The sequence below is a fragment of the Chiloscyllium punctatum genome, chromosome 31, assembly GCF_047496795.1.
Source record: "Chiloscyllium punctatum isolate Juve2018m chromosome 31, sChiPun1.3, whole genome shotgun sequence".
NCBI classification, from domain to species: domain Eukaryota; kingdom Metazoa; phylum Chordata; class Chondrichthyes; order Orectolobiformes; family Hemiscylliidae; genus Chiloscyllium; species Chiloscyllium punctatum.
In genome coordinates, this window is record NC_092769.1 from 16,399,188 (window position 1) to 16,466,633 (window position 67,446).

Consider the following 67,446-nt stretch of genomic DNA (forward strand, 5'->3'; position numbering starts at 1 on the left):
ATATATTATTCATCACACTACAAGCCTCTGTCTTGTGTCAGAACGTTTATTTTGTGATACCTTGTGAAAACTTTCTGGAAAGCCTCAGGTTGACCAGTGCCCTTTATCAAATCTGCTTGTCACTTTCTCAGGAATTCCTGATGAACGGCTCCTGCCCGAAATATTGACTTTCCTGCTCCTCGGATGCTGCCTGACATGCTGTGATTTTCGAGCATGACTCTAATGTTGACATTCTCAGGCATCTCCAAAACAGAATTTTTATGGTTTTACAGAGCAAAAATAGTTTCCCGTTCACAAAACCATGCCAGCTCTGCATTAAGCTTTTCTAACTGCCCTGCAATGCCTTCCTTAATAACAGGCTCTAGCAGATTCCCACCAATAATGGTTAGGCTAAATTGTTCCTGCGTTCTGTCTCATTCCTTTCTTGAAGACAGGCACCACATTGGAGATTCTCCAGTTTCACTGGAACACTCCTGTAATCCAAAGAGTTATGGAATATTTCACACAATGCCGCTAGTCACTCTGTGACCACTTCTTTTAAAATTAACTATGAATTACTGCTGACCCGCCTACCCTTATTCTTATCTGTTAGGTAAATACCTTGTTCCTTTTGTTAGAGACAGTTCAATAACTTCCCTCCTGTTACCACTTTGTTTATACTATTGACATTCTTACACTACTTTCCTCATGGGGAGTGATTTAAATTACTAGTGTAAATTATCTGCCTGTTTGATTAGATTACTTACAGTGTGGAAACAGGCCCTTCGGCCCAACAAGTCCACAGCGCCCCGCCGAAGCGTCGCCTACGCCTACGCCTACGCCTACGCCTACGCCTACGGGCAATGTAGCATGGCCAATTCACCTGACCTGCACATCTTTGGAGTGTGGGAGGAAACCGGAGCACCCGGAGGAAACCCACGCAGACACGGGGAGAACGTGCAAACTCCACACAGTCAGTCGCCTGAGGTGGGAATTGAACCCGGGTCTCTGGCGCTGTGAGGCAGCAGTGCTAACCACTGTGCCACTGTGCCACCGTGCCGCCCATAAGGGCACTGGCAACATGAGGCTTTCCAGAAAGTTTTCACAAGGTATCACAAAATAAACATTCTGACACAAGACAGAGGCTTGTAGTGTGATGAATAATATATTTGCATGGGATAATGGTTGCTTAACACATAAAAATCTGAGAATCAGGATTAATGGATCTTTATGATCTTTATGGCCAGTTCTCCAGTCACACCCTCCTAATGGCCTCAATGTACTTTCCTCACTTCACTTCCCCCTCAGCTCACACACAAATCTTCAAGGTTTTTTATGTTGACAGAAAAGCTCATGATGCTTGTTTTTATATTTCTTACCAATTTATTACATCATATCTTTTCGTATATTTTCCTCAATTTCTACATACATCCAGTAATATCGTGCTCAAACAGACCCTTTGGTCCAACTTGTCCATGCTGACCAGGTTTTCTAAATTAAACTAATCCCATCTGCTTGCACTTGGCCCAAATGCCTCGAAACGTTTCCCATTCATATGTTGGTCCAAAAACCTTTCTGAAAATGCAATCATATTTCATTGATTGCTTCTCTATAATTATGCTAAACGTCACTTTCTCAAATATGATTCCCATTTGATAAATCTCTGTTGACTTTGTCTGTGCTCAATCCTCTTAGTCCCAATACTTCCCCTAAAATTGTTTGGTTGCTAATTTTGTTATATTCCCTTTTTCTCAGCAGACTAATGTTCATTAGTATTGTTGGGAAGTTATCTTTTCTGTTTTGTTTTCTTCTGTGAAGACATAACTAAAATATTTGTTCCGTAGTTCTGCTTTTTTCCCTGCCCTCAATTCTCTGGATTCAGACTGTAAGAAAGCTGCACCTTTTTCCACTTAATTTTGCCATTGACATATTTTCAGAAGATATTACAAGTTCAATCTTAAAACACTTGTTAATATACTCTTCAAAAACCCATCAATTCCTATCTTAAGCTACACAATGATTGACCTTCCACAGCCATATAGACACAGAAGCACAGACTTTGTACCATCAGAAATACAGCACGGTCTACATTAGTCCCACTTTCCAACACAAGGCTTGTAGCCATGAATCTTATGGCATTTCAAGTTCACAGCCATATATTTTCCAAAGGTTGTGAAGTACCATGAGAACTCCTCTCTCAGGAAGGGCATTCCTGACCCCAACACCCTCTGGGTGACAAACAAAGCTCAATTCCCTCCAAATCTCAAATCCTTCACTTTAAAATGCGCTCCATTGTTCTTGGCCCTTTGACTAAAAGGAACAGCTGCTGTCTATCCACCCTGTCCATGTCCCTCGGAATCTTATCCTCCTAAATCACATCCCGCTCAGCCTTCTCTGCTCCAAAGTAAACAACCCGAGCTTATTCAGCCTATCTCCATAGCTGATATGGTCCATCCCAGGGAACATCCTGGTGAATCTCCTCTGAGACCCCTCCACGACAATCAGATCCTTCCTGTAATGTAGTTCCAAGGACTACACACAGTATTCCAACTTGGCCAAACCAAAGTTCTGCATAGCTCTTATAATCTATGCCTTGATGAATAAAGATTATGTTTACATCCCCGATGTTTTCTCAAATTGTGTATTAACCCGTTTAGTCACATTCAGGGATGTGTGGAGAAGCACCCTCTGAGCTCCCGAGTGTGCTGCCAATCATTGTGTCCTCTCCTGTCTGGTTCCTTCTTCCAACGTGCATCACCTCATATTTATCAGGGTTACATTCCATCTGCCATTGATCTGTCCATCTGACCATTCCATCAGTATCTTCCTGTAACATAAGACCTTCCTCCTCACTGCGAACCACCCGGCCACTCTTTGTATCAAACAAAAACATAGTTGTCACATTCCCGCCACCCCCGTCTGTATTTACAACTGCATCATTTATGAGTACCACAAATAATAAGGTTATAGTTCACACAACACCTGGTTATAGTCCAACAGGTTTATTCAGAGGCACTAGCTTGGAAATGCTACTTCTTCATCAGGTGTTGTGCACTTTGAAAGCACGTGCCTCTGAATACACCAGCTGGACGATAACCTGGTGTTATGTGATTTTTAGGATTGCCCACCCCAGTATAACACCAGCACCTCCGAATCACAAATAATTAGGGATACAGCACTGATCCCTATGATACACCATTGGACACCGTTCTCCAGACACACCGGTCTTCAGCCTTCAACAACTATCCTTTGTCTCCTAACACTAAGTTAATTTGGATGCAACTTGGCAAGTCACTAATGACAAGTCACCTGTTCCCTTGTTATTCTTTTCTGCTTGACACACTTGCAGAATATCTGGAGATCCTCCCTCATCCTACCCTACCAGCAGGTTTGTATGCCCCTGTTTTAGGCAGTTCTCACCGAGTGATGAATTTCCTCATTATTACCGTATTACGTGGCCAATCCCTTATCTTGCCATTATTTGCCCTGAATGTGGATAAGACAGCCAGGGAAGCGTCCTGTTAATTTCCAAACTGTCATATGTTTTGTGAATTTTCTAAATTTCACTGTGACACATCTCGCTTCGAAACTCTGGAGAACATGGACTGAGATTCCTCATCAGGCAACCTCGCCATCTGTGGGACTCATCTGCAGAATGTCCACTGCACTTTTTTTTGTGGTCAGTATATTCTTTCTCCGATTGTGTCACTAAAACTGTACACAATGGATGCAGGAGAAAGTGAGGACTGCAGATGCTGGAGATCAGAGTTGAAAATGTGTTGCTGGAAAAGCGCAGCAGGTCAGGCAGCATCCAAGGAGCAGGAGAATCGACGCTTCAGGCGTGAGCTTTTCCAGCAACACATTTTCACCAATGGATGCAGGTTTTCTCGCTGAGCTGGAAGGTTCATTTCCAGACATTTCATTACCTTACTAGGTAACATCTTCAGAGGACCTCATGCGAAGCAATGTTGAAAATTCATGCTTTCTATTCGTATGTTTGGGTTTCTTTGGGATGTTGATGTCATTTCCTGTGGTGATGTTATTTCCTGTGGTGAAGTCACTTCCTGTTCTTTTTCTCAGGGGGTAGTAGATGGGGTCTAACAATTAAAAGCGCGTCTAGTTAGATGTCTGTCAGAAATACATACGGACCCTCTCCATTCTTGCTGTTAATTTCTATTTATCCAATATCACACGCTGTATAATAGATTCCAACAGTTTCCCTGCAGTTGTCAAGTTAATTGATTGGCAGGTCTCCCAACTATGTCCTCTTCCCTTTTATAGATGCTTAGCTCCCTTCCATTAATCTATTGTGCTTGGACCACGTTCACTAACTTGTATTGATCTGCAATGGCTTCCGGCCTCTTCAGAATGCACAGGAAAATAAAACAGTCAGTCATCGACAGTGCAATTAATACTTCTATTACTGATTTATGTCTGAAATTTTAATATGAAGTACATCAGGATTGTCAGACTTAGCCATGCTCAATCCAGTCACTTTTTCAAATACTACCTTGTTACTGATATAAATTGACTTTATGACTCTCGTTGCACAAGCCCTACATGATCACTTGGTATTACTGGGTGATTTTGTGGATCGTAATCCATGAAGACAGATGCATAGTAACTGATTATTTTCTTGGCCATTTCCCTGTTCTTCACAATAAACACTCCTCTCCCGATTACAAATTTCCATATTTGACCTTGCTTTTATTTTGTTTCCTTTGAAATACAGATTGTAGATTTATGCAGTGTTTTTGTTCCTGTTTGTTAGCATTCATGTTCTCTTTCTGATTTCCTTATCAGTTTCGTTGCCGTTGTTTCTGGATTGTGAATTTCTGAAAATTCTCAAGTTCCCAAAATGACTGAAATTCTTCTGAAGCCACTTCCTATGATTAATACATTTTCGATTTTGTTATGTAAAAAATCATTTTGTCACTTTCCCTTTCTTTGGTGTTTGTAGCTGAAATAAATAGACGTATTTTTCAGACATTGTATTTCTTTAAATCTCTTGGTCCTGACCAGATATATTCAGGAACACTGCAGGAGGAGAGGGAAGGAATTGCGGGGTCCCTGGCTGATATTTTTGCATCATACTTCGCCAACAGGTGTGGTCCCGGAGGACTGGAGGGTAGCGAATGCTGTGTCCTTACTCAAGAAGGGCTACGAAGAAAAACCTGGGAACTATAGACCAGGAAACTTAAAATCTGTAGTAGGTAACTTACTAGAAAAGGTTCTGAGAGATAAGACAGGGTGTGATTAGGAGTAAGATTAGAGTAGTGCTAGAAAATCACAGCAGGTCAAGCAGCATCCGAGGAACAGGAAAATCAATGTTTCAGGCAAAAGCCCATCATCAAATTCAGCACAGCTTTGTGCATGGGAGATCATGGCTCACAAATTTGTTTGAATTCTTTGATGATGTGAGCAGCAACGTTGAGGAGGTCCGGGTTGTATACGTAGTCTATATGGATTCCAGTAAGGCCTTCAAAAAGGTTACACATGGTACGCTGTTCTGGAAGGTTAGATCACATGAAATTGAGGAGGAGCTGCCAAATTAGATACAAAATTGTCTTGAAGGTAGGAAGCAGGGGGGTAATAGTAGAAGGATGTTTGTCAGCCTGGAGGCCTGTGACTAGTGGAATGCCTCACGGTTTAGTGCTGTGACCACTACATATTACATATATCTATGATGTAGATGAGAATGTACAGGCATGATTTGTAAGTTTGAAGATGACAAGAGTGGAGTTGAAATGCCCATCAGCCATGATTGAATGGCGGAGTGGACTCGATGGGCCGAATGTCCTTAATTCCACTCCTATATCTTCTGCTCTTATGATCTTATGGTCTTATGAGCTTGACTGATCTTTGATGGACAGGAGAGTAAATGTTTATTGGGAACAGACAGGAGACGGTTGGACAGACAAACTCAGATCAGTCATGAGCATTCTGAATGGTGCAGCCAAATGGCCAACTGCTGCCCCTCAGCCATGTGTTTTTCCTCAATTCATCCCTCAAGGCTGTTACGGAGATATACTGCTGCCCCTAACCCATGTGTACAGGAGCAGACATGTAACCAATTCATTGAGTTGTGTAAATCCAGTAATAGGATCATTGTATTCAGGCATTTCAATTCCAAACATTCATGAGGGCAGTGAATATTTTTAAGAGGGAAAATATGTCTTGACATTTATTCCAGAGAACTTCGTATAACAATACGTTTCAGATACAAAAATACGTGCCAGAAGAGCAGTGAACATGTAGGGCTAATCTCATGAAAGTTAGTGGAAGAATTAAAATGGGGTTAAAAAAGCATTAGCGGGCAATAGCTTCAATAATCCAAAGACATTTTATTGGTTTATTAAGGACAAGCGAAACAATAGGGAGTATTAGGACCCGAGGATGCAGCCTGAGGACAGAGCCAGAGAATATGTTAAACACGTGCTTCACTTTGGAGAAGCAGTTCCTGGATTCACTCAGGCCCTAATAGAGTGCTTTAAGCAAAGTGACACACAAGCTGAGGAAGAATTGGACGTTTATGCAGGATAAAAAGTGGCAAATCCCTAGATCCGGATGAACTGTACCCTAGGCTGATGTGGAAGATGAGGGAAGAGTTTGCAGACTCCTAAAATCATTGTGTTTTTTTTTATTTGGGATCTGGCCACAGAGTTGGTGTGATTGAATTTAATGTAGTTTCAAATTCCACACAGTGTGAGAAAAAAAAAGGTAATGGGTTTAAAGACCACCAAGTCTCACATCAGTGGGAGGAAAACAACTGTAGAAAATTGTGAAGGCTGATGAGGCTCGATCACTAAATATCTTCAAGGCTGAGATGGACAGATTTTTAAACAAGTGTTATGGGGAAAATGTAGGAAAGTGGAATGGAGGGTTGTCAGAATAAATATATGCAAATTGAAAGGAAAAAACAGACAGTGAGCGGATCGGCATACTGTCGCTCATATGTCCAAAGGTAAACTTTTTTTCCCAATAGCCTGTATTCAGTGAAATTTCAACCTCTTTCCCTAGGGAGTGAGACGCAGTTTGGAATGCAATCAGTAGATTCAAGGTATTCAGAAATGCAGTACTAATAGTCAGAAAAGACCAGAGGAATGCAAAAACGCGGTTTGGATGTCGGTGGAATATTTGCATCAGCGCAGTCACCACTACTAGAAGGAAGACCTCAGTAAGACACCTTCCAAGGTCAAGCGGTGACCTGCACTGACGAAGAGGTCATTATGTGCCTGGTGTCAAGGAGTGCTTCAGACCGTAACACTTTTTCCCTGCAGTGTCTCCCTCCTTCCCTCGCCAAAACTAAATGTGGATTTGTCCATAGATATGCTGCCAGTAGCAGAGTAGGTAGTCGTGCTTTGATTTGATTGGTTTCAGTGAGCAGCAGCTCAACAAAAGGTGCAGATAAGCTCAGGTAAACTCCTTTGAACTCTAGTCTTACAGCAGTCGAGATGGCAGTTAGGGCAGTCGCATGTTCCTCCTGCAGGATGTGGCAGTTCAGGGAGGCTTCAACTTCGTGATGAATACACGTGTTTGGGAAGTGCACCCAGCTCCAGGTGCTGGGAGACACGTTCGGGAGATGGAGCTGGATGTACTCCGAATCATCTGAGTTACTGAGAACTACATAGAAAAGGTTGAAGATGCTAAAGAGATGTGAATGCAAGTCTGGAGATGTCACAGAGGTAGGAACGCAAGGCTGGAGATGTTACACAGAGAGGAAAGCAAGGCTGGAGATGATACAGAGATAGGAAAGCAAGGCTGGAGATGTTACAGAGAAAAGCAAAGCTAGAGATGTTACAGAGATAGGAAAGCCAGGCTGGAGATGTTATAGAGACAGGAAAGCAAATCTGGCGACAATATAGAGATAGGAAAGCAAGGCCGGAAATGATACAGAGATAGGAAAGCAAGGCTGGAGATGTTGCAGAGATAGGAAAGCAAGGCTGGAGATGTTACAGAGAAAGGAAAGCAATGCTTGAGATGTTACAGAGATAGGAAAGCAAGGCAGGAGATGTTGCAGAGATAGGAAAGCAAGGCTGGAGATGTTACAAAGACAGGAAAGCAAGGCTGGAGATGTTACAGAGATAGGAAAGCAAGGCTGGAGATGTTACAGAGAAAGGAAAGCAATGCTTGAGATGTTACAAAGACAGGAAAGCAAGGCTGGAAATGTTACAGAGATAGGAAAGCAATGCTTGAGATGTTACAGAGAAAGGAACGCAAGGCTGGAGATGTTACAAAGACAGGAAAGCAAGGCTGGAAATGTTACAGAGATAGGAAAGCAAGGCTGGAGATTTTACAGAGAGAGAGGAAAGCAAGTCTGGAGATTTTGTAAAGACAGGAAAGCAAGGCTGGAGATGGTACAGTCATAGGAAAGCAAGGCTAGATATGTTACAGAAAAAGGAAAGCAAGGCCAGAGATGATACAGAGATAAGAAATCATGATTGGATATGTTACAGAGAAAGGAATGCAAGGCTAGAGATGTTGCGGAGAGATAGGAAAGCAAGGCTGGAGACGTTACAGAGATAGGAAGGAAAGGCAGGAGATTTTACAGAGATACAAAAGCAAGGTTGGAGATGTTGCGGAGAGAGAGGAAAGCAAGGATGGAGATGTTACAGTGATAGGAAAGCAAGGCTAGAGATGTTACAGAGATAGGAAAGGATGGCAGGACATTTTTCAGAGATAGGAAAGCAAGGCTGGAGATGTTACAGTGATAGGAAAGAAAGGCTGGAGATGTTACAGTGATAGGAAAGAAAGGCTAGAAATTTTACAAAAAAGGAAAGCAAGGCTGGAGATGTTACAGAGATAGGAAAGCAATGCTTGAGATTTTACAGAAAATGGAAAGCAATGCTTGAGATGTTACAGAGATATGAAAACAAGGCCAGAGATGATACAGAGATACAAACACAAGGCTAGAGATGTTACAGAGCTGGGAAAGCAAGTCTGAAGATTTTACAGAGACAGGAAAGCAATGCTGGAGATGTTACTGAGATAGGAACGCAAGGCTGGAGATGTTACAGAGAGAGAGGAAAGCAAGTCTGGAGTTGTTGCACAGACAGGAATGCAAGGTTGCAGATGTTTCAGTGATCGGAAAGCAAGGCGAGATATGTTACAGAAAAAGGAAAGCAAGGCCAGAGATGATACAGAGTAAGGAAGGGAAGGCAGGAGATTTGACCGAGATAGGAAAGCAAGGCTAGAGATATTACAGAGAGAGGCAAGCAAGGCTGGAGATGTTACAGAGAAAAGAAAGGAAGGCATGACATTTAAAGAGATAGGAAAGCAAGGCTAGAGATGCTACAGAGAGAGGAAATCAAGGCTGGAGATGTTACAGAGAAAGGATATGAAGGCAGGAGATTTTACAGAGATAGGAAAGCAAGGCTGGAGAAGTTACAGTGATAGGAAAGCAAGGCTAGAGATTTTACAGAAAAAGGAAAGCAGGGCTGGAGACGTTACAGAGATAGGAAAGCAATGCTTGAGATGTTACAGAAAATGGAGAGCAATGCTGGAGATGTTACAGAGATATGAAAGCAAGGCCGGAGACGATACAGAGATACAAACACAAGGCTAGAGATGTTACAGAGTTTGGAAAGCAAGTCTGGAGCGGTTACAGAGATGTGAAAACAAGGCTGGAGATGTTACAGGGGTAGGAAAGCATTCTGGAGACGATACAGATATAGGAAAGCAAGGCTTGAGATGCTGCAGAGATTGGAAAGTAAGGCTGGTGATCGTACAGAGCTGGGAAAGCAAATCTGGAGATGTTACAGAGATAGGAAAGCAAGGCTGGAGATGTTACAGAGATACAAAAGCAAGGTTGGAGATATTGGGGAGAGATAGGAAAGCAAGGCTGGAGATGTTACAGGGTAAGGAAGTGAAGGCAGGAGATTTTACAGAGATAGGAAAGCAAGGCTGGAGACGTTGTGGAGAGAGAGGACAGCAAGGCTGGAGATGTTACAAAGAGAGGAATGCAAATCTGGAGATGTTACAGAGATGTGAAAGCAAGGCTGGAGATGTTACGGAGAGAGAGGAAAATCTGCAGATGATACAGAGATAGGAAGGCAACGCTGGAGATGTTACAGAGAGAGGAAAGCAAGGCTGGAGATGTTACAGTGATAGGAAAACAAGGCTGGAGATGTTACAGAGAGAGGAAAGCAAGGCTGGAGATGTTACAGTGATAGGAAAACAAGGCTGGAGATGTTACAGAGATACAAAAGCAAGGTTGGAGATATTGGGGAGAGATAGGAAAGCAAGGCTGGAGATGTTACAGAGTAAGGAAGAGAAGGCAGGAGATTTTACAGAGATAGGAAAGCAAGGCTGGAGATGTTACAGAGTAAGGAAGAGAAGGCAGGAGATTTTACAGAGATAGGAAAGCAAGGCCGGAGATGTTGTGGAGAGATAGGAAAGCAAGGCTGGAGATTTTACAGTGTAAGGAAGGGAAGGCAGGAGATTTTACAGAGATAGGAAAGCAAGGCTAGCGATATTACAGACAGAGGAAAGCAATGCTTGAGATGTTACAGAGATATGAAAGCAAGGCCGGAGATGATACAGAGATACAAACACAAGGCTAGAGATGTTACAGAATTGGGAAAGCAAGTCTGGAGCGGTTACATAGATGTGAAAACAAGGCTGGAGATGTTACAGAGATAAGAAAGCAAGGTTGGAGATGTTGCATTAGGGAAAGCAAGTCTGGAGATTTTACAGAGACAGGAAAGCAAGGCTGGAGACGTTACAGAGAAACAAAAGCAAAGGCTGGAGATGTTACAGAGAGAGGAAAGCAAGTCTGGAGATGGTGCAGAGATAGGAAAGCATGATCGGATATGTTACAGAGAAAGGAATGCAAGGCTGGAGATGTCACAGAGAGAGGAAAACAACTCTGGATACGACACAGTGATAGGAAAGCAAGGCTAGAGATGTTACAGAGATAGGAAAGCAAGGCGAAAGACATTACAGAAAAAGGAAAGCAAGGCTGGAGATGTTACTGAGAAAGGAAACAGGGCCGGACATTTTACAGAGTAAGGAAGGTAAGGCAGGAGATTTTACAAAGATAGAAAAGCAAGGCGAGAGATATTACAGAGAGAGGAAAGCAATGCTGGAGATGTTACAGAGAGAGGAAATCAAGACTAGAGATTTTTCAGAAAAAGGAAAGCAATGCTGGAGAGTTTACAGAGATAGAAAAGCAAGGCTGGAGATGTTACAGAGAGAGGAAAGCAAGGCTGGAGAGTTTACAGAGATAGGAAAGCAAGGCTGGAGATGTTACAGAGAGAGGAAAGGAAGGCAACAGATTTTACAGAGATCGGAAAGCAAGGCTAGAGGTGTTACAGAGATACAAAAGCAAGGCTGGAGATATTACATAGAGAGGAATGCAAATCAGATGTTACAAAGAGAGGAATGCAAATCTGGAGATGTTACAGAGATGTGAAAGCAAGGCTGGAGATATTACGGAGAGAGAGGAAAATCTGGAGATGATTCAGAAATAGGAAGGCAACGCTGGAGATGTTACAGTGATAGGAAAGCAAGACTGGAGACGTTACAGTGATAGGAAGGCAAGGCGAGAGATTTTACAGAAAAAGGAAAGCAAGGCTGGAGATGTCACCCAGACAGGAAAACAATGCTGGAGATGTTGCAGAGATAGGAAAGCAAGGCTGGAGATGTTACAGTGATAGGAAAGCAACGCTAGAGATGTTACAGAGATAGGAAAGAAAGGCTGGAGATGTTACAGAGATAGGAAATCAAGGCTGGAGATGTTACAGTGATAGGAAAGCAAGACCGGAGACGATACAGAGATAGGAAAGCAAGGATGGAGATGTTACAGAGAGAGGAAAACAATGCTGGAGATGTTGCAGAGATAGTAAAGCAAGGCTAGAGATGTCACAGAGAGAGGAAAGCAAGGCTGGAGATGTTACAGAGAAAGGAAAGGAAGGCAGGAGATTTTACAGAGATACAAATGCAAGGCTAGAGATGTTGCGGAGAGAGAGGAAAGCAAGGATAGAGATTTTACAGAAAAAGGAAAGCAGGGCTGAAGATGTTACAGAGAGAGAGGAAAGCAAGACTAGAGATATTACAGAGAGAGGAAAGCAAGGCTGGAGATGTTCCAGAGAAAGGAAAGGAAGGCAGGAGATTTTACAGAGATACGAAAGCAAGACAAGAGATGTTACAGAGATACAAATGCAAGGCTAGAGCTGTTGCAGAGAGAGAGGAAAGCAAGGCTAGAGATTTTACAGAAAAAGGAAAGCAGGGCTGGAGATGTTACAGAGATAGGAAATCAAGGCTGGAGATGTTCCAGAGTTAGGAAAGCAAGGGTAGGGATGTTACAGAGAGAGGAAAGCAAGACTGGAGATGTTACAGTGATAGGAAAGCAAGGCTGGAGACTTTACAGAAAAAGGAAAGCAAGGCTTTGAATGTTACAGACAGAGGAAAGCAAGGCTGGAGACGTTACAGAGATAGGAAAGCATGACTGGAGATGTTACAGAGATAGAAAAGCAGTGCTTGAGATGTTACAGAAAATGGAGAGCAATGCTGGAGATGTTACAGAGATATGAAAGCAAGGCCGGAGATCATACAGAGATACAAACACAAGGCTAGAGATGTTACAGAGTTGGGAAAGCAAGTCTGGAGCGGTTCCAGAGATGTGATAACAAGGCTGGAGATGTTACAGAGATAGGAAAGCATTCTGGAGACGATACAGATATAGGAAAGCAAGGCTGGAAATGTTGCAGAGATTGGAAAGCAAGGCTGGTGATCGTACAGAGCTGGGAAAGCAAGTCTGGAGATTTTACAGAGATAGGAAAGCAAGGCTGGAGATGTTACAGAGATAGGAAAGCATGATTGGATATGTTACAGAGAAAGGAATGCAAGGCTGGAGATGTTACAGAGATAGGAAAGCATGATTGGACATGTTACAGAGAAAGGAATGCAAGGCTGGAGATGTTACAGAGATAGGAAAGCATGATTGGAAATGTTGTGGAGAGAGAGGAAAGCAAGACTAGAGATTTTACAGAAATAGGAAAGCAAGGCTGGAGAGGTTACAGAGAGAGAGGAAAGCAAGTCTGGAGATGTTGCATTGATAGGAAAGCAAGGCTGGAGATATTACAGAGATAGGAAAGCAAGGCTGGAGATGTCACAGAGAGAGGAAAGGATGGCAGGAGATTTTACAGAGACAGAAAAACAAGGCTAGAGATATTACAGAGATACAAAAGCAAGGCTGGAGATGTTACAGAGAGAGGAAAGCAAGGCTGGAGATGTTACAGAGATAGGAAAGCAATGCTGGAGGTGTTGCAGAGAACGAAGGAACGAGATTGTACAGAGATATGAAAGCAAGACTAGAGATGTTACAGAGATACAGAGATACAAATGCAAGGCTGGAGATGTTACATAGATAGGAAAGCATGGCTGGAGATGTTACATAGATAGGAAAGCAAGGCTGGAGATGTTACAGAGATAGGAAAGCAAGGCTGGAGATGTTACAGAGATAGGAAAGAAAGGCTGGATATGTTACAGAGATAGGAAAGCAAGGCTGGAGATGTTACAGAGATAGGAAAGAAAGGCTGGATATGTTACAGTGATAGGAAAGCAAGGCCGGAGACGATACAGAGATAGGAAAGAAAGGCTGGATATGTTACAGTGATAGGAAAGCAAGGCCGGAGATGTTACAGAGATAGGAAAGAAAGGCTGGATATGTTACAGTGATAGGAAAGCAAGGCGAGAGATGTTACAGTGATAGGAAAGCATGACCGGAGATGTTACAGAGAGAGGAAAGCAAGTCTGGAGACGATACAGAGATAGGAAAGCAAGGATGGAGATGTTACAGAGATAGGAAAACAATGCTGGAGATGTTGCAGAGATCGGAAAGCAAGGCTGAAGATGTTACAGTTAGGAATGCAAGGCTAGGGATGTTACAGAGAGAGGAAAGCAAGGCTGGAGATGTTACAGAGATAGGAAAGCCAGGTTAGAAATGTTGCAGAGATCGGAAAGCATGACTGGAGATGTTACAGAGAGAGGAAAGCAAGTCTGGAGACGATAAAGAGATAGGAAAGCAAGGCTGCATATGTTACTTTGATAGGAAAGCACGGCTGGAGATGTTACAGTGATTGGAAAGCAAGGATCAAGATGTTACAGAGTTAGGAATGCAAGGCTAGAGATGTTACAGAAAACGGTAAGCAAGGCTGGAGATGTTACTGAGAAAGGAAAGGAAGGCAGAAGATTTTACAGAGATCGGAAAGCAAGGCTAGAGGTGTAACAGAGATACAAAAGCAAGGCTGGAGACGTTGTGGAGAGAGAGGACAGCAAGGCTGGAGATGTTACATAGAGAGGAATGCAAATCTGGAGATGTTACAGAGATGTGAAAGCAAGGCTAGAGATGTTACAGTGATCGGCAGGCAAGGCGAGAGATTTTACAGAAAAAGGAAAGCAAGACTGGAGATGTTACAGAGATAGGCAAGCAAGGCTGGAGATGTTACAGAGAGAGGAAAGGATGGCAGGAGATTTTACAGAGATAGAAGAACAAGGCTAGAGATATTACAGAGATACAAAAGCAAGACTAGAGATGTTACAGAGATAGGAAAGCACGACCGGAGATGTTACAGAGAGAGGAAAGCAAGTCTGGAGACGATACAGAGATAGGAAAGCAAGGATGAAGATGTTACAGTGATACAAAAGCAAGACTGGAGATGTTACAGAGATAGGAAAACAATCCTGGAGATTTTGCAGAGATAGGAAAGCAAGGCTGGAGATGTTACAGAGAGAGGAAAGCAAGGCTGGAGATGTTACAGAGATAGGAAAGCATGACTGGAGAAGTTACAGAGAGAGGAAAGCAAGGCTGGAAATGTTACAAAGAAAGGAAAGGAAGGCAGGAGATTTTACAGAGATAGGAAAGCAAGGCTGGAGATGTTACAGAGAGAGGAAAGCAAGGCTAGAGATGTTACAGAGATACAAAAGCAAGTTTGGAGATGTTGCGTAGAGATAGGAGAGCAAGGCTGGAGATGTTACAGTGATTGGAAAGCAAGGCTGGAGATGTTACAGAGATAGGAAAGCAAGGCTGGAGATGTTACAGACAGACGAAAGCAAGGCTGGAGATGTTGCAGAGATAGGAAAGCATGACTGCATAGGTTGCAGAGATATAAAATCAATGATTGAGATGTTACAGAAAATGGAAAGCAATGCTGGAGATGTTACAGAGATATGAAAGCAAGGCCGGAGATCATACAGAGATACAAACACAAGGCTAGAGATGTTACAGAGTTGGGAAAGCCAGTCTGGAGCGGTTCCAGAGATGTGATAACAAGGCTGGAGATGTTACAGAGACAGGAAAGCATTCTGGAGACGATACAGATGTAGGAAAGCAAGGCTGGAGATGTTGCAGAGATTGGAAAGCAAGGCTGGTGATCGTACAGAGCTGGGAATGCAAGTCTGGAGATTTTACAGAGATAGGAAAGCATGACTGGAGATGTTCCAGAGGTAGGAAAGCAAGGCTGGAGATTTTAGAGAGAGAGGAATCCAGTCTTGGCGATGTTACAGAGATCGGAAAGCAAGTCTGGAGAATCCATACTGAGTGGGCCACTTTAAAACCACCACCCAGAAGGGCTCAGCCGCAGCATTGCTGATTGATGTGGTTGGGTTCAAACGGTCATAGCTGCTTGACTGGGTCTGCACTGGGTCAGGAAGGAACGACTGACAGGGAGAAACATACTTTACCTCATCTTCACCAATCTACCAGCTGCAGACACATTGCATGACGACCATATTGGGAACAGTGACTACCGCACACAGTATTTCCGGAGATAAAGCCCCACTTTTATGTTGTGAAGTGTGTGTGTGCGTGATACGCATGAGCGCACATGTGAGAAATACTATCACCATTCTAAACGGAACAGATTTCAAAAAGATCTAGAACTCGGCACTGGCCTATGTGAAGTGATGTGAGTCATAACTTACAGAAGCAGATTTTTTTACTCTGCATAATTTTCACTGTCCATGCCTGGCATACGCTCCACTTTACCCTTACCATCAGGCCAGAGGATAAACCCTTGTGTGTCCGGGTATGTCCTGTACACACACAGACAAAACATCAGACAATTCAATGATTGCCCCATTGCTCTAATCCCTGTCATTAATAAATTGATGAAGATGTCATCTACAGTGGGATCAAGCAGCACTTCCTCAACACCAACCTGATCACTGAAGCTCAGTTTGGGCACTCATCCCTTGGGCTCATTGCACCCTGGGTTTCATGATGTACAACATGAAAACACACAGCTGAAATCTCGAGGGTTGGCGACAATGACTGCACTGAACAGCATCATAACTGCATTTGACCAAATGTCGTAACCAGGATTAACAGCAAAACTGGAGCAAATAGGAATCGTCTGCACTGGCTGAAGTTATATCTGAAAGGAAGGTGGCTGGGGTTGGTGGGGAGCAGACATCTCAGCTCCAGGACAGGCCTGCAGCAGTTCCTCGGAGAGGGGTTTCTGAGTAAACCTGAAGATCAAAATTGGAAAGTTAGGGCACCATACCCCGACAGGGTGATAGGGCTGCTCTCTCGTTAGACAGAGATGACTGGTGGCAGTTTAACTGCACAGTCATCATGCCTCAAGTAAGGGAGAGGACAGTACTTTAGTCACCCGAGTCAGTGCAGGAATTGAACCAACGCTGTAGGCATTAATATCTAGCTGTACAACTGATTGAGCTAACCAAGTCCTCCCTCAGCTCCGTGGGGAAGATCCTGTAACATTATTCTGCTTAGATATGTTGTTCGACAAATCTGGACCAGGTAGAACTAGAAACAAGTTTCCTAGCTTAGAGAGAGGGACAGCATCGATGAGCCATAAGAGTGCTCTTTGCCCATGGCCCAATCATAAATGACCATTCCTACACTGTAAATTCACAAGTGGGAATGTTTGCCAATGATTGGACAATGTTCAACACCATTCGTGATTTACTCAGATCCTGAAGCAGTCCTTGTCCAAATGCAACAGGACCTGGACATATGCAGGTGTGTGCATAACAGTGACAATACCATTTGCATTACACACGTGCCAGGCAATGATTACCTCTAAAAATAGAAAATTGAACCATATCTTCCAACGTTCAATGCCACCACCATAACTGAACACCCACCTAGCAGTATCCCAGAGATTCCCGTTATCCAGAACTGGACTGACCATATAATTTCATTACCATTCCTGTGAAGGGATTATACTAAAACGTCGATTCTCCTGTACCTCAGATGCTGTCTGACCGGTTGTGCTTTTGCCAGTGCCACGCTTTGATACATTTAAATTGATTGGCAGCAAGAATATGTCAGGAGCTAGGAATCCTGCAGAAATAACTTACCTCATGGTTTCTGAAAGCCTGCACACCATCTATAAGACACATATTGAATGTGTGTGTGATGAAATACCCCCATTTGCCTGTGTGAATGCAGCTTCATCCCTCACCCACTGACACTCAGTAGCAGCAAAGTCTGCCATCTACACGGTGCTCTGCAGAAATTTACCAAGGCTCCTTACAACATACCTCCGAAACCACGACAATCAAGAAGGGCAAGGGAAGCAGACACATGGGATCATCACCAAATTCACGTTCCATTTCAAGCCACCCACGAAATTGCTGTTCTGTCAGTGTCACTGTTTCAACATCCCTCCGGAATGCACATCTACAGCACATGGACGGCAGCGGGTCAATATGGCAGCTCACCCCCACCTTCTCAAGGACAATATGGGATGGGCAATAAATACCATCCCAATCATATTCTATGAATAAATTAAAATGAAAAATATTCATGCCCATAGCTGGACACTGTGCTTTGGGTTTTGTGTGCTCAGGCTGGTGGGGTCCAAGCGGTACCTTGCTTTTTGTGAACAGCTGAAGGGAAATGATGTTTGAAACAATCTGTCCATCCCTCAGATGCATGGCCTACATATTCAACATCACACAGACACTGCCATTCACATCCCACATTACTGAGCTCTGAGATAGAAAGAAGCAATTCAAAATGTACTCATGTCTGACTGTAACATGTTTAAATACACAGTGATATTGTTGCTGTGAAAATGATTATGAGTGAATATTAGCCGGGAGAAAGTGAGGACTGCAGATGCTGGAGATCAGAGTCAAAAAGTGTGGTTCTGAAAAAAAAACACAACCGTTCAGGCAGCATCTGAGGAACAGGAGAGTTGACTATTCGTTCACAATACTAATACAAGGGAAAATAGTTGCATATTTTCAAAGACCTTGTACTTAATAATCTTCTAGTCTTGGTAGTGGCAATGAGGCTCATCATTTCAATGCTCCTTCCTGTGAATTGGGCACTGTTTTCATCATATTATTGTTATAAAAGTGAACTAAATAAAGGGGCGATATAATGCTTATTGGACAATCTAAAAGTTGGTATTATGAAAGGCTATCGAAACTTCAGCAAAGAGACTTGGCTGTTCATGGTTAGAACAATGCTGTAAACATTTACACAGACATTTCCAGCTCAAGTCGCACACAAGGTTGTTGGGCTGGGATCATACTGGCCATCAATGGAGCTGCACAATTCTGTTTGGATACTGACATTGTGGGGCTAACATACACTGGATATGGTTTATGAGGGATTCAGTGTAAGATGCCATGTGCTGCAGGAGCCCATCACCTTTATAAACACTTCATTCAGGATCAGGTCCAAGGAGCAGAATTACAGAGTTCAGGTGGCACACAGAAGAGATATATTTGCAAGACAGGGTTGTTGACAGGTCATTGTTACAAATGTTGGACTGCATCTGGACCAGTGCTATGTTCTAGTCCAATGACCAATCTGCAACAACACACATCTCCCCGTTGTTCAGGTATGTCTCTAACCAGAGCTGAAAAATGTTTTGCTGGAAAAGTGCAGCAGGTCAGGCAGCATCCAAGGAGCAGGAGAATTGACGTTTCAGGCATACGCCTTTCTTCAGGTTTGCTTCACACCCCGACATACCTCCCACTGTACAGTAGCCATCATGGCCCGACATACCTCCCACTGTACAGTAACCATCACACCCCGACATACCTCCCACTGTACAGTAGCCATCATGGCCCGACATACCTCCCACTGTACAGTAACCATCACACCCCGACATACCTCCCACTGTACAGTAACCATCACGGCCCGACATACCTCCCACTGTACAGTAACCATCACGGCCCGACATACCTCCCACTGTACAGTAACCATCACAGCCCGACATACCTCCCACTGTACAGTAACCATCACACCCCGACATACCCCCCACTGTACAGTAACCGTCACACCCCGACATCCCTCCCACTGTACAGTAACCATCACGGACCGACATACCTCCCACTGTACAGTAAGCATCACAGCCCGACATACCTCCCACTGTACAGTAACTGTCACGGCCCGACATACCTCCCACTGTACAGTAACCATCACGGCGCCACATACCTCCCACTGTACAGTAACCGTCACGGCCTGACATACCTCCGACTGTACAGTAACCATCACGTTCCAACATACCTCCCACTGTACAGTAACCATCACGGCCCGACATACCTCCCACTGTACAGTAACCATCACACCCCGACATACCTCCCACTGTACAGTAACTGTCACACCCCGACATACCTCCCACTGTACAGTAACCATCACACCCCGACATACCTCCCATTGTACAGTAACCATCACACCCCGACATACCTCCCACTGTACATTAATCGTCACGGCCCGACATACCTCCCACTGTACAGTAACTGTCACGGCCCGACATACCTCCCACTGTACATTAACCATCACACCACGACATACCTCCCACTGTACAGTAACCATCACACCTCGACATACCTCCCACTGTACAGTAACCATCACACCCCGACATACCTCCCACTGTACAGTAACCATTACACCCCGACATACCTCCCACTGTACAGTAACCATCACACCCCGACATACCTCCCACTGTACAGTAACCATCACACCCCGACATACCTCCCACTGTACAGTAACCATCACGGCCCGACATACCTCCCCCTGTACAGTAACCATCACACCCCGACATACCTCCCACTGTACAGTAACCATCACACCCCGACATACCTCCCACTGTACAGTAACCATCGCACCCTGACATACCTCCCACTGTACATTAACCATCACACCCCGACATACATCCCACTGTACAGTAACCATCACACCCCGACATACCTCCCACTGTACAGTAACCATCACGGTCCGACATACCTCCCACTGTACAGTAACCATCACACCCCGACATACCTCCCATTGTACAGTAACCATCACACCCCAACATACCTCCCTCTGTACAGTAACCGTACCGGCCCGAAATACCTCCCACTGTACAGTAACTATCACACCCCGACATACCTCCCATTGTACAGTAACCATCACACCCCGACATACCTCCCACTGTACAGTAACCATCACACCCCGACATACCTCCCACTCTACAGTAACCATCACACCCCGACATACCTCCCATTGTACAGTAACCATCACACCCCAACATACCTCCCTCTGTACAGTAACCGTACCGGCCCGAAATACCTCCCACTGTACAGTAACTATCACACCCCGACATACCTCCCATTGTACAGTAACCATCACACCCCGACATACCTCCCACTCTACAGTAACCATCACACCCCGACATACCTCCCACTGTACAGTAACAATCAAACCCCCACATACCTCCCACTGCACAGTAACCATCACACCCCGACATACCTCCCTCTGTACAGTAACCGTCACGGCCTGACATACCTCCCACTGTACAGTAACGATCAGAGACCGACATACCTCCCACTGTACAATTACCATCACACCCCGACATACCCCCCACTGTACAGTAACTATCACACCCCGACATACCTCCCATTGTACAGTAACCATCACGGCCCGACATACCTCCCTCTGTACAGTAACCGTCACGTCCTGCCATACCTCCCACCGGACAGTAACCATCACGGTCTGACAGACCTCCCACTGTACAGTAACCATCACACCCCGACATACCTCCCACTGTACAGTAACCGTCACGGCCTGCCATACCTCCCACTGTACAGTAACCATCACACCCCGACATACCTCCCACTGTACAGTAACCACCACACCCCGACATACCTCCCTCTGTACAGTAACCGTCACGGCCTGCCATACCTCCCACTGTACAGTAACCACCACACCCCGACATACCTCCCACTGTACAATAACCATCACGGCCCGACATACCTCCCACTGTACAGGAACCATCACAGCCCGACATACCTCCCACTGTCCAGTAACCATCACACCCCGACATACCTCCCACTGTACAGTAACCATCACGGCCCGAGATCCCTCCCACTGTACAGTAACCACCACGGCCCGATATAACTCCCACTGTACTGTAACCATCCCGAGCAGCACGGTTGCTCAGTGGATTGCACTGCTAGCTCACAGCACCAAGGTCCTGGGGTGACTGTCTGTGTGGAGTTTGCACGTTCACCCTGTGGCTGTGTGGGTTTCCTCCCACAGTCCAACGATGTTCAGATCAGGTGAATTGGCCATAATTAATTTCCCGTAGTGTTAGGTGCTTTAGCCAGAGGGAAATGGGTCTGGGTGGATTACTCCACTGAGGGTTGGTGTGGACTATTCGGGCTGATGGGCCTGTTTCCACACTGTAGGGAATCTAGTCTCCTCTCCAAGGTTCAATTCAGGAATATGATGGAATAATCATATGTCTGAATGAGTGCAGCTCCAACAGTACTCTAATAGGGACTTATTCGTGATAGGCAGTTGTGTGGGGAACATCATGTGTCACAAACTTGATTGAACATTTTGAGGAAGTGACAAAGTTGATTGATGAGGGCATGGGGCTGGATGTTGCCATTTGGACCTTAGCAAGGCCTTTGATATGGTTCCTTATGCAGAGAGGTGAAATGAAAAGGGATCAGCGGTCAGTTAGTAAGATGGATAGAGAACTGCTTGGTCATAGAATAAAGAGTAATGGTGGAACAGTGTTTTGTGATTGGAGACCTGTAAATAGATTAGCGGAGTTGCAGATTGTGAGGATCATTGCCAGAGAATACAGTAGGATATAGGTGGGCTGCAGACTTGGACAGAGAAAACACAGATGTAACTTTATCTTGACAACTGTGACGTGATGTGTTTTAGAAGGTCTAATGCAGGAGGGAAGTGTACAGTGGATGGAAAAACTACTGATTGCATCAGCATCCGAAGGGACCTTGGTGTACTGCTCCACAGTTCCCTGAAAGTGGTAACACGGGTGGAGAGGGTGATCAAGAAGACTGACGGCAAACTTGCAGACAGGCATCAGAGCATACAGTATGAAAATTAGCAGGTCATATTGCAGCTGTAGAGAAGCTTAGTTCGGGCACATTTAGAATATTGTGTACAGTACTGGTTGCCACACCAGCAGAACGATGTGAAAGTGTTGGAGAGGGTATGGAAAAGGTTTCCCAGGATGTTGCCTGGTTTGGAGGGTATTAGTCAGAAGGAGAAATTGAACAAACATGGTTTGTTTGCACCTGGGCATCATTGACTATGGGGCTACCTGATAAATATTTGCAAAATTATCAGAGGCAGAGATAGAAGGACAGTTAGAGGCTTTTTTTCCCCAGAGTAGAAATATCAATTACTCAAGACCGTAGGTTTTTGATAAAAGGGAGAAAGTTTAGGAGATATGATCGGTAAGGTTTATTTTGCTTTTCCAGACAGAATGTGCAAGTGCCTGGAATGCACTGATAGAGGAGAAGGAGCCAATATAGCAAGGTTTAAGAGGGATCTTGGCACAAGTATGAGTAAGTAGGAAACAGAATGACATAGAGGGTGTCGGAGCAAAAGCGTTCTTTTTAACTTTAGAACGGCATCATGTGTCAGTGTGGTCTTGCTGGGATGAAGGGCCTGTTCCTGTGCTGGACTGATCTCGAAAACAAGGGAGTGGCGAGATGTTGACTGAATGATTACTGATGATCAACAGCCACATTCAGTGAGTCTCTCCTCAACAACTTGCAGTTTCATACCCTCCCTCCCACAGTAGGGAAACTCAATATGGAGAATTTGACGTGAAAGTCCGAGCTGGTAACTGGTGACTCCATCTCGCCCTGCGCTCCTACGGCCTTCTATCTTGGACATCAACGTCTCGGTGGACACTGCACTGAGAGAAGCTGCATGTAATCCACACTCACCAATGCTGACATCTGACACGTCAGCCTCACCACGCCATCCCAGAATATCTCCGTCCCACTGACAGTATACATTTGTACTTCAATGCTGCAGCTCAGGGTCCACTGACAACTCTCATTGCAATGCCGCTGCAAGGCCACTGTGCTCAGGGACACACCCAGCTCATGGACTATCCCTCTGGGCTGCTCACTCCGTGTTTGTACACACTCAATGATGCTGCAAGGACACTGAGCTTCGGCACACACCCAGTTCATGGACCGTCCGTCTGGGCTACTGACTCTGTGTTTGTACACATTCACTTTGAGCTGATTTGAATGGTGACAGAATTATTGCTTTGCCTTACCCTGTCTTTAGTAGTGTTACCCCTCAGCCAGAGCGACCAGGCTCACCCTCCTGCTGTATTGTTTTGGTGTTTAGCACAGACACAAACCCAGGAAGCTTGATATCATTGTCACGGTGCCCAGTAGTGAGACAAGGGGACTCAGATCCCAATCCGGGAGCTTGTATGTGGTCAGTCAGGCTCCTTCCCCTGTGAGGGGGATGAGGAGCTGAATGTTGGGGAGAGCCATGCCTCGTTTGGCTCTTTCTCTCCGATTGCGGAATGGATCCTTCTGGAATGTGAAAATTAACAAATGTTATAAAGGGAGATGGAAAAGGTTGGTACAGCTGTTAGTGCTGGGACAGCTGGGGGAAGGTGGCAAGGTATCCTGAGTGAGTGAGTGGGCAGCACAAACACCAACGCAGAGTGACAGAGAAGCGGTTAGAGAAAGACTGAGAGAAGATGCTGCATTCAGTGAGAGTGGGAGACCATAGGCCTTGGTGGGAGGTGGGTGCAGTAACAGAGAGAGCATGAGGGCGAGGTCATTAAGTGCAGATGGTGGCACTTACCATGGTGGAGGGGAGACGGTCACTGACCTGCTTCCTACACTGCTGGGCATTCACCAAGAAGGCTGACACCTCACTGACTAGGGAACCCCCTCGTACCAAGCTGGCAGGGTATAATGTCATGGCCTCCCCTGCCAGTCCTGGAGGAAGATAATGTTCCTCTCCTGCACCATGTCATACACCAGAAACTCTGAGGCTTGGCCACAAAGTGAAGCTCCAGTTTTACCCTCTCTGCCATGTCCAGGGCAGTTTCAGAGTGATAATCCAAGTGTGCAATGACTTTTTAAAGATGGCCACTGGAACAGGGAGGCTGGTGCATTCTGGGAAATCCAGGCAGTGGGTGGTTGTTATGACAAAAGGAAAAATCATCACCTTAGTGTCAGATGAGCGGAAGAGCACACGGTCAGGAAGGGTAGTTAATGAAGCAGATTGTGGATGGCATCATGAGAAAATGCACTTCACCTTGTGGAGAGAAACCCTCCAGGAAACCCGACTAAAATCGGACTTGACCAAATCAAAAGATAGTTTAGACCCCTGTCTGTCTGAACCAAAATAGGGATGCAGTGTGAAATATTGGGAGCAACAAACTTGGAGCGGAGAATCATAAGGAGATTCAAATCCTCAAAAAGGGGTAACACAATGTTCCAAACTGTTAAATAAAGCCGAGGAAAATGCCCTGCCTTATAGTTACCCACATTATCCAATCCTCACTGGATGCAGGGATGGTGCCGGAAGCCTGGAGAATGGCTAACACTGCAGCTTTGTTTAATGTCGAGCAAGGGACTGACAATAGGTCGCGGCTGGAATTCTGAGACAGTGGATGAACGGTCACTGAGAAAGTCCCGGGATTTGTTCAAGGAAGATTCTGTGTAATTAATCTGACTGTGTCGGTTTGAGGCAGTAACTTGTAACTGCATGTGACTTACATGGATTTGACGAGAGATCCCATGGGAGCCTATTTAAAAACAGCAACTATGGGGTCCAGGTGAATGGAGCAAACAACCCAGAGAAGTGCAAGGCAGTGCATTTGGGGACATCAACAAAAGAGAGGAATGGACAATAAATGAGAGAATAGTCTGTGGTGGGCGGATAAATGAAGGTAGCTGGAAACATCAATCATCTCGTTAATGCAACAATTGGCATTATTTCCTCTATCAGACAAAATACGGAACTTCAGAGTAGGAAGCTTATCCTGGAACTGTATAACTAATGAGCTCAGTCACAGCTTGGAGACTGTGTACATTTCTGGTCATCCCATCACATGGAAGGGTGGAATTGGACTGGAGAGGGTCCAGAGGAGATTCTCCTCCCTGTGACAGTGGAAGTGCAGTTATGGGGAACGATTGGAACGGAGGATGCTCAGAGGAGATTTGATTGGGGTGCACATATTGTCAGGAGCCTGGGTACAAAGGGAGAGAATACCTTGTTCCTGTTGGAGAGCTCAGTTACCAGTGGTGTATATTTAATGTAATTGGTTGAAATATTTGCGAGTTTGTGAGGAAAGTTGTTATTTCACCCAGAGTATGGTCGGGATCTGGGAGTCACACATGGAAGTGGAGTAGAGGCAGAAACTCTCAAACCATTTTAAAAAGGTGCCGGGATCTACAGCTCAAGTCCGACACTGTCTGGGGAGACAGAACTGGGGCTTCAAACAACAATGTTACATCTTGTCCAATGCAGACAGTGGACAGAGTAATCTCCTCTGTACTGTGCTATTTACTGAAATTTTCAAAGGTTACCAACATCTGATAGGATCAATACACAGGGATGAGGGGTGAGGGCAGGGGGTAGCAGTGTGCGAATTGATTAGCATCACAATAATACTGATCCCATTCTTTTACACAATGCTACTTCACTGTGTTGGCCTGCTTATCCTTCCTGTAGAAATGGGGAAAACCTTTGATTATCCAGTTCTCAGTCGTGGGCACACTACAGCCACATCTCCACAATCCCAGCTCCATCTGATCTAGCTATTTAAAGCTACCATTTCACTGGCCTTGTTGAAAGGTTCCCAGCTCCATTCTTGCCCTATTGAAGGTATTGAAGGCTGATCGCAGTCAACTAATGTTTCTCACTCTCAATTATTGTATATCATTCTCTACCATCATTCTGAACTTTACAATAAAATGATCGCTGCACCCCAAAACGTTCCCCTACTGACACTGCATCCACTTGCCCCATCTCTTTCCCAAGGACCAGGTCCAACAGTGCATACTCTCTTAGGCTGGACACATACTCCTGAAGTGAGCTCTCCTCCATATAATCCAGGGATACTGGCCCCTCATGACCCTGCACCACCAATAACCCAGTCAATATCTGGATAAATTAAGTTTCTCAGTATAACTAATCTGTAGTATTATCATCGCTCGCAAATGCCCCTGCATATTTATTCTCTCCATCCTTTCCAATGGTGGCTGGCTGATAGACTGTACCTCAGTGTAATTGTACACTTTTTGTTCTGTAGCTCCAGCCAAATTCATTCCGTCCTTGGATGGATCCTCATTCCCTTGGACCCCTTAACTAACGCTAATCTCAACCAGTACTTCTACCTTCATCTATTCCTTTCCCTACTATTATTTTGGAATCCTTTATACCTGGCAATATTTAACACAAAGGCCTGCCATTGCCTGAGCCAGCTATCGGTGATCAGTACATCAGATTTCCACACACCAATCTGCACCTGGGACGCCCCACATCCCGAGTATTTATGTCCATGTCCATGAGGCTTTCTTTCTCATTCCATCTTGCACTGATAAACTTGTTGTTGTAAATTAGTACCAACTATATCTCCCATTATTTTGAGATTCCTGGTAGTCTCCTCTACTATTCCTTTTTGGATCCTAAGCACACGCCAAGTTATTTTCAATCACTCCCAAACACCCCGTAAGAGATTTAGTCCTGGTTCTGTCACGTTAGCTCATCCAGCTTGTACAGCTGCTGCCTTCCCCAGAATCAGTCCCAATGTCCCAGGAATCTGAAGCCCTTCCTGCTGCACCATCGTTCCAGTCACACTCTCATCTACCTAAAACTCCGAGTTCTGTTCTCACTTAGACACGGCACTGGCAGTAACCAAGGGATTGCTACATTTGAGGTCCTGCTTGCTTACCATCCACCAAGCTCCCTAAATTCTGATTTCCAGACCACTTCAACCTTCCCTCCCAGGTCATTCCTACCAACATGGCTGCTCACTGTCCATCAGACGAATGTCCTGCAGACACCGTGACATTCTTCACTCCACTATCCTGGAATTACAGGAATACTGACACCTTCTTCAATTTCCTGACTCCCCTGTGCCTAGTACTCCACCTTCCTTATCCCCCACAGCACCCCCCCTCCTGTACAGTCAGGCTGCTTGTGGTGCAGCAGACATGGCGCCGACTGCCCTCCCTGAGCATCCAGCACCTTCATCAGCTTCCAAACCAGGAAACTGAATTGGGACGGAGAAATCAGGATATTATCCCATTCCTTGAATGTTTCTCTTCGATTGTCTATTCCCCTGTTCCCTTTCTTCTTCTCAGGTGTCATGTCTGCAGGGTGATCTGCTCTGTGTATGTGCTATCCCCTAATTCTCAGCATCACAGATGTCCCATTGAGTCTCTCGTCACTGTCTGAGCTCCAACACCCAGTGTCCAACTAGGACACGAGCAGGGGCTATAACAGCCCAATGTAACAGAACACATTTTCCATCTGACAAACATGTCTTGTCATGTCTTAAAATGCAACATGTCTAGAGTAACTTCATTCTTAGTAATTAATTAAGTTAATATCAGGGAAATAACAATATGGTTAACTCTCTAATTCCACTATGGCTTACTGAGGATAATTTATTATATTGGCTCAGAATTTCACTTCTTCCTCTTAGTTGTGAGTTCAACTCTTATTTCAAAAGTTGACAAAATACATTTGCTGACTTACAGCAGTTAACTGACAGTCGCTAATAACGGCGTCATTATAAGCCAATGAAACTTATAACCTTTTCTGTGATGGCTCGAGCCCTTCTGTCAAACCCGGTGCAGGCAGGTCCAAGTAGCAGAAAGTTATCTATCTGACTCCCAGGTACGTGTAATCCTCCAGCTCCCACTCCACTCTGCTCCCTCACTGGGTCACCGTCTCTGTGATTCCCAGGCCCGTGTAATCCTCCAGCTCCCTCTCCACTCTGCTCCCTCACTGGGTCACCGTCTCTGTGATTCCCAGGTATGTGTAATCCTCCAGCTCCCAATCCACTCTGCTCCCTCACAGGGTCACTGTCTCTGTGACTCCCAGGTACATGTAATCCTCCAGCTCCCACTCCACTCTGCTCCCTCACAGGGTCACTGTCTCTGTGACTCCCAGGTACATGTAATCCTCCAGCTCCCACTCCACTCTGCTCCCTCACAGGGTCACCATGTCTGTGACTCCCAGGCATGATTAGGCCTTGATCCTAAGTGCTGATTTATATCCTCCCTCTTTGGTGCTTCTGTAACACACAGGTGAGTGTGAGCCTCATGTTCCTGCTTCAAGTTGCTCCCTCACGTGGTCACTCCCTTGTGACTTGGTGCTGGTTTAGAGCCTCCTGCTCTGCTGTTTCTCCAACGCCAAGTCCCAGTCGGCCCCGATCCTCGCTGCTGATTTATATTCTCCAGCTTTGTGCTGCTCAAGGTCAGGTTTTCTCCCTTTGTCATTCCCAGCTAATGGTAGGCCTCAAGCCTCAGCTGAGATGTATAATATCCCACTCCACACTGCTCCCACATAGGATCGCCGCTGTGCCTTGGAGGACAGAGGAAAAGAGGAGGTTGAGAGTATACAGAGGGTGTTACAGTGATTGAGCGAGCTGTCGGGGATGGAACAGGTTATCTGGAGAGGTAGGCAGACCTGCAGTGTCTAAAGCAGGTTACTGGAAGATACAGGGAGGATTGTAGGCACTGAGGGAGGCAAAAGAAATAGAGAGATGGTGGTTTGTTGGTTACGGAGCCTTGTAGACTCTAAAGGGCTTTTTGTGAGCTACTTACTGAGATGTGTTGACTTCAACAAATTCAAATTGACAGCCAGTAAGTGTTGTACGGTACTGGAGACTGTTGGATGTTACAGAGTTAGAAGACTCGCAGTAACTGGGGGGGTTACAGATGTTTGAAGCACTCGTGATATTCAAGGACCCTCAGGACATAAGGAGGTACAGAGAATGGGAGCATTGCAAATTAGTGGGATTGCAGCGGCTGGAAGAGCTAAGATGGATAAGGGGGATGAAAAGTACCAATTTAGCACAACCAGCTGCTGTAATTCACAGTGATTTAAGGAAGGGAACCTATGCTGTCATTGATTACAGTTATATGGAGAGTTGCAGATACCGAGGGGTTACAAATTTAGAAAGGAAGAGGTTATAGATGATCAGAAGTTTAAACAAGAATAAAAAAAATTGAGAGATCATGAGTGTAGATGGGAATGGAGGTGGTGAGACATTCTGATGAACAATAAGTGTTGTCGGTAGAGGAAGATGTCACATATACAGGAAGAGCTGCATTGTCTGTATGCATTTACAGACATGAGGAGTGTTGTGGCCTGCTGGAGGGGATACAGATAACAGCATTTCCATCGGCTGGTGCAGTGGCTCAGGAAGGCAGCTCACCACCACCTTCTCAGGGACAACTCCAAATCAACAATACATCCAGCAATGCTCATGACCACGAGTGAATAAATAAATAAAAGATCTTCAAGCAGCACGGAGGTCACTCAGGAAGGCTCTTTCAACAGTCCTTCACAAACCCGGAACCACTATACCCTGGAAGTACATTAGTTCCAGGTGCACGGGAACACCAGCATTTCCAAAGTGACTGCCAAGCCACACTCCATCCTCCCAGCGCTGTATCTGTCCCTGCACCTAAAAGGACTGCAGTGCGTCAGGAAGGCAGGTTACCATCACCTTCTCCAGGGAAGTACAAATGGGAAGGTAATGATGGCCGAGCAAGTGATGGCCACATCCCATCAATGAATTTGAACAAGGGAAACTCATGGACTGTTCATGTCCCCTTTGCTTCCTCCACACAACCCACATTCCTATCGAGTTCGATGTCAGCAACAAACATGGAATCAGTCGATTTTGTCCACCATCAAATGTATCGAATCCCTTTGTGAATAGTTAGGGGTCAAGCACTAATCCATTTATGCCCGCTTAGTTTTCAGTTAAAGAATTCCCATACCATGCCAGTACATTCCCTCCAACCCCACACATGTTAATTTTGCTTATCCTCCTCTTCATTGGGACCTTGTTGAAATATTTATAAAATTCCCGACAAACCGTTCCTCCCTTTTATCTACTCTGCTGTTTACAGCCAGACAGGAAATCAAATCCGGCAGGGTTTATGAAATGGAATTTCAGGTTCAGAACAACATGCTTGGCATGGATAGAGGATTGGCTGATTGACAGAAGACAGGGAGTGAGTATAAAGGAGTTGTTTTCACGATGGGATCTGGTGATGAGGGGAACTCCGCAGGGGTCAGTGTTGGGACCACGCTGTACATGTCATGCATTAACAGTCTGGAAAAAAATGTGAAGGGGTACAAGAACTAGTTTTCCAAGAATGAGCCCAGAATGAAATGCTTGTCATATGAGGAGCAGGTGAAGTCTCTGGATCTGTACTCGATGAGGTTTAGGAGGCAGTGGCTGAAACTCATTCAAACTTACACAATACTGAGGGGCCTAAATGGAGATGATGTGGGGAAGATGTTTCCACTAGGCAGAGAGACTAGGGGCCAAGGGCACATCTTCCGTGTGAAGGTACGACCCTTTAGAATGGAGATGTGAAGGAGTTTATTCAGCCAGAGGGTGATGGATCAGTGGAACTCACTACCTCATGGGACTATGGAAGTAAGTAATTCAGTGCATTTAACTCAGAGATAGATAGGCTGTTCATGAACGAAGAGATCAATGGTTACAGGGAGTAGCTGAGAGAATGGGGCTCACACAAAATACAGCCATATTTGAATGGTGTGGCAGATTCGATAGACTGAATGGCCTAATTCTATTCTTGTATCCGATGGTCTTGTGGACAGTGCTTATTCCATAGGTTTCTAAGTGTGCATTTGTCCTTTCTGCCATATCGTTTACCATGCACTCGGGCATTTTCCTAATTTTTGCAGTCACCTCTTGGTTTCAGACAGACTGCAGAAAGCTGCACCACAGAGTAAGTTGGGGAGCCTTGTGTATAAACCTCAGAAAGGTGGTATACAAGGTCAGCAGGTCATAAAGAAGGCAAGTGGAATGCTGGGATTGATTCCAAAGGGAATGGAGAATAACAGTAGGGAAAGCCTGTAACAATTATAGAGAGTTCCAGTCAGCTCACACTGAGAATACTGTGAACAGGTTCGGTCCCCTATCTTGAGGAGGAATGTTCTTGCATTGGAGGCAGCCCAGAGAAGGTTCAACAGACTGTTGCTCAAAATGGAAGGTTATTGATTGAGTAGGTGGAGAAGGTTGAACTTGAACTCATTAGAATTTAGAAAATGAGGCAAAATTATTCATACACCGAATATCCTTGTGTTCTTACAGGTTCGGTACTGAGACGTTGTTCCCCTGAGCAAGAATCTGTAACCGGAGATAATGGGGAATGCAGGCACTAGGGAAGCTTACATAGAAAAGCAGGGAGACTGGAGGATGTTATAGAGTTCGGATGGTTTGAGATCACTGTTGGTGGTTAGAGATCAAATAGGTTGTCGGGATGAAAGATATCTCATAGAGGTAGAAGATTATCAGTCCAGAAGAAGTTACAGCGATAGGGAGGAATATAGGGACTAGAGATTACACAGATAGGGCTGGTAGGTGGAGCTCCAGGAGATACAGAGACTGGAAGGTGGTCGGGACTGGAGATTACACAGATATGGATGGTAGTTGGAGCGACAGGAGGTTTTGGAGAAAAGGAGGGGCGTAGGCACTGGAAATTACAGAGATAGTGGTGGTGGTCGGAGCTGCAGGAGTTTTTAGAGAAAGGGAAGATTTGAGGGACTGGAGATTGCACAGAAAAGGGTGACAATTGGAGATGCAGGACTTACAGAAATGGGGACGGTTGTAGGTCTGGAGTGTACGCAGATAGGGATGGTGGTTGGAGCTTATGGAGTTTATAGGATAGGGAGGATTGTTAGTGCTGGGGATTACACTAACAAGGACAGTACTTGGATCTGCAGGGATCAGTGAGATAGGGAGGTTCAAAGTGGCTGGATAAGTTCACAGAGCCAGAGAGAATTTTTGCGATTGAAGAAGTCAGAGATACTGAGGATTGTAAGGCCACAGGAGTTCAGAGAGTTAGTGGGGTCTATGAAGGCAGGATTGCAGCATTCCCATCAGTTACAGAGATGTGGAGTGCTGCGATGGAGGAGGTTACAGAAATCAAGAGGGTTGGAGATGCTGGAAGATGTTACAAAGACAGTGAGCTGTAGTATTTGAGGAGGTTACAGCGACAGGGTGCATTGAGGAGTTGGAGGCTGCTACAGGTGTTAAACATGCTGCAAGGGATCAATAACCTTCCATCAATCAGGGGAGTTGGAATGTCTGGAGATAGAGAACGAGAATTGCATGGAATGAAGAATATCATTGTATTCAAAGGAGTCAGGGAAGATACAGGGAGATCTGAACGGACCACAGGTGATCAAAAGGACAGTGAGGCTTCTCACTGTAGGATGGGGCAGTTTACGCAGACAGTGAGTATTTTATGGAATGGTACTAGTTACTGAGATTACAAAGTTGTATAGAATTGAGGAACGAACAGAGATGTGAAAGGCTGTAGTTAATGAAGACATTTGTCAATGTCGGCTACTAAGGTTCTGGAAATTAAATGGATGTGAGAGCTGGACAGTCTGTTAGAGCTTACAGAGACAGGAACATCAATAGAGCTTGGTGACAATAACACATATTAGGAAGCATTACACACACTGGAGGAGGTTCCTGCGGTAGAGAGGGTTCTGGGCGAGGGTGACGTTTACACAGATAGAGGTGTAAGAGCTGGAGAAGATTATGGACATGATTAGAAAGATAAAGAGACAGCAGGAGCTTACATTGACAGGGCGGGTGAAGTGACGGGAGGAGGTTACATAGATAGAGAGTTTTGTAGGAACTGGATTGAGAGAGTCACAGGCATTGGAGTGGGTTCCACAGGTTGCGAGTGGTGCAGCAACCTTACGCAGAGGATGACGCAGATAGGGAGGATGGTAAGATCTCCACATTATCAGAGGGTTTTAGGACTGGAAGAGTTTACATAGAAAAGGATGAATGTTGGAGCTGTCGGAGTTTACAGAGACTGGGCGGTTTGGAGGGTTTGGGGTTATTTGTGGATAGAGATATATTTTTAGGGACTTTAATATGGAACGCAGAGGTAGAGTTTAGATTAGACTAAATCCCCTACAGTACTGAAACAGGCACTTCGGCCCAACAAGTCCACACCGACCTAACACGATGGACAAATTAGAATGGCCAATTCACGTAATCTGAATATCTTTGGACTGTGGGAGGAAACCAGAGCACCTGAAGGAAATCCACGGAGGCATGGGGAGAATATCCAAGTTCCACACAGACAGTCACCCAAGCCTGCAATTAAATCTCGGTCCCTGCCACTGTCAGGCATCAGTGTTCATCACGGAGCCATCATGATGCCCCAAATTGCAGAGTTACACAAACAGAGAGTTTGAGATGGTGGGAGGGTTGTAGGATGTGGAGGAGCAAATAGAGGTATATGGTGTTGTTTCAGCTGGAAAAGGTTCTGTAGCTGTTTATATAGATAAGGAGGTCTTTAGGGATAGGAGATTGTTACTGAGGTCGTGTGGTGCTATAGGCCAGGAGGCAGGAATATGATCGAGCCTGCAGAAGGTTACAGTGATATCATGGTCTCTTGGGGCTTGAGAAAGATACACAGGTCGGTATTTTGGTCCGGGCTGGAGGACTTTACAGAGACAGGGTGGACTGTAGTTGTTTTGCAAGACTACAGGAATAGGGATTATTGTACTGAGTCCAGGATGAGGTTATTGAGATTGGGCATGTTATTGAGACTGGAGCAATTTACAAATTGAGAGAGTCGTCAGCATTGGAGTAGGTTCCAAATATATAGCAGGATTATGGGAGGGGTGGAGGTTACAGAAATAAGACATTTCCTGGGAATTACAAGCATTCAAGACACTAGTGCAGATGAGTTGGACCAAAAGGTGTGTTTCCTTGCTGTATGACGCTTTCACACGACAAGAGACAGTGTGAGAGGGGAACCTAGAACAGAAAGATCCCAGGTTTCAATACCACCTTCCTAAGGGAGGCCTGCTTTCCTCTCTGTTGTACTGATCCTCACTAAGACAGCACAGGCCTGGATTGATAACTGTGAACTTCCTATATTGTCAGAGGAAGGCTCAGTACAGCAGAAATGAAAGTAAACAAGAGGGTGGGGATTGAGCCTGGGATCTTCATGCTCTGTGTTCACCCTTCAACACTGTATCTGTATTGTGTCTTCTGTATCAAACATCAATCCCTTAAATACGCTCTGCTCTGTTCACTGTGAGTGACCGTACCTCATTGCAGTATTTACTGAAGGTTCCAGATCTCACAATTCATCTCTCTCTGGCTGACTAACCATCCTCAATGAGGTGATTGACGAGATAGGGGTTGAGAATTCTGCTGAGTCAGGAATATCCTGAGTACAGACAGAAGACAGAGAAATAGACAGAATGGGAAATTAGACTGATGCATTGAGGGTTACACATGGAGAATGACACTGAGTCCCAGAGATCTGAAATATCCCAGTCTCCATCCCTGGCCTGTGCTGCCTCGACTCTCTGAAGTGGAGAATTCTGTTGGCTCAGGATCTGGAGTAGCTGCAAAAGGTGGAATCAGAGACAGCAATTAGACCCTGACAGTGACAGGTACCAAATGGATAGATACTGAGTGATATCACCAGAGTGCAGGAAGGCATCAGGATCAAACCACAGTCAGGAAGAAGAGTGTTTGATTCATGGTGAACTGGGATCAGTACTCAGGGATGAGGGAGCTATCAGTGAGCCAGGCAATGGTCTGGTGTTACTCTCACTAGACTGTTCATCCAGAATTTAATGCCGGTGTCAGGCATACCCATGTGAATACTCAATAGCCTTTATGGAAGGAAATCTGTTGTAGGCAGCTGGTCTGGCCTACATATGAATTCAGACCCACAACAATGGGACTGACACTCAACTGCCCTCTGACATGATCTAACAAGCCACTCAGCTCAAGGGCAGCTCGGGGTGGGCATGTCGTGCTGGCCAGCCAAAGACAGCAACATCCCATGAATGCTTTAAAACTAACCCTGCTGATAGCAGTATCCTGGCCAGTCATATCAGTAGGTTTATTTACAGAGAGGATTCGGGGATAGGGTTCAGGTGAAAGGAGCTTTCCAAATTCAGAGACGAAAGGTGAAGCATCGGAACAGCATGGGGAATGGGGCTGAAGACAAGCAGAAAGGAACGGGAAGGGACAGAGTTGAACTAAAACTGTACATCAGTGAATAGGTTTGTGACAGGACATTGTGGGAAAGAGTAAATTATAATGTTCTTTTCTGGAATTGCCAAAGTATCTGCAATAAGGTAATAGATTAGTGACATAGAGATAGCTGAGATTTAGTCACCAGACAGTCATAATTACAGTGTGAACAAAAGGTGGAACATAAATATTTAATGGTAAACAACCTTAATGGATCTCAGGCCGAATAGGAGCGCAGGAGCATAACCCTGACAGTGATGTGGTACAAAGGCAGTACAGAGATGATGTGGCTTAATCAGCCTGAATGTGAATTCTATGTCCTATGAGAGAAAAGCACAACAGAAGAACTTTTATTTTTAAGGCTCCCTAGCAGCATTTCGTTGTTCATCACTGCAATAAACAGGAATTTGTTGGAATTTGTAACAAAGGTGGTGTGATAATTTTGAGAGACTTCAATATTTGCATGATCTGGGACAGTCGCACTGGCAAGAATGATATTCTGCAAGCTCCTGTTTGAATGTTTTTGTCAGTGTTTCTTTGAGTAACATATTGTGCAAATGGCTAGGGATGTCACTATCTCAGATCAACCGTTGAGTGATGAAGCTGACTGAAGGAGTGATGTAACACAGAGATCCTCCAGGAGATTGCAATATGGTGGAATTCAAAGAGATTATCAAGTTTTCAAGTGACCATAAAACACACACGAGCATCAGAAACAAAGCCAATTACATGAGTGCGAGTGGAGAACTGACCAAGGTAAACAGGGGAAACCGACTAAAATACATGGTTGTAAGTGAACAGTGGAAAACAATTAGGGTCATACAGTCATAGAGATATACAGCTGAGAAATAAGCCCCTCAGTCCAATTCATCCACGCCGACCAGATGTCATAACCATTCTTGTCCCATTTACCGGCATTTAGCCCATATCCCACTAAACCCTTCCTATTCATATCGCCATCCAGATGCCTTTTAAATGTTGCAACTATACTAGCCTCCACCACTTCCTCTGGCAGTTGATTCTGTACATACAACTCCCTCTGCATGAAATATTTGCCCCTTCGGTCCCTTTTAAATCTTTCACCTCTCACTTGAACTTATGCCTTCTGTTCTGGACTCCCCTACCCCAGGGATAAGACCTTGTCTGTTTATTCTAACCATGCTCCACATGATATTATAAACCTCGATAAGGCCAGCCCCTCAGCCTCTGACACTCGACTGCTTTCCCTCGAGTCTTTGTTACAAATTCCAACAAATTCCTGTTTATTGCAGTGATGAACAATGAAATGCTGCTCGGGAGCCTTATAAATAAACGTTCTTCTGTTGTGCCTTTCTCTCCAGCTGACACGCTTCACTCCATTGGCTCATCTGATAAAGAGGAGACAGTGAGGTCTACAAATGTTGGAGATCAGAGTTGAGTGTGTATTGCTGGAAAAGCACAAGTCAGGCACCATCTGAGTAGCAGGATAGTCGATGTTTTGGGCTGGAGCCCTTCCTCAGGAATGAGGCTGGGAGCCTCGGGGGTGGAGAGATAAATGGGAAGGGGAGTTGGGGGAAAGGTCACTGAGAGTGCAATAGGTGGTTGTTGATGGGGATAAGATTGTTAGGTCAGAGAGGATGGTGGAGTGGATAGGTGGGAAGGAAGATTGACAGGTGGGACAGGTCATGAGGGCAGCGCTGAGCTGGATGGTTGGAACTCGGGTAAGGGGGGAGGGGAAATGAGGAAACTGGTGACGTCCACATTGATGTCATGGGGTTGAAGGGTCCCAAGGCAGAAGATAAGACGTTCTTCTCTCTTCCTTCCTCAGGTGGTGAGGGAGTGGCGAAGTTCTCGGCAGAGTGGGAGGGGGAGTTCAAATGTTTGGCCACAGGGCGGTGAGTTGATTTTCAGGTGTCGTGGAGATGTTCTGTGAAGCAAGATGTGAGAAGGCATCAGTTTCCTCATCTCCTCGCAGAGCACTTTAGAGAACATCTCCTAACACCTGCACCAATCAACCCCACCGCCCTGTTGGCCAGGATTCAAACCTGTGTGGGCAAGCCCCAATGGATTTCTAACCCATCGCCTAAACCACACGTCTACCACATGCTTACAGAGGATACAGAGCTAAGGAGGATTGTAGGGACTGGAAGAGGTTTCACAGTTTAAGAGTGTAGTGGGGACTGGAGGAAAATACCAAAATCTGGAGAGTTTAAGATTGAAGGATTCTGCAGAGAAATGTTACAAGGTTAAAGCCAGGATTCTTGACAGTGAGGAGTAACAGAAAATTCTTGGGGTCAACGTCCAGAGATTCTTCAAAGTTGCCAACCAAGTTGTTAGGGTTGTTAAGAAAGCCAATGATGTGTCAGCTTTCCTTAGTAGGGGATTGAGTTTAAGAGCTGTGAGGTTATGCTGCAGCTTGATACAGCCTGTGGTTAGACCACAATTGGAATATTGTGCTTAGTTTTGGTTGCCTCATTTCAGAAAAAACGTGGAAGCTTTGGAGATGGTGCAGAGGAGATTTATCAAGATTCAGCCTGGACTGGAGGGGAGGACTTATGAAGAAAGGTTGAGGAGCCAGGGCTTTACTGTTTGGAATAAAAAAGGATGAGAAGTGACTTGATAGAGGTGTATGAGATGATGAGAGGCATACATAGAGTGGGTGGCCTAAGTTTTTTTTCCAATTGCGAAAATGGCTATATCTTGGAGGCAAAATAGTAAGGTAATTGGAGGAAGGTTGAGGGGTGATGTCAGAGGGAGGTACTTTAGACAGAGTGTGGTGGATGAGTGGAATGTATTGCCAGTATTGGTGGTAGAGTCAGTTACATTAGGACATTTAAATACATTTTGGATAGGAACATGAATGACAGCAAAATTAATTTCTCAAAATGGAGACCTGTGACCAGTGGCGTTCCACAGGAATCCGTGCTGGGACCACTGTTGCTTGTGATACATTTCAATGATTTGGAAGAAGGTATCGGTTCCTTGATTAGTTTGCAGATGACACTAAGATTAGTGGAGTAGCAGACAGTGAACGGGACTGTCAGAGAATACTACAGAATATAAATGGATTGGAGAGGCGGGCAGAGAAACGGCAGATGGAGTTCAATCTTGGCAAATGCAAGGTGATGCATGTCGGAAGATCCAATTCAAAAGTGAACCCACAGTAAATGGAAAAGTCCTGGGGAAAATTGATGTACAGAGATGTCTGGGTATTCAGGTCTATTATTCCTTGAAGGTGGTAACGCAGGTCAGTAAGGTGGTCAAGGTGGCATACGGCATACTTTCCTTCATTGGACGGGGTATTGAGTACAAGAGTTGGCAGGTCATGTTACAGTTGCTTAGGAGTTTGGTTTAGAATATTACGTACAGTTCTGGTCTCCACATTACCAAAAGGATGTGCATGCTTTGCAGAGGGTGCAGAGGATGTTCACCAGGATGTTGCACCAGCATAGAGGGCGCTAGCAATATGGAGAGATTGAATAGTTTTCGATTATTTTCATTAGAAATACAAAGTTTGATTGGGGACCTGATTGAGGTCTGCAAAATCATGGGATTTATAGACAAGGTGAATAGCAAGAAGCTTTTTTCCCCAGATTGCGAAACTCAATTACTAGGGGTCACGAGTTCACAGTAAGAGGGGAAAGATTTAGGGCAGATATGCGTGGCAGGCCCCCATACGCAGAGAGTGATGGGTTCCTGGAACACTTTGCCAGCGGAGGAGGAACAGACAGGAATGATAACATCAGTTAAGATGTATCCACACAGATGCCTGAATGGGCAGGGAGCAGATCCTCACAAAATAGGTGAAGGGTTTAGACATAGAATCTGGATCAGCGGAGGCTTAGTGGGCTGAAGAGCCTGTTCCTGTGCTGTGATTTTCTTTGTTCTTTCAATGGTCTGCAGGTTAAATTGATCTTAGAGTAGGATAAAAGATTGGCACAACACTGAGGGCTGAAGGGCTTGTACTGTGCTGTACTGTACCTTGTTTTAAATAGGGATAGTTCCGATGGCAGGAAGAGGTTTCAGGAGGCTGGAGAGAATGGGATCTGAATGAATAGACACATTACGAAGGGTTTACTAGGATTGTCGGAGGTAACAGAGACAGCAATAATCTGATCTGGAGAAGACGACCCAGACTGGGAGGGTCGTGGGGAGTGGAGGTGGTTTCACGGGGAGCACATAGAGCCCCAGGATGTTACAGAAATGTGGAGAGCTGTACTATCTACATGTGTTCATGAAGATGGAGAGGTTGGGAGGGATGGAGCAGTTTACAGAGAGAAGGATGTTAGTAGGATGGAGCGGTTTACACAGACAGGGAGGATTTTCGGTGAATGGAGGAGATTACAGAGATAAAGTGGATTGTATAAACTGGAGGACCAAACAGAGATATGGAGGGTAGTCGTGACTGAAGATGTTTACAGATATAGGACGTTTAACTTTGCAGATTATTTAGATATGAAGAGTGTGGAGTCTGACAGATTTTCCAGAAGGGCAGTAATTTTGGTTGGAGACAGTTTCACAGATTAGGGAGCATTAGTAACCTCCTCCAGAATGATCAAAGTGGGAAGGGTTGTAGGGGAGGGTGACATTTACACAGGTAGGGGCGTAAATGCTGGAGAAGGTTATAGAGATGAGAAAATGGATGGAGATACAGGAGGGGCTTACATTGAAAAGGTGGGTGTTAGCAATGGGATGATGTTACACAGAGAGTGAGTCTTGTCCGAACTGGTTCGGGAGAGTCACAGGCTTTCAGTGGGTTCGACAGATTGGGAGTGCTGCAGGGACCTGAGAGGGTTGTTGTGTCTCCACCGAGTGATCGTGTCTTCAGGACTGGAAGAGGTTACGTAGATACGGAAACATCGAAGACAACGTGTGCCGCGTTCTTTTTCCTGAACAGAGCCTCAATATCCTCCATCAGCCAGGGATCCCTAAACCTGCCAGCTTTTCCCGTCACTCTAACAGAGATCACACTTTTAAAATCCTCCCATTTGCCAGTCATTCCATTTCCTTCAAACAGACTCACCCAGTTGACAGGAGCATGATGTGGAGGAGCTGGTGTTGGGCTGGGATGGACAACGTTAAAAACCACCCAACCCCAGCTTAGAGTCCAGCGGGTTTATTTGGAGGCACTGGGTTTCATCGCGCTGCTCCTTCAGCAGGTGGTTGTGGAGCACAATAAACATGCCAAGAATTTATAGCAACAGAATTGCAGTGTCATGGAATGTAATATCAAACATATTTAGTTGAAGTTTTCATTTTTAAGAATGATCACCTGGATTTCGAAAGCTGGTCCTTTGAAATAAACCTGTTGGACTATAACCTGGTGTTGTGTGATTTTTAATTCACCCAATCGACCTCTGGTCAATCTGCCAAATAGTCCCAAAATTGGCCCCGCTCCAGATTAAGACCTTAACCTGTGGACCTGCCTGATCTTTTTCCATAACTATGTTAAAACGAGGACAGTTGTGGTCATTGGACCCAAAGTGCTCTCCGACTGACACTTCAGTAAATGACTGAACTCTTTTTCTGAGGGGAGGGCTTGTTTTCAGCTGCCTGAGTAGAGTGGGACCCTCTCCATTTTGATCGAGGAAACTTTCTTGGACACATTTGACAAATTCCACCCCATACAGGACTTTTTACACTCCGGGTGGTCCAAGCAATCCAGGGGAAGGTAAAATCTCCAACCAATACTATTCTATTATTTCTATAGGTACCTGCAATCTCTCTACACATTTTCTCCTCTAGTACCCGCTGGCTATTTGTGGGTCCAGAACACAATGCCAGCAGACTGACTATCCCCTTTTTGATTCTAAATTCTAACCATATGACCTCATTTGATCACCCCGAAAGAGTATCCTCTCTCAGCACTGTTGTTATGACCTCCCTTACCAAAAGGGACAACTCCCCCTCCTCACTTACTTGCCCTTCTATCACGCCCGAAGCTTCCTTGTCCTGGAACACTGAGTTGCCAGTCCTGGCCTTCTCCCAGCGATGTTTCTGTTATGGTTATAATATCCTAGTCCCCAGAGCCAATCCATGCTCTGATCTCGTCTGCCTTACCTGTCAGGTCTCATGTCTCAAAATAAATGTCCTTTAAACCAGAAGTCTTTTCCCCCCCTTTACTGTGCCCCTAGATATCCTGGATAGAAAACATGCTCTCGATGGCTGATACATTTTTCCCTTGACTGATCAATGGGCCGTCTCTTACTTAGAATCCAAAACCCTGCCAAACTAGTTTAAACCCTCTGGGGTAAGACAAACAAATCTCCCCCCATGGATACTGGTGAACCTCTGGTTCAAGTCTAACCTGCTCCCCTTTTTCAGGTCACCTCTACCCCAGAAGAGATCCCAATGATCCAAGAACTGAAAACCCTGCCCCCTCCACCAGCTCCTCAGCCACGTATCCATCTAGCCAATCTTTCTATTTCTACCCTTATTGGCATGTGGCACTGGGAGTATTCTGGAGATCACAACCCTTGAGGTATTGCTTTTTAACTTCTTTCCGCACTCCCTGTACGTATTTCACAGGAGACTATCCCTTTGGCTAACTGTGTCATGTGGACCGATGTGAACATTAACCTCTGAATATTTATCCTGCCACTTCAGAATGTTCTGTAACTGCTCAGAGACATCCTTGACCCTCATACCAGGGAGGCAGCACACCATCCTGGGGTCTCTTCTGCAGCCACACAACCTCCTGTCTGTCCCCCTCACAACTGAACCTCCTATCAGTATCACTATCAATAGAGAGGATCTGACAAACAGAGATTGGGAGGACTGTCTGCAGTTGGGTCTATATTTGGAAAGTGGGAGTACGTTAAAGCAATGCAGTGAGTGTTCAGGGCCAGTGTGTTCCTGACGAAGGAATAGTAAAGGCAGCAAGTCCAGCAAATACTAATCAAGTGATATCGTGAGTTTGATAAAGAAAATACAGTGCAATAAACACAGGTGAAGCCATTCAAAAGTATAGGGAGTGCAAGTTGAGCTCCAGAAAAATGAATGTATTTTAGCAGGATAGTAAGGATAGGAAAATTACTGAGGGAAGAGTTAGAAACTAAAAGACCAATCTGTGCATGGAGCCAGAGGAAGTAGGTGAGGTCTTCAATGAATACTTCCCATCTGTATTAACACAGGAGAAAGGCATTGTACCCGGGGACTTCAGTTGGGATGGCAAGTTTCTCGAACATGTTAAGATCAATAAGGCGGAAGTGTTCCATTTTTTCACATGCATAAAGTTGGAGGAATCCCCAGTGCCCAATGAAATGTATTCCAGCCTGCTATGGGAGGTAAGGAAGGAGATTGCTGGGGCCCTGATGGATATGTTTAATACTTTGTTGGCCACAGGTGAAGTGCTGAATGACTGGAGAATCGAAAATGTGGTTCCTTTATTCAAGAAGGGCAGCAGGGATAGGCCAGGTAATTACAGAGCAGATAGTCTGACGGCAGGGGCAGGGAAATCATTGGAAACAATACTGATTGACAGAATGAATCAACATTTGGAAAGGCAGAGATCGATTATGGATACTCATCACGAATTTGATAGAGAAAGATCCTGTCCCAAATTCAGCTGAGATTTTTGTTTGAAATTACGATTGAGGATTAGATGAGGGCAGTGCAGAAGATGTAGGTTACATGGAGTTCATTAAGGAGCTTGACAAAGTCCCTCATGGAACGCAGGCCTAACAGACCAATGGGATCCAAGGCAATTTGGCAACCTGGATCCACAACGGTGGAGGGTAAGTTTTGTGTTTGAAATACTTTCACCAGCGGGTGTACCACAGGGATCTGTGCAGCAACCATTGCTGTTTATTATAGAAAATAGAACATCGAAAAGTACGGCACAGAACAGGCCCATAGGCCCACGAAGTTGTGCTGAGATTTAATCCTAATGTAAAATATAGTAACTTAACCTACGGACCCCTCAACTCACTGCTATCCATGTGCATGTCCAGCAGTCGCTTAAATGTCCCCAATGACTTCGTTTCCACCAGCACTGCTGGCAACGCATTCCATGCATTCACAACTCTCTGCGTAAAGAACCTACCTCTGATGTCTCCATTATACCTTCCTCCTAATATCTTCAAACTATGACTTCTCGTACCAGTCAATCCTGCCCTGGGGAAAAAAGTCTCTGTCTATTTACTCTATGCATTCCTCTCATTATTTTGTACAGTATTATATGCATTTATGAGTTGGATGTGAAAGCAGAAGGTATCATTAGTAAGTTTGCAGCTGACATGAAGGTGAGGGTGTTGTCCACAGTGAGGGAGATGGTCTCAGGCTACAGTCTGAAGGTTAAGGCTGGGACAGAATTTCAAGACAGGAATTTAAATAGAGGGAAAACTGATTAATTAAAGTGCATTTATTCCAAAGTAAAAAGCCTAACAGTTAAGGCAGATGAACTCAGTGCATGGACGGGAACATGGGACCGGGGTACCATGGTATGACAGAATCACAGCTGAGGGAGGGGCAGGACTGGGAGCTCAATGTTCCAGGGTACAGATTCTACAGGATGGAAAGAACAGGTGGTGAGAGAGAAGGGGGAGTGGAGTTTTTGATCAATGAAAACATTACAGCAGGACTTCGAGAGGATATTCCAGAGAACGCCCAGTGAAGCCATAATGGTGCAACTGAGAAATGAGAATGGGTTATCAGTTTGATATGACTGTACTACAGGCCCCCAACAGTCAGTGGGAATTTGAGCAGCAAATATGTCGGGAGATCTCAGAGATCTGTAAGAATGATCGGATTGTAATGGTCGGGGAGTTTAACTTTCCAAACCAAGACTCGGACTGCTAGAGTGTTCAGAGCTTGGGAGCGAAGAATTTGTTAGTCATATTTAAGAAAACTGTCTCAGTCAGAATGTAAATGGTCAGACTGCAGAAAGGGGTAAAACCTGACCTCCCCTTGGGAAACAAGGAAAGGAAAGGGACTGAGTCATTAGTGGGGCAACACTTTCGCAAAGTTCTCACGATTCTATTAGTTTGAAAATAGCGATGGAAAAGGATAAGCCTGGTCCACAAGTTAAAGATCAAAACTGGCCTTGCTTCAAGAGCTTTTAACAATTGATTGTGGAGGATATTTGCAGGTAAAGGGACGTCAGGCAGGTGGGAAACTTTCAAAAGAGAGATAAAATGAAAGGTCAGGGCCAGCATATTCCTGTTAGTGTGAATGACAATGCTGACACAAGTAGGAAACATTGGATACGGGGGGGGGGGTATTGAGGCTTTGGTCAACAAAAGGGGGCACATGTCACATATAGCCAGCTGGATTAAGGGAATTCATTGAAGAACATTGCGGGTGGAGTAATACATTTAAGAGGGAAATCACGAGGGCCCAAAGGGGACCTGAGAAAGCTTTGGCAAATGAGGCTGAGGAAATTCCAAAGAGATTCTACAATTATATTAACAACACAAGATTAACTAGGGGGAGAATACGGCTCCTTGAAGATGAATGGAGCCAGCCACAGGAGATGGGTGAAATACTAAACGAAAATGTCACGTTTGAACTTACTGTGGAGGAAGACTGGTGAAGTCAGGGGGAAAAATGTGATGTCTTCAAAAGACTCCAGATAACAGGAGGTACTAGAGGTATTAAAATGCATATAAGGGAGACAAGTCCTTGGGAACTAATGCAGTATATTTCAGGATATTGTGAGAAGCTCAAGAAGAAATTGCGGAGTCCCAAAAAGAGATTTTTCTATCACTGATAGCCGGAAGTTATCAGTGTCTCCAAGGAGCCAGGAGGGGGGCTAATGTTGTGCCAGTGCTTAGGAAAGGCTCCGAGGGAAATCCAAGGGACATCAACACCAATTGGCTTGATGTTAGTGGTGCATACATTGTTGGAAGCAAGTCCGCAGGACAGGAGTTATATGCATTCCAAAGACAAGGATTGATTAGGGATAGTCAGCACAGCTTTGGAGTACTGCATAGAATTCTGATCATCCTGATTTAGGAAGCATTTTCTGAAACTGTAAATGCTGCAAGGATTGATGAAGATGTTACTGATACTGGAGGGTGTGACAGAAACAGAGAGGATGGATAAGCTGGAAAGTAACATGGGGGTGGGGGGGATGAGATAGTTTTGGCAGATAAGGTAAAGGAGAATGCAACGGGTTTTCTACAGCACAAAAGTACAAAAAAGCAACTGGAGAGACACTAGGGCCCCTCAAAGATCAGTGAGGCCATCAATGTGTGGAACCACAGGAGATGGGCAAGAGCCAAAATGAGCATTCCATGTCAGAACGTACTGTGAACAAAAACTAGGAAACAAAGGAAAGAAACAGTGATGGCTTGTAATGAGTCCCTATTACAGAAGAGGTGGCACTGGAGGTCTTAGAACACAAAGGGAGAGAAAACCCTAGGTCCTAAACAAGTGTATCCCAGAACATTGTGACAGCGTAGTGGCAGGGACATGAGCAGGGATATTTATATCATTGTCTTTCTCATTTCCATTGGGTGTAGGTGGCTGAGGGGTGACCTTATCAAAGTTTAGAAAACCATGATGGGTACAGGAAAGTTGATTAGCCAATGTCTTTACCCCAGGGTAGTGGGGTCCATAACTAGATGGGATTGAACTGCAGAAGGAGAAGGTGTTAGCAATTCTGGAAAGTGTTAAAATTGATAAGTCCCTTGCACTAGATAGGATTGATCCTTGGATTCTCTGGTAAGCCAGGAAGGAGATTGCCGAGCCTTTGGCTTTGATCTTTATGCCATCATTGTGTACAAGAATAGGGCCAGATGGCCGGAGGATAGCAAATGTTGACCCCTTGACCAAGAAGGGAAGTAGAGACAACCCTGGGTAATGATAGACCTGTGAGCCTTACTCCGATTCTGGGTAAAGTGTTGGAAAGGCTTGTAAAAGAGGCTAGGATTTATAATCATCTGGAGGTGAATACGTTGATGAGGGATAGTCAGCACGGTTTTGTGAAGGGTAGGTCATGCCTCACAAACCTTATTGACGTATTTGAGAAGGTGACCTAACAGGTGGATGTGGGTAAAGCAGATATTGGTAATGCAGATCAACAGAGAGATCAGTGTGTCTATGGACATGGATTCATTGAAAGTCGCCACCCAGGTTGAAAGAGTTATTAAGAAGGCATTCAGCGTGTGAGCTTTTATTGGTACAGGGATTGACTGTCAGAACCATGAGATAATGCTGCAGCTGTTCAAAACTCTGGTGCAGCCGCATTTGGAGTTAGACCATAAGACATAGGAGTGGAAGTAAGGCCATTCGGCCCATCGAGTCCACTCCGCCATTCAATCATGGCTGATGCGCATTTCAGCTCCACTTACCAGCATTCTCCCCGTAGCCCTTAATTCCTCTAGACAACAAGAACCTATCAATCTCGGCCTTGAAGACATTTAGCGTCCCGGCTTCCACTGCACTCCGTGGCAATGAATTCCACAGGCCCACCACTCTCTGGCTGAAGAAATGTCTCCGCATTTCTGTTCTGAAATGACCCCCTCAAATTCTAAGGCTGTGTCCACGGGTCCTAGTCTCCTCGCCTAACAGAAACAATTTTCTAGCATCCACCTTTTCAAAGCCATGTATTATTTTGTACGTCTCTATTAGATCTCCCCTTAATCTTCTAAACTCCAACGAATACAATCCCAGTATCCTCAGCCGTTCCTCATATGCTAGACCTGTCATTCCAGGGATCATCCGTGTGAATCTCCACTGGACACGTTCCAGTGCCAGTATGTCCTTCCTGAGGTGTGGGGACCAGAACTGGACACAGTACTCCAAATGGGGCCTAACCAGAGCTTTATAAATTCTTAGTAGTACATCTCTGCTTTTATATTCCAACCCTCTTGAGATAAGAGACAACATTGCATTCGCTTTCTTAATCACAGACTCAACCTGCATGTTTACCTTTAGAGAAACCTCGACTAGCACTCCCAGATCCCTTTATGCTTTGGCTTTATTAATTTTCTCACCATTTAGAAAGTAGACCATGCTTTTATTCTTTTTGCCAAAGTGCAAGACCTCGCACTTGCTCACGTTAAATTCCATCAGCCATTTCCTGGACCACTCTCCCAACCTGTCTAGATCCTTCTGTAGCCTCCCCAGTTCCTCAGTACTACGTGCCTGTCCACCTAACTTCGTATCATCGGCAAACTTCGCTAGAATGCCCCCGGTTCCCTCATCCAAATCATTAATATATAATGCGAACAGCTGTGGCCCCAGAACCGAACCCTGCGGGACACCGCTCGTCACCAGCTGCCATTCTGAAAAAGAACCTTTTATCCCAACTCTCTGCCTTCTGTTAGATAGCCAATCCTCAATCCATCCCAGCAGCTCACCTCGAACACCATGGGCCCTCACCTTGCTCAGCAGCCTCTCGTGTGGCACCTTATCAAAGGCCTTTTGAAAGTCCAGATAGACCACATCCACTGGGTTTCCCTGGTCTAACGTACTTGTTACCTCTTCAAAAAATTCCAACAGGTTTGTCAGGCATGACCTCCCTTTACTAAATCCATGTTGACTTGTTCTAATCAGACTCTGCTCTTCCAAGAATTTAGAAACCTCATCCTTAATGATGGATTCTAGAATTTTACCAACAACCGAGGTTAAGTTAATTGGCCTGTAGTTTTCCATCTTTTGCCTTGATCCTTTCTTGAACAAGGGGGTTACTACAGCCATCTTCCAATCATCCGGGACCTTTCCTGACTCCAGTGACTCTTGAAAGATCTTAACCAATGCCTCTGCTATTTCCTCAGCAACCTCTCTCAGAACTCTAGGGTGTATCCCATTGGGGCCAGGAGATTTATCAATTTTAAGACTTTTTAACTTTACTAGCACTATCTCTTTCGTAATGGCAACATACTCAACTCAGCCCCGTGACACCCTTTAATTTTTGGGATATTACTCAGGTCTTCCACTGTGAAAACTGACGCAAAGTACTTGTTAAGTTCTCCTGCTATTTCCTTATCTCCCATCACTAGGCTCCCTGCATCAGTTTGAAGTGTCCCAATGTCTACTTTTGCCTGTCGTTTGTTTCTTATGTACTGAAAGAAACTTTTACTATTATTTCTAATATTACTGGCTAGCCTACCTTCATATTTGATCCTCTCATTTCTTATTACACTCTTTGTTATCCTCTGTTGGCTTTTGTATCCTTCCCAATCTTCTGATTTCCCACTGTTATTAGCCACTTCATAGGATCTCTCTTTTTCTTTAATACATTTCCTGACTTCCTTTGTCAGCCAAGGTTGTCTAATCCCTCCCCGGTTAATCTTTCTTTTATTGGGAATGAACCTCTGTAGTGTCCTCAATTATACCTACAAACTCCTGCCATTTTTGCTCTAGTGTCTTCCCGGTTAGCCTCTGCTTCCAGTCTATTTTAGTCAGTTCCTCTCTCATGCCTTCATAATTACCTTTATTCAACTGTAACACCATTACATCAGATTTTGCCTTCTCCCTTTCAAACTCCAGACTGAACTCTACCATATTATGGTCGCTACTTCCTAACGGTTCCCTTACTTTAAGATCTTTTATAGAGTCTGGTTCATTACAAAGCACGAGGTCCAGAATAGCCTGCTCTCTTGTGGGCTCCATGACAAGCTGTTCCAAAAAGCCATCCTGTAAGCATTCCATAAATTCCCTTTCTTTAGATCCTTCCAGACTTATATACTCACTTTTCCTTCCCGGCTGCCCCTCTGCTCGCCGTCACTTCCTCTGCAGCTCCCGCTCTTTCTGTGGAGAGAGAGAGAAAAAAAAAACACACCGCTGCCCGCTACAGGTAAGCAATTTTAAAACGAACTGTCTTACCTTTGCTGTAGTCTCCCGGGTTCGCTTTTACTTCGACGCTGCTCCCGCTCAAATTTTGACTATGGTTCATAGTCATAGTTTTGACTATGGTTCAGACCAACGCATTACAGGAAGGATGTTGAAGATTTGGATAGGGTTCAGAGGAGACTTACTAAGATTTTACCGAGTCTGGAGTGAAGGACTTATGAGTAATGCTGAGAGACTTGAATCTGTTTCTGGTCGTGAGAAGACATTTGAGGCCTATTAATTGAGACATATAACATAAACAGAGTTAGATGAGTTGGACAGTGAGAGCCTTTTGTCTTGGATCGCGATGCCTAATGCGAGGGGAGACAGTAAATTGAGGTAGATACTAATACGAATAAATAGATATGGGACAGATGCCAGAGGTAGGTTCTTTACTCAGAGTAGTCGGGCCATGGAATGCATTGCCGGCAACAGTGGTAGACTCGTCAAATTTAAGGGCATTTAAATGGTCATTGGATAGGCATATGGACAAGAATGGACTAGTGTTAGTTACTTGGGCTTCAGATTAGTTCCACAGGTCAGTGCAACATCGAGAGCTGAAAGGCCAGTACTGCACTGTCATGATCTGTGTTCTAGAGGGCATAAATATGAGATGGGAGAGGAAAGACTTAGATGGGATTGGAGGAGAACATTTTTCACACAGAGGATGGTGCAGGCATGGAATGGGTTCCCAGGGGAAGTGGTAGAGAAAAGTACAATAACAACATGTAAAAGACATTTGGGCAGGTACATGGAGAGGAGAAGGTTTGAAGGGATATGGGTCAAGTGCAGGGAAACATGACTTGTTCAGGGACTCTGGTCAGCATGGACTAGTTGGATCCAAGGAACCCTTTTATGCTGCATGGCTCTGTCTCCAGTTATTGGAGGAGGAGATAAGGCATGTGATAGACACTGTAGCAAGTCACAGTGATAGTGATTGTAGTCTGGAATGCAGTACATTTCAAATATGTGGAGGGGCTATCGGGAAGTGAGGAGGTTACAGAGACAGGAACTGTTATAGGAGTTACAAATTATTGAAGACACTGGTGCACAAGACATGCCACAGATACAGTGTTGCAGAGTAATGAGTCTTAGTACAACAGAACTTACAGTAGGGGTGGGGATTGAGCCTGAGGGGTGTGTGTACTGTGCTCCCCCTCCAGCACTGTATCTATGTCATGTCTTGTGAGCTGATGTTTGGAGCCCACTCTTGCTCTCTGCTCTGTGCGCTGTGAGTGATCTTACCTCATGCAGGATTTATTGAAGACTCCAGATCTCCCTTCCCTTTGTCTTTCTGGCTGACCAACTATATTCAATGTGGTGATGGACGAGACACCCAGCAGATGGGAAGTCTATTTAGTCATGAACCTACTGGAGACAGAGAAATAGACAGAATGGGATGTTAGACGGATGAACTGAGGGTTACACATACAGAATGGCACTAAGTCACACAGAGATCTGGAAAATCCCAGTCTGCATCCTTGGCCTGTTCTGCCTCATCTCTCTGGAGTGGAGAATTCTGTTGGCTGAGGATCTGGAGTAGCTGCAAGAGTGAGAGACACTGACAGCGGCAGCAGTTAGACCCCCACAGTGAGGGATACCACGTGGAGAGAGACTGAGTGATATCACCAGACTGCTTGAAGATGTCAGAATCAAATAATTGTGTAGGAAGAACGGGTTTTGCTTCAGTATGCACTGGCATAAACGATCAGGAATGAGCAACCTGTGAGCAGGTGAAGTGATGGCCGAGTGGTATTATTGCTAGAGCATGTATCCCAAACCTCAGCTAATGGTCAGGGGAGACAGGTTTGAATCCCACCAACAGAAATGGGGGAAGTTTAAATCAATAATTAAAAACAACTTGCAATTACAAATTCATGAATAAGTATGAAACCATTGCTGATGTCCAAAATAATCTTTGTTCATCAAAAAGACACTGGTCCTTAAGAGAAGAACATCTGCCTATCCTCACGTGGTCTGCACGACATACCCACAGTAAAGTGTTTGTCTCTCAATTTACCTCTGAAATGGCCGAGCAAGTTACTCAACTCAAAGGCAGCTCAGGCTGGGCAGCCAGAGACACCCATATCCCACAAGTAAATAAAAACAATCCCATTGCACTGGGATCCAGTGGAACCATGATGAGAACGGAGTATTGGTAATTATGTTGGCAGGTTTATGGACAGAGCTTTAAATTGATAGAGAGGATGCAGGGACAGGGTTCAAGTGAAAGGAGCTTTCCAAATCCAAAGATAAAAAGTGAAGCATCAGAACAGCATGGGAATGTGACTGAAGTCAAGCAGACAGGAACAGGATGGAAAAACTTTAACTAAAACTGTACATCAGGTTTGTGACAGGAGATTATTGGAAAGAGTAAATTATGTTTTATTTTGGAATGGACAAAGTATTTTCAATAAGGTAGATGGATTTGTGACACAGAGATAAATGGGATTTAGACACTAGAGAGACATGGTTACAGGACGAACAAAAGGTGGAACATAAATATTCAATGGTTCACAATCTTGTGGGGTCTAAGGCAGAATGGGAAAGGACGGTTGGGTAACGCTGACAGACATGGGTAACAAAGGCATTACAGAGAAAGTATTTGGCCACAGATCATGAAGTAGAATCTGTCTGAATGTAAATTCTGGCTACTACTTGCCAAGGTCACAAGCAGCAGAACAGTTTTAGCCACCGAACAGGATTTCCTTGCTCATCATTGCATTAAACAGGAACTCATTGGAATTTTTAACAAAGGCATTGAGATAATTTTGGGAAACTTCAATATTCGCATAATCTAGCACAATCACACTGACAAGAGTGATATTCGAAGAGGAGAACTTTTTTTTCCCATCAGTGTTTCTTTGAATATCACATTGTGCAACTGGCGAGGGACGCAGCTATCTCAGAGCGACTTTTGTCTGATGAAGCTGAGTGAATGAGTAATGGCACACAGGGAGATCCTCTGGGAAACTGGGATAAAGTGAAATTTAATTAATTCTAAAGCTTTAACATGAATCACAGAATGGACAAGACACAATGTGAAACAAAATAGCCCATTTACATGGGTTTGAGAGGAAAACTGACCAAGGGTGAACAGGATGAACAGACTAGAATGTGTGTCTGTAAGCAAACAGTTGAAAACACTTGAAGAATGATGTAAAACACTCAACAAAAGGACATTCCATTGAAACAGTCAAAATCTCAGCAAGAAATTTCCTGCTGTCCCTCACTCAGGACAAATGGATCTTATTAGATTATCAGGCTTAGAAGATCACCAAAAAGTACTAACAATTCTAAAGTGAGAGAGTGTTTAGGCAGTAAGTGTTAGAGGGATTGTGAACTGTTTGCTTGCAGGAGGGGGGCAGTGAGAAGGGAAATCATTGTCAGGGTTTGATGACACGTCAGGAACAGGGAGAGGTGAAGGTGCTGGAGGTGGTGAGAGTGTTACAGAGAGTGGTCAGGGCCTGAATGGTGTTACAAAGCCAGTACGGATTGTTGCAGCTGGAGGGGTTCACAGAGGAATGGAGGGACATATGTATTTAACTTATTCATTCATGGGATGTGGGTGTCACTACCAGAACCAGCATTCTTTGCCCCAATGCTAATTACCCAGAGGGCAGCTCCGAATCAGCCATATTGCTGTGGGTCTGGAGTAACATGACAGCCAGACCAGGTTAGAATGTCAGATGTCCTTCCCTAAAGGATGTAAGTGAACCAGATGTATTTCTCCTACTGATCAACAATGCTTTTATGGTGACCTCACCAGTGTCCACCACAACATGACATCCCAACTCCTACTCTCAATGCTGTGACCAATGAAGGTAACCATCCCAAACACCTGCTTCACCAACCTGTCTCCCTGAGACACCACTTTCAAAGAGCTGTGTACCTGCATCTCTGGCTCGCTGACTGACAACACTACCCAGGGCCCGAACATTAACTGTACAAGTCCCGCCATGGCTTGGTTTACCAAAATAGAACACTTCACATTACTTAATTAAACTCCATCTGCTATTCTTCAGCCCACTATCCCAGCAGTACTGTTCATCCTGTTTTATCATAGTTAACCTTCTTCACTGTCCAGTATATCACTAATCTTAGTGCCACCTACAAACGTATTTACCAGGAAAGTAATATTCTCAGCCAAATCAATTATCCAAATGACAAACACCCCCAGTCAGAAAAACAAAATGTCTCTAATGACCCTCTGTCTCCTACCATGTGGTAAATTGTATATCCAGTTGACTAGCTCCTCCTGGATGCCGTATCCTTTTACTTTGATCAGAACATATTACCCAGTTTTCCATACGGAACGTAGAACATAAAACAGTACAGTATAAGGCCCTTGGGCCCTCAATGTTCTGCCGACCTTTTATCCTCCTCTAAGATCAAACCTACATACATTTCATTTTGCACTATCATCCATGTGCCTTTCCAAGACTCTTATTAAATGCCCTTAACGCACCTAACTACTACCACCACTGCAGTACATTCGACACACCCACCACTCTGTGGAGAACCAAACTCTGAAATCTCCCCTTAACCTTCTTCCAGTCACCTTAATATTATACTCCCTTCAGATAGACATTTCTGCCATGGGGGAAAAAATCACTGTTCACTATGTCTGCACCTCTTATTATCTTGTTCTCTTCGACCAAGACGTCCCTCATCCTTCTTCACTCCAATGAGGAAAGCCTTACCTCCCTCAAACTTTCTTCATAAGACATATTCTTCAGTCCAGGCAGCATCCTTATAAATCTTCTCTTTACCATCTCTTAAGCTTTCACATCCTTCCTGTAATGAGAGAATCAAAACTGAATATAATATCAAAGAGTGGTCTAAGCAGAGCTCCATAGAGCTGCAGCATAGCCTCACGGCTCTGAAACTCAATCCCTCAGCTAATGAAAGCCAAGACAACGTATTCCTTCTTAACAACCCTATCAGCTTGGGTAGCAACTTTGAGGGATCTATGGACATGGAGCCAAACATCCAACTGTTACTCCACACTGCCAAGAATCTTACTTTTAACCCAATATTCCAAATTCAAGTTACGACCTTCCAAAACGAATCACTTCACACTTTTCCAGGTTGAATTCTTTCTGCCACCTCTCAGCCCAGCTCCCCATCATGTCAATGCCCTGTTGCAACCAGCAACAGATCTCCACACTACCCACCACTCCAACAATCTTTGTGTCATTGGCAAACTTACTAACCCAATCTTCCACTCCCACATCCAAGTCATTTATAAAAATCACAAAGAGCATGGTTCCGGGAACTGATCCCTGCAGAACACGACTGGTCACTGAACTCCAGGCTGAAGGTTTTGTATCTATCATCGTCCTCTGTCTTCTAGAGGCCAGGAATTCTGTATCCAGACAGATAGGTTTCCCTGTATCCCATGCCTCCGTACTCTCTGAATAGTTCGAGGTAATGAGGTGCTGTATGAAAGGATGGAGAAGTGCTGTGGGGACCGGAGAAGTTTGCAGTGATATCATGTGCTGGAGAGGCTGGAGGGTAGATCAGTAAGGGCTGGGTGTTACCGACAGAGTAGGTTGTAGATGCTGGACAGGATGATAGACAGAAGGATAAGGATTTTTGTAGGGTTTTTGGGATAGTGGACACAACACTAAGTGTCAAAGTCATTTTGGAAAGAAATAAGGATAGTGCAGAAGTGAAGGTGCCAAAATTTGGAGAAGCCCCCTAATCATTAGAATATTACTGTCACTGGGCATTATCATTATCACGAGACAGGATCTGGCAAACTGGGAGGAACTATTTACAGTTGGGTTCATATTCGGATTAAGGAACAAGGTTAAAGTGATACAGGGAGAATTCTGGGCCAGTGTGCTCCCAGAAGAGAAGAGTGAAAGACAACGGCAGTAACTGCAGTGAATACTGGTCACGCGATATCGTGACCTGGATAAAGTAAGTACAGTGCGATGAAAACAGGCGAAGCACTTCAAAAGTATAGAGAGTGCAAGGGGTCCTTAAAAATGAGGAGCAAAGAATGGGCTTGAAATACCCTTGGGAGATACCGTTAAGAAAAGGCCACAAGGTATTTTATCAATACAGTTCGAGGAAGAAGATTACTAGTTAAATAGTTGTGCCTGTTAGAAACCAAAGGGATAATCTGTGCATGGAGCCAGAGGAAGTAGGTGAGGTCTCCAATGAATACTTCCCATCGTATTCACACAGGAGAAAGACATTGTAGCCGGGGATTTCAGTTGGGATGGTGAGGTTCTACAACATGTTAAGATCAATAAGGAGCAAGTATTAAATGTCTTCACAGGCATAAAGGTGGGGAAATCCCCAAAGCCCAAAGAAATATATCCCAGGCTGCTATGGGAGGTAAGGGAGGAGATTGCTGGGGCACAGGTGTATATATTTAATACTTTGCTGGCCACAGGTGAAGTGCTGAATGACTGGAGGATCGCTAAGGTGGTTCCTTTGTTCAAGAAAGGCAGCAAAAATAGGCCAGGTAATTACAGAGCAGATAGTCTGACAACAGGGGGAGGGACATTTCTGGGAACAATTCTGAGGATGAATAAACACTTGAAAAGGCAGGGATCAACTTGGCTGAGTCATCGCGGATTTGGCAGAGGAAGATACTGTCTGAGGAATTCAGTTGCGTTTTTTTTTAAATGATCTCTCAAAATATTGATGAGGGCAGTGCAGATGATGTGGTTTACATGGACCTGAATAAGGCCTTTGACAAGGTCCCACATGGAAGGCTGGTCCGAAAGGGAAGAGCCACTGGGATTCAAGGCAAGTTGGTAAATTGGATACAAAATTCGTGGATAAACCTCTTCGTGTTTGAAATTCTTTCACCAGCGGGTGTACCACAGGGATCTGTGCAGGAACCAGCACTGGTTAATCTATTGAATAATAACTTCGATGTGAAAGCAAAAGTTATCATTCATAAGTTTGCAGTCGACATGAAAGATGAAGATGTTCACAGTGAAGGGGATGGTCTCTCGTTACAGTCTGATGACGATCAGATGATAATCTGAGCAGAGTTTACTTCTGATCAATGTGAGGTCATACCCTGTGGGAGGTATGATAAGCAAAGGGCAGACATAATGAATGGTTGGTTCTTGCCGACTACTGAGGAACGCAGGGACCTGACCAAATATCCCTAAAGGTGTCAGAACAGGTGGACTGGGTGGGGAAGGCACCTGAACTGGGAGCAGGAGGGGGACCCATATCCTGGTGGGGCGAATTGTGAGAGCTGCTTGAGAGGATATAATCCAATCTGGCAGGGTGTTGGACCGGAAACAGTCATAAGGTCAGAAAGAAGATTGAGGTTGGTGCACAAGTTAAAGACAGCAATTTCAACAGACAAGGCAGGCAAGAACATAGCAGGGAATAGTGGAAAACCGATGATTAAACTGCATTTATTTCATTGCAAGGGGCCTGACAGCTCAGGAAGATGAACTCAGGACATGGATTGGGACATGGGACTGGGATATTATAGTTATTACAGAAACACAGCTGAGGGAGGGGCAGGACTGGCAGCTCATTGTTTCAAGGTAGAGATGCTACAGGAAGGGGAGGCAAGAGAGGACGCGTGGTGGTGGGTTTTGATTGCATGAATCATCACAGCAGTACTTAGAGAGGATATTCCTGTGGGATCGCCCAGTGAAGCTATGTTAGTGGAACTGAGAATTAAGAATGGGTCATCACTCTGACACAATTGTCCTATTGACCCCGAATAATCCGTGGCAGACTGAGAAACAAATATGTCAGGAGATCTCAAATATCGATCACAATAATAGGGTTGTTATGGCAGGGGTTTTTAAACTTTCCAAACTGAGACTGGGCCTGCCAGTGTTCAGCATTTGCAAGGGAGGAATTTGGTAATTGCGTTCCAGAAAACTCCCAATCAATATGTAAATGGACTGAAAAGAGAAATGGGCAAAACCTGACCTCCACTTGGGAAACAAGGTAGGGAAAGGGACTGAGGCAGTTGCATGAGTTTGAAAATGGCTATGGAAAAGGACAGGCCTGGTCCACAAGTTCAAATTGTAAAATGGGGCCAGACTAATATTGATCGTATCAGCCAAGGAACTTTGAAAAGGTGATTGGAGAGTCCATTTACAGGGAAAGTGAAATCTGGCAATGAGAATATATTAAAAGTGAGATAAATTGAGCGTTCAGTGCCAGCATGTTCCTGTTTGTGTGCAGGTCAATGCTGACAGCATTTTGAAACACTGGCTGTCTGTTAAGAGTCCGGTCAAGGAAAAGGGGAACATGTCAGCTGGATGAAGGGAATCCACGAGGATCACAGGGGCTGGAGAAATACACTTTGGGTGGAAATCAGGAATGCAGAAAGGGTACATGAAATAGCCTCTGCAGAGAAGCATAAGGAGAATCCAAAAGTGGTTGTATAAATATATTAAGCGTAATAGAGTAACTCGAGACAAAATAAGGGCCCTTAAAGATGAATGAGGCAATTGATGTGCAGAAGTGCTGGATATTTCCTAAGACCCTAAACAATGTTTTCACTCCAGAACTTACTGTGGAGAAAGACTGGGGAACTCAGGGAACAAGAGCAATATGTTAGACCACAATTGAGTTCTCGGCAATTCCAGTCACCCTGCTATAGGAATGACGTTGTGAAATTTGAAAGTGCTCAGAAAAGATTAACAAGATATTGCCCGGGTTGTTGCTGAATAAGCTGGGGTTACTGTCACTGGAGAATCGGAGACTGAGGGGTGACCTTACAGAGGTTTATATAAACAGGAGGGGTATGGATTGGGTAAACATTGAAGGTCTTTTCCCAGGGGTTGGGAGTCCAAAACTAGAGGGCATAGGTTTAAGATTAGAGGGGAAAGATTTCAAAGGGACTGAAGGGACAGCTTTTTCATGCACATGGTGATGCGTGTATGGAATGAGCTGAGAGAGAAAGTAACATAGACTAATACAATTACAACATTTAAAAGGTATCTGGTTGGGTATATCAATAACAAGTGTTTTGAGGTACTTGGGCCAAATGCTGGTAAATGGGATGGATGCATTTAGATCTTCTGGTCAGCATAGATAAGTTGGACCGAAGGCTCTGCTTCCATGGTATCCATCTCTATGACTTGAAAAGAGTGCACATTATAGAAGAGGTGGTGCTGGAGGTTTTAAAACACAAAGGTATGGACAGCCCCACGACTTCATTAAGTGTATCATAGGACATTGTGGGATGCTAGGCAAGAAATTGTGGAGCACTGAGCAAAGGTATTTGTACAATTGACAGCCAAGTGTGAGGTGCTGGAAGACTGGAGGTTGGAATCGTGGACTGTGAAGGAGGTTTGCTAAAATGGATCTTGATAATATGGCTGAAATGGCTGAGAAACCGTAGATGGAATTCAATCTGAATAAATGCGAGGTAGTGCACTTGTTAAAACAAACAAGAGTAGAGCTTATACAATTAATGTTCGGGCCTCGGTTAGTGTTTTAGAGCAGAGGGCCCTCCGGGTTCAGGTACATAAATCTTGAAGCTTACATCACAGGATGGATAAGACAGTGCTTGGCATGCCTGACTGTTGCTCAGTCCATTGAGTGGAGGATTTGGGACATCATGTTGAGATTGCACAGATATTGGTGAGGCCTGTTCTGCAATACTCTGTCCAGTTCTGGTCGCCCAGTTATTGTGAGGATATTATTAAGCTGCAGGGCGTTCAGAAGAGATTTACCAGGATGTGGCTGGGTATGGAAGGCTTGAGCTTTGAAGAAAAGCCCATCCAGCAAGTCTTTTTTCACTGGAGCCAGGAGGATGAGAGATGGCCTGATGGAAGTTTATGAAAAAGATGAGGGATATAGATAGAGTTAATGGCAGTTACCTTTTCCTCAGGATGGGGGAGTCTCAAGTGGAAGGGCCACATTTTTAGGGTGAGAAGAGGGACATGTTAAAAAAAAACATGGGGGCTAATTGTTACACAGAGGGTGGTTTGAGAGTGGAATAAACTTCCTGAGGAAGTGGGGGGGGGGACTGTGGGTACAAATACAATGTTTAAAACACATTTGATTAAGTACAGGAATAGGGAGGGGTAAGAGGGATATGGGCCAGCAACAGGCAGCTGGGATGTGTTTAGTTTTAGGTAATGTTTGGTACAAACTGAAGGGTCAGTTTCCATGCTGTATGGCTCTATGGCAAGAATATAGTTTTATTCCATTATTTATGAAAGGCTGCAATGGAAAGCCAGGGAACTTAAGGCCAATTAGCCCAACGTCAGTGGTGGGTAAGTTGTGAAAGTGATTCTGCCAGATAGGAGTCACATTCATTTGGAAAAGCAAAGATTGATCAAAGATCGTCAGCAGGGCATTGTGCAGACAAAGTCAGGGCTCACTAACTTGACTGCTTTCGTTGAAGTTGTGACCAGATATTGTCTACACCAATGTCAGCAGGGCCTTTGACAGGGTTTAGCATGATACACTGGTTAGTAAGGTTAGATCACATGGGATCAGGGAGAGATCGCCAACCGGATACAAAATTGGCTTCACATTAGGAGACAGAGGGAGGTGGGAGAGGGTTGTTGTTCAGACTGGAGGCCTGTGACCAGCGGTGTGCCATAAGGATCAGGGATGGGCCCACTGATGTATATCATCTACATAAACGATTTGGATGAGAATAAAGGAGCCATTGTTTGTAATTTTATGGATGATCAAATTAATGGTGTAGTGGACAGTGAATACGGTTATCAAAGGGGATCTCGACCGAATGGTGCTGCATGCCTCTGTCTCCAGTTATTGAAGGAGGAGACTTCCGAGATAAGGCATGTTGTAGATACTGAAGCAAGTTACAGAGACAGGGATGGTAGGCTGGAATGCAGTACATTTCAAATATGTAGAGGGACGAAAGGGAAGGGAGGAGGTTACAGGGACTGGAACTGACGTAGGGGTTACACACTGTTGAAGACACTGGTCAAGGAGACATGACATAGATACAGTGTTGGAGAGGGAGCGCAGAACAGAAAGATCCCAGGCAGCAGTCCCACCCTCTCGTGGGAGGCCTGCTTTCCCCTTTGTTGTACTGATACTCACTAAGACAGCACAGACCTGGATCGATAACTGTGACACTTCCGATGCTGACTCAGTACAAAGTAAGTTAAAGTTGGGGCGGTGATTGAGCCTGGGGTGTGTCTGTACTGTGCTCCCCCTCCAGCACGGTATCTATGTCATGTCTTGTTAGCCGATGTTTGGACCCCTCTCATTGCTCCTTGCTCTGTGCACTGTGAGTGATCTTACCTCACTGCAGGATTTATTGAAGGCTCCAGATCTCCCTGCACTTTGTCTCTCTGGCTGACCAAACATCTTCAATGTGGTGATGGACGAAACACCCAGCAGCTGGGACTTCCACTGAGTCAGTAACTTCCTGAGTACCTATAGGAGACTGAAAGATAGATAGATTAGGAAATTAGACAGCAGCAGTGAGGGTTACACAGGGAGAATCATACTGTGTCCCACAGATATCTGGAAAATCCCAGTCTCCATCCCTGGCCTGTGCTGCTGTATCTCTCTGGAGTGGACAATTCTATTGGCTCAGGATTTGGAGTTGCTGCAAGAGTGAGAGACACTGACAGAGGCAGCAATTAGATCCAGACAGTGAGGGATACCACTTAGAGAGAGACTGAGTGATATCACCAGAATTCAGGATGATTTTAGGATCAAACAAGTGTGTAGGAAGAACGAGTTTAGCTTCATGATGTATCAGTCTCAGGGTTGAGCAACCTGTGAGCAGGTGAAGTGCTGGCCTGGTATTATTGCTAGAGCATGTATGCCAAACCTCAGTGAATGTTCTGTGGAGGCTGGTTTAAATCCCACCATCAGAAATGGAGAAATTTTAAATCAATAACTAAAACAAATGGTAATTAACAATCCATAATTACGTATGAAAACATTGCTGATGTACAAAAAAAAGCCCAAACACGTGTCTTTTAGAGAAGGACATCTGCCCATCCTCATGTGGTCTGCACGACACACACACAGAAAAATGTTTGCCTCTCAATGACCCTCTGAACTGGCCGAGCAAGTTAATCAGCTCAAGGGCAGCTAGGTCTGAGCAAGAAAGGCTGGTCAGCCAGAGACACCCATATCCCATACCTGATTTAAAATAATCCATTCGGATGGTCCCACTGGAACTGTGCAGGGACCAGTATCTTGGCCAATAATGTCGGTAGGTTTATGGACAGGGCTTCAAACTGACAGAGAGGATGCTGGGACTGGATTCAGGTAAAAGGAGCTTTCCAAATCCACAGAGAAAAGGTGAAGTATAGGAACAGTGTGGGAATGTGACTGAAGACAAGCAGAAAGGAACAGGATGGGACAGAGTTTAACTAAACCTGTACATCAGGGAATCGATTTGTGAGAGGAAATTGTGGGAAAGAGTAAATTATGTTTATTTTGGAATGGATAATGTCTCTTCAATAAGGTAGATTCATTTGTGACACAGAGATAAAAGAGACTTAGACACCAGAGAGACGTGTTTACAGGGCAAACAAAAGGTGGACATAAGTTTTCAATGGATCACAACCTTGCGGAAACTCAGGCAAAATGGGTAACACTAACAATAATGGATAACATAGGCATTACAGAGAAAGCATTCGGTCTCAGATCATGAAGTAGAGTCAGTCTGAATGTAAATTCTGGCTACTACTTGCCAAGGACACAAGCAGCAGAACAGTTTTAGCCACTGAACAGCATTTCATTGCTCATCACTGTATTAAACATTGTTAAAAAATTCCAAACACATTATGATAATTTTGGGAAACTTCAATATTCCCATAATCTGAGACAGTCACACTGACCACAGGAATATTGGAAGAGGAGTTCAGAGAACTTTTTTCAGTGTTGCTTTGAATAACAAATTGTGCAACTGGCTAGGGATATAACTATCTCAGTGCGATCGTTGTGTGATGAAACTTAGTGAATAAGTAATATCACCTGGAGAGATCCTCTGTGAAATTGTGATAAAGTGCAGTTTAAAGAAATATAAAGTTTTAAAGTGAATCACAGAAAGGACATGCGACAACTAGAAACAAAAATAACCAATTACATGGGTTTGAGAGGAGAAATGACCAAGGTAAACAGGCTAAGCAGACTGAAATGTGTGCCTGTAAATGAACAGTGGAAACCATTGAAGGAACAGTGTAAATCACTCAACGAAAGAACATTCCATTGAAGCAGACAGCACGAAATTCCCACCGGCCCCTCACTCAGGACAAAATGTATCATATTCGATTATGAGGATGAGCAGATCATCACAAAGTACTTAAAATGAGAGTGTGTTGAAGGAGTAGGTGTTAAAGGCATTGCAAAGGGTCTGCTAGCAGGGGATAGGCAATGGGAAGGGGAATCATTGTCAGGATTTAATGTCACAAAAGGAACAGAAAGAGGTGAAGGTGCTGGAGGTGGTAAGAGTGTTACAGAGAGTGGCCAGAGCATGAACAGTGTTACAAAGCCACACCGATTTGCTGCAGCTGGATGTGTTTGCAGAGGTAGGGACAGACGTATGTATTTTTATTTATCCATTCATGGGATGTGGGTGCCACTGCTAATTACCCAGAGGACAGCTCAGAGTCAGACATATTGCAGTGGGTCTGGAGTCACATGTTAGCCAGACCATGTTAGAATGTCAGATGTCCTTCCCTAAAGGAGGTAAGTGAACCAGATGAGTTCTTCCCACTGATCAACTTTTATGGTGACCTGACCAATATCTTGTACAGATACAACATGACATCCCAACTCCAACACTTAATGCTCTGCCCAATAAAGGAAACCAGCCCAAACGCCTGTTTCACCAGCCTGTGATACCACTATCAAAGAACTGTGTACCTGCATTCCTGGGTCACTGATTGACAAAACTGCCCAGGGCCAGAACATTAACTGTACAATCCCGCCCTGGTTTGTTTCACCAAAATGGATCACTTCACATTTATCTAATTAAACTCCATCTGTTATTCTTCAGCCCACTATCCCAGCAGTACTGTTCATCCTGTTGTATCACAGATAACTTCATCACTGTCCACTTTACCACCAATTCCAGTGTCACCCAAAAAACTTATTTAACGGGAAACCAATATTCCCATCCAAACCATTTATCCAAATAACAAACAACAGGGGACCCACTCCACCGCTGGTCACATGTCTCCAGTCAGAAAATAAACATGTCTCCCATCGCCCTCTGTCTCCTACCATCAAGCCCAACTTCCTGTCCAGTTGATTAGCTTCTCCTGAATGCCATATCCTTTTACACTGATCTGAGCTTATTACCCAGTTTAAGATACGACAGTTAGAACACAGAACAGTACAGAACAAGACCCTTCAGCCATGGTGACATGCCAATCCTTTATCCGACCGTAAGATTAAAAAAGAGTGGCAGATAAAGTTTAATTCAAATAAGTGCGAGGTGTTCCATTTTAGGAAAGTACTTCTTAACAGGACTCAAACACTTAATCGTAAGGTCCTAGGGAGTGTTGCTGAACAAAGAGACCTTGGGGTACAGGTTCATAACACTTTGAAAGTGGAATCGCAGGGAGATAGGATAGTGAAGGCGGCCTTTTGTATGCTTTCCTTTATTGGTCAGAGTACCGTGTACAGGAGTTGGGAGGTGATGTTGCGACTGTACAGCACATTAGCTGGGCCATTGTTGGAATATTGCGTGCAATTTTGGTCTCCTTACTATCAGAAAGGTGTTGGGAAACTTGAAAGGGTTCAGAAAAGATTTGCAAGAATGTTGCCAGGGTTAGAGGATTTGAGCTACAGGGAGAGTGTCAGAGGCTGAGGGGTGACCTTAAAGAGGTTTACCAAACTATGAGGGGCATAGATAGGGTAAATAACAAAGTATTTTCCATAGGGTAGGGGAGTCCAGAACTAGAGGGCATAGGTTTAGGGTGAGAGGGGAAAGATATGAAAGAGACCTAAGGGGCAACATTTTCACACAGAGGGTGGTACCTGTATGGAATGAGCTGTCAGAAGAAGTGGTGGAGGCTGGTACAATGGCAACATTTAAGAGGTATTTGGATGTGTATATGAATTGGAGGGGTTTGGAGGGATACGGGCCGAGTGCTGGCAGGTGGGACTAGATTGGGTTGGGATATCTGGTCAGCATGGACGGGTTGGACTGAAGGGTCTTTTTCCATGCTGTACATCTCTATGACTCTAACTTCCATACCCTTCATTTTATTACCATTCATGTGCCTATCCAGAAGTATATTAAATGTCCCTAATGCATCTACTTTTACTGCCACCACTGGCAGTGCATTCCACATACACCAATCAGTCTGTAACGAGCCTACCTCTGAAATCTCCCCCTAACCATCCGCTAATCACCCGAAAATTATACCCCCTTGTCATAGCTATTTATGTCAGGGTAAAAAAATCTCTCTCTATTCACTCTATGACTCTCAGCACCTTGTTCACCTCTGCCAAGTCACCCGTCACCCTTCTTCACTCCAATGAGAAAAGCCTAATCTCCCTCAACCTTTCTTCATAAGACATGCTCTCCAGTACAGGCAGCAACCTGGTAAATCTCCTCTTTACCCTCTCTAAAGCTTCCACATCCTTCCTGTAATGAAGGGAACAGAACTTAACACAATATTCCAAGTGGGGTCGATCCAGGGCTCTGTACAGCTGCAGCATAACCTCATGGCATTAAAACTCAATTCTCAAACTAATGAAATCCAACACAATATATTCCTTTTTAACAAGCCTATCAGCTTGGGTGGCTACTTTGAGGGATCTAGGGACTTGGAACCCAAGATCCCTCTGTTCCTCCACACTGCCAAGGATCCTACCTTTAACGCTGTATCCTGCATTCAAATTCAATCTTCAAAATGAATGACTCCACACTTTTCCAGATTGAACTCCATCTGCCACTTCTCAGCCCAGCTCTACATCCTGTCAATGTCCCATTGCAACCGACAACAGCCCCCCACACTATCCACCACTCCACCAACCTTCGTGTCTTTGGCAAACTTACTCACCAACTCTTCCACTCACACATCCAACTTATTCATAAAATCACAAAGAGCAGAGGTCCTGTAACAACTCCCTGCAGAAAACCACAGGTCACTCAGCTCCAGGATGAATTGTTTCTATCGATCATCACCCTCTGTTTTGTGTGGGTCAGTAATCCCGTATCCAGACAGACAGGTTTCCCTATATCCCATGTCTCCGTACTTTCTGAATGAGCCATAAAGGTGTTTCATCACATTCTCAAAAGATTCAATAAGACATGTAAGGCATGGCCTACCCCTTACAAAATCATGCTGACTGCCTCTAATCAAACTATGGTTTCCCAAGGAATAATAAATCCTGTCTCTCAGAGTCCTCTCCAATAATCTGCACACCACAGACATAAGACCGAGAGGTGTGCATTTCCCAGGATTATCCCTATTCCCTTTCCTGAACAAGGGACTAATATTTTCCTGCCTCCAATCATCTGGTAAGACTCCAGTGGACAGTGAGGGCACAAAGGTCATCACCAGGTGCGCAGCAATTCATTCCCTCGGTTCGTGTAGTAACCTTGGACGCATCTCGTCTGGTTCAGCGACATATCTATCCTTATCTTTTAGAAATTCTCAGCATATCGTCCTTCTTAACATCCACCTATACATGTACATCAGCCTGTATCACGCTGTCCTCACAAACGACAAGACCCTTCTCAGCAGTGAATACTGAGACATAGTATTCATGAAGGACCTCTCATTAAGGAGCTCCTTTATCTCAGAATCTCCTCGAACAACTTCCCCATCACTGGGCTCACCGGCTGTAATTTCCTGGCTTTTCCCTGCAGTCCTTAAGTGACGGAACAGCATTAACAACCCTCCAGTCCTCCAACACCTCACTGTGTCTGTTGATAATATAAATATCTCTGTTAGGGATTCTGTAATCTCTTCCCGAGCTTCCCACAATATTCTAGCACAGACCTAATGAGCTCCTGAGGATTGATCTACCTTTATTTGATTTAAGATTCCAACACTTGCTCTTCTCTGGTGAGGATTATTTCCAACACATCACTATTTAACTTCCCAAGTTCCCGAGCTTCCATGTCTTTCGCCACAGTAAATTCTGACACGATTATTTTGTCCAAATATCTCACCCATCTCCTCTGGTTTCACACATTGGTGAGCTTATTGATCTTTAAGGGGCCCTATTCTCTACCAAATTACTCTTTAGCCCTTATTGAAACTTGTGTAAAGTTCAAATTCAAATACACCATATCCCCTATACCACTACACCCCTCCTACACCCTTACAATTCTGCCATTTATATTCACACCAACAAATTAAATCCAACAGGCTCAAAAACAAATTCTCTTTTATCAAATGTGTTTCTAAGTGGCCAGTTATTGCATATTGACATATCCTTTCTAACTATTTCAGCATGCTGGGGCCGATGCTGGGAAGTTAGAAAACTTAACAGTGCAGCACAGAAACAGACCATTCGGCCCAACACGTCTATGCTGTCTAAGATACTATTCTAACTCATCCCATCTGCCTGCACATGGTCCATATCCCTCTATTCTCTACCTGTTCATGTTTGTGTCTTAATCCCACTTGAAACCTTTACTCACATTTCTGCTTCTACGACCTCCCTCAGTAACATCCACTCTACACAAAAAAACACTTGCCTCACACATCTCGTTTAAACTTCCTCTTTCTCACCTTAAACCAGTATTTGAAACCAGCTCTAGTATTTGAAACTTACACACTAGAAAAGAGATTCTGATTATCTAAATTATCTAACCCTGTTCCAAATGTTATATTACTGTACCTGGTCACCTGTCAGCCTCTGATACTCTCATTAAACAATCCAACTTTGTATAATTTCCTCTTACACCAAACACACCCTTAAAAATCCCTAACACAGGCAATGTGCTGATAAACCCCTTTTGTCCCCTCTCCAAAGCCTCTACATCCTTCCTATTGTGTGGAGATGAGACATGCACCCAGTACTCCAAATGTGGCCAAACGACCATTTGATACAATGACAGCATCAGATGCAATCCACGATACCCAACGTTGTGACCGATGAAGGTCAGTGCTCCATTTGTTTTCTTTCCCAGCTGAAACACTTCTGTTACCATTTTCTGAGAGTTACTGACTTGCACCAAGATCCTTCTGTATATCAATATCCCTCAGTATGATAACTTTCTTATTGAATTTGACACTATCTCACACTTGTCCAGATTAAACTA

The 67,446-nt window shown here is 44.6% G+C and overlaps 1 long non-coding RNA gene across 1 annotated transcript; it reads right to left on the bottom strand.

The window, feature by feature from the left end:
- Positions 1 to 28,488: 28,488 nt before the first annotated feature.
- LOC140456914 (uncharacterized) lies at positions 28,489 to 60,634 on the bottom strand. The gene is made up of 4 exons (XR_011953200.1): positions 60,495 to 60,634; positions 50,502 to 50,627; positions 49,118 to 49,490; positions 28,489 to 28,786 (listed from the first exon to the last, which is right to left on the bottom strand). It is a non-coding gene; the product is annotated as an uncharacterized lncRNA (long non-coding RNA).
- Positions 60,635 to 67,446: the final 6,812 nt, after the last annotated feature.